General features: G+C 41.4%; 12 protein-coding genes and 1 long non-coding RNA gene across 42 annotated transcripts in view; 7 read left to right on the forward strand and 6 right to left on the reverse strand.

Moving 5' to 3' along the window:
* Positions 1-2,471: 2,471 nt before the first annotated feature.
* Positions 2,472-13,669, reverse strand: LOC105192373 (ankyrin-1). Of its 5 annotated transcripts, XM_025307173.1 has the most exons (7): positions 13,395-13,669; positions 11,766-12,786; positions 8,008-8,063; positions 6,944-7,287; positions 6,240-6,480; positions 5,372-5,615; positions 2,472-4,093 (listed from the first exon to the last, which is right to left on the reverse strand). In XM_025307173.1, exons 2-7 carry the CDS (start codon positions 11,959-11,961, stop codon positions 3,540-3,542), a joined length of 1,635 nt encoding a protein of 544 aa, XP_025162958.1. In that variant the 5' UTR covers positions 11,962-12,786; positions 13,395-13,669; the 3' UTR covers positions 2,472-3,539. The 5 variants fall into 5 exon arrangements, with proteins under 5 accessions (XP_025162958.1, XP_011154766.2, XP_025162959.1 ...); XM_011156464.2 differs by having other exon boundaries at positions 11,766-13,669; XM_025307174.1 differs by having other exon boundaries at positions 11,444-13,668.
* A 4,060-nt stretch (positions 13,670-17,729) lies between these two features.
* LOC105192369 (protein abrupt) lies at positions 17,730-28,453 on the reverse strand. Of its 14 annotated transcripts, XM_025307179.1 has the most exons (5): positions 25,495-25,945; positions 25,201-25,409; positions 22,829-23,231; positions 22,154-22,610; positions 21,761-22,038 (listed from the first exon to the last, which is right to left on the reverse strand). In XM_025307179.1, exons 3-5 carry the CDS (start codon positions 23,201-23,203, stop codon positions 21,761-21,763), a joined length of 1,110 nt encoding a protein of 369 aa, XP_025162964.1. In that variant the 5' UTR covers positions 23,204-23,231; positions 25,201-25,409; positions 25,495-25,945. The 14 variants fall into 14 exon arrangements, with proteins under 14 accessions (XP_025162965.1, XP_025162967.1, XP_025162964.1 ...); XM_025307180.1 differs by lacking the exons at positions 25,201-25,409; positions 25,495-25,945 and adding an exon at positions 17,730-20,421 and having other exon boundaries at positions 21,742-22,038; positions 22,829-23,203; XM_025307182.1 differs by lacking the exons at positions 25,201-25,409; positions 25,495-25,945 and adding an exon at positions 17,730-20,448 and having other exon boundaries at positions 21,742-22,038; positions 22,829-23,203.
* On the forward strand, positions 27,313-28,676 carry RpII15 (RNA polymerase II subunit RpII15). The gene is made up of 4 exons (XM_011156462.3): positions 27,313-27,412; positions 27,767-27,947; positions 28,056-28,129; positions 28,415-28,676. The coding sequence occupies exons 2-4, from the start codon at positions 27,819-27,821 to the stop codon at positions 28,602-28,604; spliced, it is 393 nt and encodes a 130-aa protein (XP_011154764.1). The 5' UTR covers positions 27,313-27,412; positions 27,767-27,818; the 3' UTR covers positions 28,605-28,676.
* Positions 28,677-29,308: 632 nt separating this feature from the next.
* LOC105192368 (prenylcysteine oxidase 1) lies at positions 29,309-32,212 on the forward strand. Of its 2 annotated transcripts, none has more exons than XM_011156445.3 (7): positions 29,309-29,624; positions 30,209-30,415; positions 30,507-30,654; positions 30,737-31,040; positions 31,151-31,274; positions 31,399-31,733; positions 31,818-32,212. In XM_011156445.3, the coding sequence occupies exons 1-7, from the start codon at positions 29,534-29,536 to the stop codon at positions 32,073-32,075; spliced, it is 1,467 nt and encodes a 488-aa protein (XP_011154747.2). In that variant the 5' UTR covers positions 29,309-29,533; the 3' UTR covers positions 32,076-32,212. The 2 variants fall into 2 exon arrangements, with proteins under 2 accessions (XP_011154747.2, XP_025162960.1); XM_025307175.1 differs by lacking the exon at positions 29,309-29,624 and adding an exon at positions 30,025-30,072.
* Positions 32,213-32,549: 337 nt separating this feature from the next.
* On the forward strand, positions 32,550-34,982 carry LOC105192365 (solute carrier family 35 member E2). Its single transcript, XM_011156441.3, has 5 exons — positions 32,550-33,164; positions 33,326-33,577; positions 33,692-33,878; positions 33,968-34,171; positions 34,252-34,982. Exons 1-5 carry the CDS (start codon positions 32,885-32,887, stop codon positions 34,442-34,444), a joined length of 1,116 nt encoding a protein of 371 aa, XP_011154743.1. The 5' UTR covers positions 32,550-32,884; the 3' UTR covers positions 34,445-34,982.
* Positions 34,983-35,054: 72 nt separating this feature from the next.
* On the reverse strand, positions 35,055-38,217 carry Cth (Cystathionine gamma-lyase). Of its 4 annotated transcripts, none has more exons than XM_011156444.3 (9): positions 38,018-38,204; positions 37,800-37,886; positions 37,277-37,414; positions 36,653-36,943; positions 36,328-36,462; positions 36,100-36,235; positions 35,883-36,035; positions 35,565-35,730; positions 35,055-35,479 (listed from the first exon to the last, which is right to left on the reverse strand). In XM_011156444.3, exons 3-9 carry the CDS (start codon positions 37,409-37,411, stop codon positions 35,338-35,340), a joined length of 1,158 nt encoding a protein of 385 aa, XP_011154746.1. In that variant the 5' UTR covers positions 37,412-37,414; positions 37,800-37,886; positions 38,018-38,204; the 3' UTR covers positions 35,055-35,337. The 4 variants fall into 4 exon arrangements, with proteins under 4 accessions (XP_011154746.1, XP_025162962.1, XP_011154745.1 ...); XM_025307177.1 differs by having other exon boundaries at positions 37,694-37,886; XM_011156443.3 differs by lacking the exon at positions 37,800-37,886 and having other exon boundaries at positions 38,018-38,217.
* A 1,595-nt stretch (positions 38,218-39,812) lies between these two features.
* On the forward strand, positions 39,813-41,026 carry LOC105192363 (uncharacterized). The gene is made up of 3 exons (XR_003114259.1): positions 39,813-40,037; positions 40,416-40,832; positions 40,917-41,026. It is a non-coding gene; the product is annotated as an uncharacterized LOC105192363 (long non-coding RNA).
* Positions 40,395-42,940, reverse strand: LOC105192364 (putative cystathionine gamma-lyase 2). Its single transcript, XM_011156440.3, has 7 exons — positions 42,274-42,940; positions 41,908-42,198; positions 41,417-41,551; positions 41,176-41,311; positions 40,959-41,111; positions 40,641-40,806; positions 40,395-40,562 (listed from the first exon to the last, which is right to left on the reverse strand). Exons 1-7 carry the CDS (start codon positions 42,406-42,408, stop codon positions 40,421-40,423), a joined length of 1,158 nt encoding a protein of 385 aa, XP_011154742.1. The 5' UTR covers positions 42,409-42,940; the 3' UTR covers positions 40,395-40,420.
* A 3,234-nt stretch (positions 42,941-46,174) lies between these two features.
* On the forward strand, positions 46,175-48,615 carry LOC105192362 (uncharacterized). The gene is made up of 4 exons (XM_011156439.3): positions 46,175-46,643; positions 46,806-46,920; positions 47,067-47,347; positions 47,474-48,615. The coding sequence occupies exons 1-4, from the start codon at positions 46,473-46,475 to the stop codon at positions 47,789-47,791; spliced, it is 885 nt and encodes a 294-aa protein (XP_011154741.1). The 5' UTR covers positions 46,175-46,472; the 3' UTR covers positions 47,792-48,615.
* Positions 48,616-50,184: 1,569 nt separating this feature from the next.
* On the reverse strand, positions 50,185-58,177 carry Lint-O (L(3)mbt interactor in ovarian somatic cells). Of its 2 annotated transcripts, none has more exons than XM_011156438.3 (6): positions 58,018-58,177; positions 53,165-54,929; positions 52,741-52,951; positions 52,554-52,663; positions 51,523-51,900; positions 50,185-51,426 (listed from the first exon to the last, which is right to left on the reverse strand). In XM_011156438.3, the coding sequence occupies exons 2-6, from the start codon at positions 54,686-54,688 to the stop codon at positions 51,280-51,282; spliced, it is 2,370 nt and encodes a 789-aa protein (XP_011154740.2). In that variant the 5' UTR covers positions 54,689-54,929; positions 58,018-58,177; the 3' UTR covers positions 50,185-51,279. The 2 variants fall into 2 exon arrangements, with proteins under 2 accessions (XP_011154740.2, XP_011154739.2); XM_011156437.3 differs by lacking the exon at positions 58,018-58,177 and adding an exon at positions 56,692-57,868.
* A 43-nt stretch (positions 58,178-58,220) lies between these two features.
* LOC105192375 (uncharacterized) lies at positions 58,221-62,111 on the forward strand. Of its 5 annotated transcripts, none has more exons than XM_019845648.2 (6): positions 58,221-58,276; positions 59,824-59,984; positions 60,240-60,430; positions 60,536-60,724; positions 60,850-61,329; positions 61,981-62,111. In XM_019845648.2, exons 2-6 carry the CDS (start codon positions 59,877-59,879, stop codon positions 62,075-62,077), a joined length of 1,065 nt encoding a protein of 354 aa, XP_019701207.1. In that variant the 5' UTR covers positions 58,221-58,276; positions 59,824-59,876; the 3' UTR covers positions 62,078-62,111. The 5 variants fall into 5 exon arrangements, with proteins under 5 accessions (XP_019701207.1, XP_019701206.1, XP_011154770.1 ...); XM_019845647.2 differs by lacking the exon at positions 58,221-58,276 and adding an exon at positions 59,708-59,726; XM_011156468.3 differs by lacking the exon at positions 58,221-58,276 and adding an exon at positions 59,718-59,744.
* Positions 62,112-62,358: 247 nt separating this feature from the next.
* LOC105192359 (uncharacterized) lies at positions 62,359-64,948 on the reverse strand. Its single transcript, XM_011156435.3, has 5 exons — positions 64,526-64,948; positions 64,134-64,324; positions 63,786-63,950; positions 62,736-63,602; positions 62,359-62,666 (listed from the first exon to the last, which is right to left on the reverse strand). The coding sequence occupies exons 2-5, from the start codon at positions 64,317-64,319 to the stop codon at positions 62,481-62,483; spliced, it is 1,404 nt and encodes a 467-aa protein (XP_011154737.2). The 5' UTR covers positions 64,320-64,324; positions 64,526-64,948; the 3' UTR covers positions 62,359-62,480.
* Positions 64,949-65,045: 97 nt separating this feature from the next.
* LOC105192357 (transcription factor E4F1) overlaps positions 65,046-66,052 on the forward strand; it is a 4,462-nt gene continuing 3,455 nt past the window's right edge. Inside the window, exons 1-4 of one of the 4 annotated variants that reach the window (XM_025307168.1) lie at positions 65,046-65,119; positions 65,196-65,343; positions 65,435-65,722; positions 65,870-66,045. In XM_025307168.1, coding sequence (XP_025162953.1) covers positions 65,301-65,343; positions 65,435-65,722; positions 65,870-66,045 — 507 coding nt within the window. In that variant the 5' untranslated portion in view covers positions 65,046-65,119; positions 65,196-65,300. Of the gene's footprint in view, positions 65,120-65,195; positions 65,344-65,434; positions 65,723-65,869; positions 66,046-66,052 lie in introns of those variants that run through there. The other 3 variants (XM_011156432.3, XM_025307169.1, XM_011156434.3) reach the window with 3 other exon arrangements.

Raw genomic sequence — 66,052 nt, forward strand, 5'->3', positions numbered from 1 at the left:
CCAATGTAACCCCAATGTAAGTCAATATTGGTGTAACAGTGCTATACAATATTGGCGATATATTGTAATTTAATGTCTAACCAATATTGGCTGTATATGGGGATACATTGGGCCAATGTAGCCAATATTAATCGATATAATATTGGTCAATATTGTAATTTAATATCTAACCAATATTGGTTGTATATTGGGATACACTGGACCAATGTAACCCCAAGTTATGTCACCGTAGCCAATGTAACACCAATGTAACGCCAATGAAGTGTGCTACTAGGGTTAACTTACCACTTATTTCTTAACGAACGTCGTACTTTCAAGTGTAAAACGCTTCCCAAACCATCTTATAATTGTTGACCTTAGCTGTGTCTCAGCATGACGCGCGCCAACAAAAAGCTACAAGCGGACGAGCGACCGACGCGACGCGACGGAGAGGAGCAAACAAACCGATCTCCTCGCGCGCGACTCCTCCATTTATTTGCCTGATCTTGAAAGCACGGCGGCGACATCACCTCCCGGATCTTGACCCTCGCTCGTCGTTCTTCTACGCGCGTCTAAAATCGTAAGCAGTGTCGCACAAATAGGTGTCTGCATTAAAGGGACAAAATCGCGCGCGCGGACGGTCGCGCTTTATCTGGCGGATATTTCGAAGCGCGCTTGGAAGCGCGCCATGGAATTTCCTTCGCGCCGCTTTCCCGGAATCTAACGATGCGCAGCGCTATCGAAAAGAAACGGAGCGTCGTTTGAAAGCAGGAGATAAATTGAACGTGCGTCATCGATTCGTCAGTGAAACTGCAAAACTGACTTCACCGGATTTGGAAGCTACGTTTATAACGCTTTTACCGTTACAAGTTACTTGTTTTCACACTCGCTACTCGGTCTGCACGCTAACGACGCTGTGTTTTCTCCTCTGGCAAAAGTAAACGCACCGCAAAAGTTCGTTAATGGATACATTCGGTTGCAAAACGCGCTCTAGACATAATGAACTTCACTGCGCAGCTGATAGTCGAATGAGAGGACTTATTTCTGACCAATTCGTTCTCTTATTATAGACCACCGTTTGCGCTCCGAAGTTCATTGTGACTAAAACGTTCCGCAAACATCGAGAGTACGCGAGAAAACAGATGATCCCGACTACTAAATTTGAATCTCTGCAAAGTATACGAGGCGACGAGAGTCGTTCGTCGCCAATCGACAAGTATTCGGTCGCCGAATTCACGTGAGTCAGATTCAAGTTCTCTCCGTGTGTTGTGTCAACGAGACTTCCTTATTTTCTGTCCTCGACATTCTCCTGAACACTTGACTCCTAAAATCGTTTCTAATCAGGCAATTCAATGAGGTCCTTGCAGAAATTTACGTGTTATCCTGATACGAATGACACGTGGCGGTGAACGCGCTAAACGAAAGGAAAAATTAGAAAAACGAATAAGGCTCCTTCGATAGAGCGAGGAAAATGCTCGAAAAAAAAAAGAGAAAAAAAAAACGAGATCGACGCACGCGTGACAGTGGCTGGAGAGGCATCGAAAATCGATATTCAGTAAATTTCAATAAACACGTATAAGGCTCTCGTTTGAAAATCGAAGATCAAAGGAACACCAGTCCCCCCCGTCCGCTTTCTCGCCGCGAGTTCCTCGCCAACGCGCCGGGAGAAGGCGGGCGGGAAGTTCGGATTTCCTCACGAGCGAGGCGACTGCCAAAAGTTTGACGTAAGTCACGGTATTGAGGCTGCTATTTCGAGGATGGCGATGGTGTATGGATCATTGTTGCACCCGCCGGCCAACATTCTGCATGTCGTCGTAACGCGCGCGGCCGGGCGTGATCGTACGCACTCGCTCACGCACACGCACGCTCTAATCACACACATACACGCTGGTCGGAAGTTCTAATTTAATTCACCTTTATTTTTACTGTACATTGAGCGTATATATCGTCATACATACATGTGTGTATATACAAAGGTACAAAAGTTAATCACCTTGCTGACTACTGGAAGAAATCCTCCGCGGATATTCGTCCGAGCCGCGTGTAAATTTAAAAAAGGGAGAAAAGGAAGGGGAAAGAGAGAGAGAGAGAGAAAGAGAGAGAGAGAGAGAGAGAGAGAGAGAGAGAGAGAGAGAGAGAGAGAGAGAGAGAGAGAGAGAGAGAGAGAGAGAGAGAGGAGAGAGAGAGAGAGAGAGAGAGAGAGAGAGAGAGAGAGAGAGAGAGAGAGAGAGAGAGAGAGAGAGAGAGAGGAGAGAGAGAGAGAGAGAGAGAGAGAGAGAGAGAGAGAGAGAGAGAGAGAGAGAGAGAGAGAGAGAGAGGAGAGAGAGAGAGAGAGAGAGAGGAGAGAGAGAGAGAGAGAGAGAGAGAGAGAGAGAGAGAGAGAGAGAGAGAGAGAGAGAGAGAGAAGAGAGAGAGAGAGAGAGAGAGAGAGAGAGAGAGAGAGGAGAGAGAGAGAGAGAGAGAGAGAGAGAGAGAGAGAGAGAGAGAGAGAGAGAGAGAGAGAGAGAGAGAGAGAGAGAGAGAGAGAGCGAGAGCGAGAGAGACGGATGCTCCGAAGATACCGCGCAAAATTACCGTGTTCCCGACATCGCGCGATAAGACGACCCGGGACGAATATCTGCTCTCCTGTGTCTGAGCAACACCAGTGCATAAATCGCGTTCCTGTCGCGAGAACGATCGCCTCCGCGCGCGAAACAAAACAGCTGAGAGTCTCGAAACGTACGAAACGCATTTAGCGGCTGCGCGAGCGGCTAGTAACGAGTGCAAGTGGTTTCTCTTTTTTTCTTTTTCTTTTCTTCCCCGGTGAGCAGCGTCGCTTACCTAAGAATATCACGTTGCTCGCACGTTGCCCCGCGTCACACACGTCGATGTAGAAGTAGAATACTAACGTAAGTAGAAAGTGGGAGGATGGCGCCTCCACAGCCTCGTTTTATTGTACTCGTCGCACTGACTCGTGGACTCGCGTGGTGCCGTGAGAGAGATCGCGGGAGCTCACGGGGGGAAGGTTACAGCTTCCTCTCGAACAGATCCTGCCCGGTTTCACGCCGAGTTTTCTGGCAATGCGAGAAAATGCGGACTATCCGCGGTATTACCGCGCAAAACAACGGGGCGAATTTAACCGAGGAACACAAAGGATCGTCGACAGAACGTTATATTGTTCGATAGAACGATAATGTTCAATGACGTCCAACGTTCCCTGATGCGCCGCTCTTGACATTATTATAAATGAACTCTGACGCTTCTTCAATATTCCCTGGAACACCCTAAAGCCTCCTAAATCTTTTCCAAGTTTTGCTCGCTAAAATTAATATATCTGTGAAGTATTTAAAAAATATCAAGCCCCGAAGGCATTTGAAAAAAACATAACCCGTCAAAGAGTCCATCCGATGTTCTCTCGCAGGATTAAAACGGAAAAAGACAAAGGATGAAGACGGTATGTTCCTCGATTAAATCCCAACGCAACGCCGGGCAATGCAACGAAAGAATCCCGCCGGTAATTTCCACTGTAAGATTCTCACCGCGCACACCTGCGGATCGACTCGCCGATCCTCGCGAGTCCGCTAATAAAAGTCGTAGAGGAGGTAGCGGTGCAACGACTGCGGCAGCTGCAGCTTCCGCACGATCTTCGGCAGCTTCGTGCCGCAGAGCCTGCGGACGATCAGCCTCGCCTGGTGGGTCAGCGGCAACGGGGTCCTCGCCGCCTCCATGACCAAAGCCTTCTGCGCGTCCGTCAGGCTGCTGGAGCGCCGGATCATGCAGGGGTCGAAGCTCTCCGCCGCCTCCAGCAGCGCCCGCAGCAGCCGCGGCTTGTCCGCCATGTTCTGCAAGGAGTTGAGGATGCCGTGCGGGTCGCGGAACTGCGTCTTGATCACCACCCGGGCGCCGTACTTGAGCAGCAACGCCACCACCTCCACCGACGGATTCTCGTTCGAGGCCACGTACTCGGCGAGGACCGGCCGCAGCGCCGGGCCGTCGTCGCTGCGGATCACCAGGTTCGGATCGGCGCCGCGCTCCAGCAGCATGCACAGGATCTCCAGCCGATTCGGGATGTTGTCCGCGCAGGCCACGTGCAGAGGTGAGCCGATGATCGGTGACGTGGCGTTCACGTTGGCACCTGCACCGGTAAAGCAAGTCTCGTCAAACTGACGTGTCAACGACGTCATCGACAACGAGGGATCGCGTTGATTTGGTTGTGCAATTTCAAGCGACTAAATTATTCTCTCTCTCTCTCTCTCTCTCTCTCTCTTTTTCCGAGCATAAAAAATGATTACGTATAATTGTGTAAAAATTTTTGAACTATTAATTGACAAGTTACTATAATTTTATTACTAATTACATATAAATATACATAATTGCATACAAATGATAGGTAATTATAATATTATATATAATTATATAATTATTATTATATAATTACATACAAATGATAGGTAATTATGATTTATACATTTATATGTAATTATGTGTATAATAACATATAAATTAAATATAATAAATATATGTGATTTTATATCTCTTCACACAAGTTGAAAATCAACGCGAGCTCTCATTAAGTTTTTAGAATATAATATAGAAGAATGATAGGAAATACCTGAATTTTCCTGTCAATGTACCGCTGTGCAGCGTTGCGATAAGAAATGCGAAATTAATCTCGGCCGATGCGACATAACATGAAGCTTATAATGTAATAATCAGTTTTTCGAAGCGTGAAGCTACGTCGACGAATACGTCATCTCTTGCATGACTTACTGCAACTATTTGATTGTTTAACCACAGCCGAAACGGCGCTGGTGTAACTTATACAATCTCTGACCTTTATAAAAAAAAACTGAGATCTCCACGAGAGATACTAATTATCAATTTTCTTGAAAACAATTCAAAAGTTCATATTTGGCTCTTCGAAGAATCGTGTCACTTACAAAAGTCTTTCTTCCCGACTCGCTCGCAGTTCGAAGACATCTTACCGCCTGGAGAACGTTCGTCGTCGACGCCGAGGACGCGATAACAGATAGAAACCTACTCGACTCCCAGTCAGAGTCTCGTAACGTTGATTCGACGTTGATTTGGTCAACGCTAAAATGGTCGTCAATCAATGTTAATTCAACTCTCATCGACATCAAATCAACGTTGTGCTTCTGACTGGAGCCGTGAGTGTAGAGGACATCCTGTTCGCGTCTTACCAATATCGGCGAGAGAAGCTCCTGGCTGAGGCGACGCGATCCGGAGATCTATCTATCTACTTATCCACCTATCCGTCTGGGACCCGAAAGCACAAAAGGGTCGTGTGCGTGGCCCGGTGCGGCAATCAACGTCGAACAACGTATTCGGCACGCGATGACCTTCGAATGCCGAATGATTCGGCCGTATGCCAGTATCGCGGATCGCAACTCACCCGCTCGGAGCAGCATCTCGACGATCGACGGGTCACCCTTGAGTATGGCCAAGTCCAGGGCCGTCGGTTTCTGGTAGTCCGCTCCCAGGTCCAGCCTGGCGCCCTGCTTCAACAGCAGATTGATCACCGCCGGGTCGCCGCCGAGGATCGCGTAGTGCAACACGGTGCGGTAATCGTGCCTGGCGTCCGCCATCGAGTTCACGTCGGCACCGTAGCTCAGCAACAGGAGCACCGACGCTATACCCTGCAGCAGCCGTGCAGCATCGTTCAGTTCAGCATCCCCTCCCCCCCCCCCCGAGATTCCATCGCGAATGCGGAACGTTAAGCGCAGGACTCGAGGACAACGCGATCCCTCTCGCGGCACGCCCGATCGAAAAGACGCGTGAGAGATATTAGACAAGTTGGAAAGCCTTTTGGCTAGCTTTGCGATGACAATTTTAGAGTCCGTTGTGTTATTTGAGGAAACAGCACTTAAGGTCAATATATAATGGCTCCCTTGTTGAAAGTCACTTAAACCAGACGGAGTCGCTAACGCGAGGTGAGGAAACAATCGGCGACTGCGTCTGGTTTTTCAGAGTTTCAAATGCGGTCCGTATTGATCTTCTATTTATTTTCGTAAAGTATGAATTATCTTGCTGGAGGAGGTCTGCGACTGACCGAAACATTTATAATCAGGAGTTGAGCGATTCACAAATTTGGAAGTAAGTTGAAACATCAACAACCCACGACGAGTTAACCGCGTTAGCCGGGCACCAACGTTATTTGTCAATTTTTCTGCCTATAATTATACCTGCACTGCCCTTATTTACTTTTTAGAGCCCGTTAATATATTTAGATATTCCAGATAAAGAGGGTAGAAGTTAGCTACCTGTGGTAATCTGGCGGCCTTCATGAGAGGAGTCAACCCGGCGCGGTCCCGCGTGTTCGGCTGAGCGCCGAAGGCCAGCAACAGCTCCATGCACTCCAGATCGAGCGGTGACACCAGATTGATCTCGGAGCCGAAGAAGTACCTCTTGTTCGGATTGGCGCCAGCCTCGAGCAGCGTCCTCGCGACCTCGACGTGGCGGTTACGCAGGGCTAAGCGCAGCGGCTCGTCACACAACATGGTTCTGCGTCAGGGAAAACTGCGTTAGTCGAGCTTGAAGTCTACGCTACTTCGCTCGAGCAAAAAGTTCACTAACAATCTATATATAATCATACGTCCACTCTGAGAGAAAATGCTGTTGAACAAATATAACTGAAGTAAATGTTTGCGTTCACAGCAGCCTACGACATTTAATGGAACCAGACTACTTTTCTCTCCTTCATTCAACAGAATTTTCCTTCCGTCTGGACATACATAAATTAATACATATATAATTAATTATATAAATTAATTATAAATGGTTACATATGTGATGACCACATGAAGACAAAAAGTGATTTATATAAATTATATAAAATTTATATAATTTATATTTTTTTCACATATAATTATATAACGCAACCATATTTTTTCCAGGAGATGATTTCACCGTGTGTGACTTCAACGCGTCTCACTGTCACGGAGGAAGATGAGAGGGGCGGGCTCACCTGGGAAACAGCTCTCCCGTGTCTTGACGGTGGTCTACCTTGGCGCCATACTTCAACAGCAGCTTCACCAGGTCCAAGTAACCGTGCTCGGCGGCGAGGTGCAGAGCGGAGTAGCCGCATTCGTCGGTGGCGTCGATGTCGGCGCCGCGCACCAGAAGAAGCTGAGCGGCCTCGGTGTAACGCTGCCAGACGGCATAATGCAGGGGCCTGAGGCCCTGAGTGACCGGCTCGTTGGGCTTGGCACCGCAGGCCAGGAGGATGCGGATCTCATCGAGAGGTTGCAGCCGTATTATCGAGTCGGCCAGTTCCCGTTGCAACGGGTTGGCGATGCACTCGGTCGGCATCTACACGGCACAACACACAGACAGAGATGCAGAGTAAAGAGCGAGAAGTAAGGAAGAGGGGGAGAGAGAGAGAGAGAGAACGGGGAGGTTGCACAACACGAGTTTGCAACGTGTTTCGTGTGCTATTGGCAAGAACTGCGGAAGAGACTTCGCGACAAAGACGATCAGCTGATGCGCAAACTTGATTTCGGCGAGGAGAACCGCGCGAGGAATCTATCATCTATTCGGTGAATCTGTCATCTATTCGATGAATCTGTCATCTATTCTACGTTCGTAATAGCGGGGACCAAGTGGAGTTCTCGAGATGGTCCCCTTAAACGGAGCTGAAAGGAGACCACTAGAGGAACGTTGCAAGCGCTGATTAAACCCAGTGATAATTTCATAATTTTACATGATATCAATGTCAACACTTTGACACCGGAGTCAAGTAATTTATAGTTAATTCACGATGTTAATTTATCACGTTCAATTCGTAATTTTTACTTAATTCATAATTACGTATATTTATCAGTAGGAAGCGATATCTGACAAATTTGGCGCTTGGAACTTTCTCTTCCGGTTCATCCCTTCAGTTGCTCGGAGATCATTAGTTATACACACACAACACATCGAGCATTTGGTCCTTCGTTACTCGTTTAAGAAAAAAAGCTTTCGCGACGAGAATCCGACGTGTACATGACATGCAACGCTAACATGCATCTATCGTACGTAGATACGCACTTTATTATCGAGTCTGATGATGCGTCTTAAGCAACGAGCGCGGAAAAGCGACAAATCTGCAATACAAAAAAGAAAGCGGTATTAATTCGGGGAGTTGACGGTTTAAGAGGAAAGACCAGTCTAAATTTGCCTCTCGCAGCTGTAGAATTTATCTCGTCATGTTCTCACGAAGAGCTGAGACTTGTTTTTCTCGCAAGCTTCAAATGAAGCCTCTCTCGCGCCTCTCTCATTCCCGACTGCCACGCAAAATTAGATATAGTTAAAGAAATTTCCCGTTGTTTTTTTTGCGTTACGACACGGGGTGTCTCGTGGCGTCGGAGCATTTTCGCTAATTAAAGCTCATTTCTACAGCGAAAGTTTCGTCTCTGAGATACGAACAGATATTCACAAATAAAACGGATTTATTTTTGCTGGGCATTGATATGACAGATTTGCTGAAGTCCAAATTCTTACATTTAAATGAAACGCTAAATTTCTTGGAGTGAAATTCCACTCGGGAAGCGAAACGATCATCGAATTCGAGTGATTTTTCAAGGCGACTTTAAAGGGCGCTGTTCTCGTCGTAGAAATTTATTCAGACTCAAAAACCGCTCCGGGCTTGAATGAAAAATTCATTCTTGCGCGATTTGGAGCGGCAATATTTCTACTTCGGGTGAAAATCCTGCTCCTTTTGAATGAGATATTCCACCCTCCAATTCCAAGAAATTTGAAGAGTAAATAATCATTTTCGTGAAGAATTACAGATTTAAACGTCCACCCGAACAGTATTCTTCTCAGGGTAAAAAAAAATATACAATTACAAGTAAATATGTTATTAGTATCTATCGAATAAAATATTTTTTATTTCTCCGATATTTCTATTTTACACCTAAATATTTCTTTCAATCCATTTCTTAGATGTTTTTTCTTTTTCAGCGTACCAACGTCGACCAGGTCTTCATCTGAATTAAAATTCTACTCGGACAAAGACCTAAACTCGGTTGACCGTTTAATCGACGTCGGCAGGAACGGGCGTGAAGCACGATTTCCGCGCTTCCGTAGTTAGAGTGATCGCGTATCGTCGCGGATCTTCGCGAAGATTTTCCTCCGGCTGATGAGCAATCCCGTTTGCGATTCGTAAACCGTTTCGTACGATTTGGCTGACGATAGGTGAGTAATGCAATCACTGCTCTTTCTCTCTCTCTCTCTCTCTCTCTCTCTCTCTCTCTCTCTCTCTCTCTCTCTCTCTCTCTCTCTCTCTCTCTCTCTCTCTCTCTCTCTCTCTCTCTCTCTCTCTCCCTCTTTCGCGTGCGGGGAGTTTCGTCGACGCACGTCATGAGCCTCGAAGCTCTGCCAAAAGAACGGCGCAATTTTGGCGATGATGCCGGAAGTCTCGTGGCGTCGGTCGAGAATCACGCAGTCTGCGTTCTCGCGCAGACAGTCCACTTAGAGTGGCGCGAAACGTACTCACGAAGAGCATCCTCGTCGCTCAGCGCGCAGAACCTCGCGGGGTCTCGCGAGACGATGTGATCCGAATCACCTCGAGAACTGAACTCGCTTCTCGTCCCGACCGCGAAAAACTCACCCCGCCGACTTGGCGAGGCCACGAGAATCAGGCCGAGGCTCGTCCTTCTTCGCGAATCTCAAGCGCAGCTGATCTCCTCGAGCTCTGATAGACGCTCACGGCTAAATTTAATTAAGTAAATTTCCCGCTTCTATTTATACCAAAGGTAGAGAACTGTAATGCGCGAAAGAGGCGGCGAGTCGCTTCGACGCGATCGGCTTGCAATTCGCGGAGATCCTTCGGGATTCTCCGCATTCGTCAGCAGAAAAGGCAGCTCAGCTGACGCTTCTCCGCTTCGTATGACAAAGCGGGATTCTCCGTTCCGCGATTTTCCCGGGCGATTTACGTTTTTCCCGCATGTTTATCAAGCAGTCGCCATTTTGTTTCCAGCGCACTCCCGACACGCTGGAGCGTTTGGTAAACACATCGGAGGAGCGTAAACCGCCGAACGCCATCGGGCAAGAAATCAGCATCGCGGCGGTTCTTCCGCGGCCGGTGATCAGCCAGGGGAAAGTGACGATCGCCTTCGATAATGCTCGCCGTTCGATGTATTCTTGGCATCCTCGCGAGATCAAGATCGATCCGAGCGGTACGGGCCGGCGCGGCGCAACGGCGTAGAAGAATCGATATTCACTGCCAATTTTCGCCGCGGACGCCCCGCTATCATAAACATTTCGGTACGGGTTGCTGCAAGATCGCGATAGCGTCGTGCAACATCGCACTTCGACCGGTCCCGTCGCGAATTCCGAATCCGTCGAGATTCTGACACCTGTCAAGCGACGATCAAGGCTGCTCCTCCCCTGTCGTGGAATCAACACAAGCTGTCGAACGCGGCGATAACGCAAGCGCGCTTCCTAGTCAGAAGCACAACGTTGACGTCCGACATCGATGAGGGTTGAATTAACGTTGATTCAACGGTTCATCGACCATTTCAACGTCAAATCAACGTCGAATCGACCTTACGGTTCTGACTGGGTTGATATTACTCGTCTCTGGCAGCTTTAGTGGCTGTTGAATTGTCAGTAAGGAAAACAACTCGATTTGCAAGAAAACTCGCTGCAAGCCGAACCTTGGAATTTTCTAGCGAAGCGTAAATTACTTAGCGTTGCACACGCGGAGGAAACAGGTCGGTTCGACAAGTACGATAATGACACCCAGTCGGAACCACGTTGACTCGACGTCGATGAGGGTTGAATTAATGTTGACTCAACGGTTCAGTAGCCATTTCGACGTCAAGTCAACGTCGAATTAACGTTATGGTTCCGACTGGGCATAACACGCTCATCGGAGCCAAATTTTTCGGACTTCTTACTCAGTAAACAGCGATCAACAGCAACATTACCGTTACAATTTCTCACTCAACAATGTATTCAACTGTCACACTCGCACCGCTGAGAGTGTAAACTTGCAATATTCGCGCAGAACGTTGCTGTCAGTCGGTGTCTATCAAGCAAACGCCAAGCAGCAAATCCGCCGCTCGCTTCGAGCGAAACACGCTCGTCCTGGTCACCACTGCTCGACCAGTTCTCTCCTGCGTCCACTAAAATGGAGGAACCGCCGTCAGGTGACAGCCCGACCGACAAAAAATTTCCGATACGGCCTCGTCGCGCACGAAAAAAATTCCCACAACGGTCTGCCCCTCGTCCTCGCGTCAATCGGACGGTCCTTGCGGGCGGCAGGAGGGAGGGAGGAGGGGGAGGGAATCTAACGCACGCGATCTGTCACGCGGGCGATCATCACAAACGGTTCGATCAGCGCGAAACGGTCAGCACGAGGTCGTCGATGGCGCAGCATCCGGCGGCTTGATCGGCGTGTGAAAGCGAGCGAAGCGGACCGAACAACGCACGCGCGCGCGCGCGCGGCTACGCAATCGCGCTCTTATTGTTTACTCACATCGAAAACGGTGCGATGCTCCAGCATGTAGGAACGATGTCACTAACTGCCTTCTTCGTCGGCCGCCCGGTCCTATTTAAAGCTTCGACGAACGGCGATTCGCGCCGTTCCGAAAATAACACAAAGGGACGGCGCGGGAGTTTGCGCGCCGAGTCGCCCTCTCTCAGCCTGTCTTTCTCCCTCTCCCCTCCCCTCTCTCTCTCTCTCTCTCTTCCTCTCTTGGCTGCTACGCAATTTTTATCTCAGCTTGCGTGTAGAGAGACGGATAGATGCGTAGATGCATCACTCACGTGTCGCTCTTGCCTCGCCGTCGTTTTCTCACCTTTCGCACCGTTCGCCACCGTCATGGCCGCCATGATTGTCCTTCCGGATACCGCTGGTCCTGCCGCGCGTCCTTTCCGCACGAGCGTCGCGCTACCAATGTTTATCGCGCCGCGAGACACGTCTTGACTTTTCCTTTCCTGTCTCTCTCTCTCTCTCTCTCCCGCCCCCCCCCCGCCGCCACCCTCCGTTCTCATTCTCCGGCTATCACTCGCTCGCTTCTCACGTGCGTTTGTTTTGAGAATTGTTTACGATAGGTGCGTTGGCGCGCGTGGCGATATCCGGTCACGCTAAGCACGCACTTGGCGGCATTGTCGATGCGACGCTACACGAGACGCCTTGGAAATCCCGACCGGTACCGCATTTGATTGGCTTACCACCGCCTGTGCGTGATTAGCAAAAACGCGATTCAAACGGCGCTGGCGGCAGGTAATCGTTACACACGTGCGTTCAAACGATTGTTGTTGTCAAATGCCCATCAAATTTGTCGTCAAATGCCTGTCAAATTTGTTGTCAAATGCCCGTCAAATTTGCTGTCAAATGCCCGTCAAATTTGTTGTCAAATGCCCGTCAAATTTGTTGTCAAACGTCCGTCAAATTTGTTGTCAAATGCCCGAACTTGTTTCTAGATGTTGATTCTAGTTTGAGAGAATGGTCTCGTTTCCTGGAGTGTCCCGGAGCGTCCTAAGGACGTCTTGTGCTATCCGGGTGTCTTTATCCTTGTACCGCGCTCATCATTGCGGAGAAACATGCCCGGTCGATGCAAATGTTTAAAATACGTCTTAGAGACATCTCGAAGAGACGTCTCGAACAAGTAGGACATCTCTCGGACGTCCGTACGACGTCGTTCAGATATTTATACCGAACGAATGTTTTCTTTTTTTGTTTGCCAAATTAATGTCAACAACAATGACAATGAGCGAATTATCTCAGAGGGGAAAGTGCGTAGCAATAATGCCGAATCCGGGCGTTGAAAGACACGGAAAAAATTACCCCGTCCGTGTAACTGAACTTTCCGTTGCCTGGAAGTCGACAGAGTATCGATGTAGTGACGGGCGATCGCGATTTGATTTTCAAAAAATCCATCTTTTCCTCCCAAACTCGGTCTTTTTCGATTAAATTTCTCGATCGATTAAAAAAATCGGTCCGATTTTCATACAAATCGATTCTTTCAAACGCTGACCTCGCTTGAATTTTTTATTAGACGAAACGACATTGACAAAGAAGTATTGTATATCAACGGATCGAAACTCGATTCTCTATCGAGGAGAATCGATTTGTACAAAAATCGAGCAGAGGATCAATACATAAAAAGATGAATTTCCTGAAGATCGAATCGCCTATCACGTGTAGTTTCGATACAGCTGAACGTTCAGCCAAATATTTTCGATCATTAGGGAGTTTTTGCAATAATGTCTCTCAGATACGGTAAACGTTGATCGTGAATACGACGACTATCGGTCGTATGTATGGCGACGTTGTTTCTCAGCGAATAACATTCACGATTTATGTTTACCGTATCTGAAAGACGATGTGTGTATGTTGCAGAAACTCCCTATTATTTCTCTGCACCGAATTTTCGTCTGATCCTCATTCAGTCGCAGAAGCCGAGATTTCTTTTCACACGTACAGCTGTGGCGATAACGATGTTGGTGATCAACACACGCGTATCGTACGCGACGAATCTCGTACAACACACTTGAGGAGAGGGGAGATCTCGGTTTCTATTAATAATTACAATATGCGTACTCGCGCATGGATCGGACTCGACTAGGTGCGACTCGACGCGAACGCTGTTACGTTTCCGCGAGAAGACGCACAAAGAGATCTCTCGCGGGGATCTCCCGTGCGAACGGTCGAAGACCGCCGACCACCACTGGGCCGCTCTTTCTCTCTCTCTCTCTCTCTCTCTCTCTCTCTCTCTCTCTCTCTCTCTCTCTCTCTCTCTCTCTCTCTTTCCCGCTGCCGTTGTCCACGTCTACGTCTCACTACACGGGAAGTTCACTGATCCTCCGATCCGAAATTAAACCGAAACCAATTTCTCTGAAGCTGCCGGCGACGTGCGCGCCCGAGAGAACGTTCGCGACGCGATGACACCGGAAAGGCGCTTTCTTCTCTCGTTGAAAGCTCGGAGAAAGAACGCGGTCCATCGAAGAGAAACGCCGCTTATGTCGAATCACTCGCGTGACACACGCACACAACACATGTAACGTAACATGTGCATGACAGAACGCGCATTTTGGGAAGGTCGTTACTCCGAAAACGTTATTTTTTTTTCGAGGAACTCGGGGAACAGTGACATTGACGCAATCCACCGTCACTTCGTCCCGGCAATGATACCTTACAAGTGGCTGGAATAGCAAAATTATCCGAGTCCAATCAAGCCAGATGAAGTCATCAAACTGGGAAATCTTGAAGCTGACTCAAATTTTCGAAGGTTCGAAGAGTCACCACGAGCGCATCTTTGGCCGAATTTGAAGCGTCGTATTTATCCGCTGTCCGAATAATCGGATATCAAGAGACAGTGTTGGAGATCTGAGCGAAGCTCTGACGCACACACACACACCGACGGGAAACGCACACAATGACGGGCATTTCTTAGTCCTGGAGAATGAAACCTGTTTCGAAATGAGCGATTTACCTGGATCGCGTGCGATTATAGGAGTCCTCTTCTAAATATAAGCGCGCATTTCGTTCAAAAGCGATGCGAAGGACACGATGCAATCATGCAAGGCGAACCGGTACCGGCGATAGTCGGCAATGCGATTGAGCGGCATAAATGAAGTTTCATTCTCGCGCGCGCGAGACCTTGAAGAGGTGCGAAAGCAAGGTCAGCGACCGATGATAGGGCGAGATGCGAGATAAATGAAAACCAAAGACTCCTATGCGTCTCTCCCGTCACACAAGAGAAAGAGAGAGAGAGAGAGAGAGAGAGAGAGAGAGAGAGAGAGAGAGAGAGAGAGAGAGAGAGAGAGAGAGAGAGAGAGAGAGAGAGAGAGAGAGAGAGAGAGAGAGACCGTCGCCGTTGTCGTCGTAATTTTCCTGACATGCGAACAAAGGCACGACGACGACGATCGCCGCGCTGGCGCGTGTAACAAGAAACGACAAAGCCGCGGAAAACAATAAAGAGCGACTCTCCCAGGGCACATTTTCAGCAGTACTTTTTATTAGGAAATACTTTGCACTTATTAAATGCCTCTTATATTTATAATTAATTTTAATTATAATAATTATTGTTATAGCGTTGTTCTATCTCGCTACGTAGAAGCATGCTTTTCTAACACATGTTACACGATCTTAAAATTATAAGCATTTTTTTTTATTCCTTAAAATACAGCTTACTCGTAAATCAAACAATACTCGAATGTTACAAAGCCGACAAGTGCTCTCAGTTTCGAGATGCGCGGTCGCCCCTCTCACGGGAGGATCCTCCAGAAAAGTCACTTGATGAAAATTCGGTTCGAATGGTAAATCGAGAAAACGTCGAAGGTATGTGCGTCCACACTGGGATATAATATTTACGCGCTTCTCCGACTTCCGGGACTCCCTACAATCCCGCATCGGGCGTGATCCATTTAAACGATTATAGACAATTAGGATTTTTCCCTCGTCTGTCCTCCCTCCGTGAAGAGTTTCACTTCACTTCACGAGTGGCTAGAATGTTCGAATTGCTCTCGCATTAGTAATTAAAATGAAGTAATAATGATAATATTCGCCGACAGAACGCAATGGACGTAGTCTGTCGGAGCAATTAAAGGTAGATTTAATATACTCTCTCCGGGCACGCTTTTCTCTTTTCCTTCACCCTTTCCTTATCTCTTTTCCGTTTTTTTCTTTTTTTGCTTTTCTCTCTCTTTACACACACACACACACACACACACACACATACACTCACATTCTCCCCCCCCCCTCTCTCTCTCTTTCGGAAGTCAAGATTACTTTCAAGAATACACACGTGATCGTGAAGACGTCACCGTCCGTTGCGCCAAGGATTTCTTGCCTCGATGCAACATCGAATCCGTCTAACGTTCTCATCAAGAATCTCATTCAAGTTATACACTTAACATTGTCGCTATTATAGTTTTCTATACTCTCCCTCGTATCGTTCTTTTTTCACTCCCTCGTATCTTTCTCTCTTTCTCTTTTCGGCCATACGTCATATCTATTATATAACGAACCCGTAACCAATTAATTAAGATGTTTTATCTCTTTGTCTCGCTCGCTCTCTCTCTCTCTCTCTCTCTCTCTCTCTCGCTCTCTCTTACTCTCACGCACACACATTACCTTACGCGAATTACAAAAGCTGGTTTGTCGCGAGCAAACCGAACGGCACGGTTATTCTGCGAATTGTATTACAGTCACGACGAGCTCATCCTTCGTCCGTTGTATTTTGTCTCTTTTGTTTTGTGTGCGCATGTGTATGTGTGTGTGTGTGTGTCGTGTGATTATGTCCACGTGTATGAGGTATGTGTGCGCACACGCACGCTCGCGTATGTATATACGTGTATTCTCGCGCGTACACGTGTCCGCATTACACTGAATCCCGCGCGCTTCGGCCCGCATTCGGAACGCTTTGTCGCAACGGCACCGATGATACTTTAGCAAAATCGAGACACGTCGTATCGCCTCTGTACCGCGATTCTGTAACTCATTATTGGAGTTAACGACACTTTCGTTATCGTTGCGCAGCTTTTGTATACCGTAGAAAAGCTGCGCAACAATAACGAAACTGTCGTTAACTCCAATAACGAGTTACAGAATCGCACCACTGCCGCAAAATCCAACTGTACATTCGGCGCCGATCACGTCGCCGATATCAGCGTGTGTATTTGGAACAACTAGAGTTCTAAACGTGGAAGCTACACAGAGGAGAATATCATTCCACTGCTAAAAGAAGCAGTTTATTTTTCTTCCTTCAAGTATTCATTATCTTCAGCAAAGAATATTTCTTCGATGATAATCTTAAGATATAATCATCATCAATCTTAGGCATCTCATTATTACTCTCAAAGGAAAAATATACATTATTCCCTTCTCGAGAATATTAGAAAATTTCAAGAATATTATAGAATTTAATTTAAATTTAACGTTTCTATTGTGATTTAATATTAATTTAATTAATTGAATTTAATATAAATATATTTAATTTGCTGAAATTTAGAATGCATTTCAAATAAATTTAATGAAAAGTTATATGAACAGATATTGATTGATTATGCTTACGATGTAAACTTACGATAGATTTGTAACTATATATAAATTTATGAAATACTTGAAACAAGTTACATTCACTTGAATGTGTTATATATCTTTCCACGTGTAGCTACCCCATAATTTCTCACACAAGAACATCGAGTCTCGTTGATAGAAAAAAGAAGAAATTAAGAAACCGTACGAAATTAATCGACATAAATCGAGTACAATGTTGACACGATGCTTGAACGATACCTTCAATTCAACTTAACGTTTCTTGAAACGTCGATGAAACGAAAACGCATGTTTCGTGAGCGACGAGATCGCGTGAAAATCCGAAAGATACTCGAAGATATTACCGCGCGTACATCACAGCGTTCTAAATGCGGGCTTTCGGGAGTAACACAATGTACAATTTGTGTGTAACGATAATAGGTGTTTGACTATCTAAGGAAACGTGCGACGATGCGATCGGTAGTCGGCTCTTCACATGCGACATCATGGTCCGACGATACAGAATTGTATATCGCGAGCCGCTTCTCGAGTATGTTCCTGGCAATCGAGCGCCGCGAAGAGAAGAACCTCAACAAGCCGCGAATCATCGGAGGAGATCGGAGAGACGAAGCGCCAGCGCCGATTCAGTGTAACATGTCGCATACTGCAGATATAATATAAAGCCCTAGTGATCATAATAGAGTGTTATTACTCTTACGGAATCTACGGTTAGAAAATTGAACTCTTATTCAAGTCAGTAATCCGTCGCTACAACTCATTTACGAAAACATCAAAGCATTTAATTTCCACTCGCGCGATCGTAAATAGGCAAGCAATCGTCTGTTAAAGATTTACATTTCCAGGAAGATAATTAATACGTCGGTTATCTGCGAGATCGTCCGGAGTACATTTCCCGACGTAACACGAAGGAGCACAAAGTACAGATCAATCTCAAACGAAGAAGAGTTACACATATATATATATATAATAAACATTACAATATGTACGTGCGAATTCCTATCAATGAAAAAGATTTCAATCATGATATCGTGATACTGATTGAAACGACGATTTCAAAGCTTCCGACATGCCCTCGAATTACGCTCACTCGCGTTCACGACGCGTTACCTCGAGAAGCTTACCGCACGCAGCCGTACATAATCCGAATTATAATATTAAAAACTTAAGCTAAAAAATGGGACACATAAAAATACAACTTATACAAATATATACTGTTCAGCGTTGCCAAAAGTACGATGCAATATAATCGTATGTGCATATAGTCCGAGAGATAACAAAATGACCATCGTAAACGCACTGATACGCAAACAGATCTATCTCATCTCTGTGTGTATGTGTTGGACTTTTATAATTGCATTGCCTATTTAATTCACATTAGGTATTTATCTCGGTAACTGTAAAAAAGACTTAAAAATAAGTGATACGAGGTTCAAAATCGACTCTATAGAGCTTTTTTTTTTCTTTTAAGGATTCTATCTACAAATAATAATACCATCATAAAAACGGAGAGACCAAAGCAATATATATATAGTATCATGTAATTAAATATAATATAAACTGCCTCAAAGTGGCTACCTATATATTTACTGCTACAATAGTGGCTATGAGATAATAGTCATTAAGTATCGTTCACACTTCTTTGATTGTGGTTTAGTTACATACTTTAAGACATTATGATACATGTGAGTATGACACGGACTTCCACTAAAAATATTTGTTAGATACGCTGAGCATTACTGACTTAAGCACTGTACTAAATTCACATAAAATGTATTATGTATTATTATAGAAAACTAATTATTTCTCATTGGTTTGAAATACTGGTTTAATAGATCCGTATAAAACCTTTGTCAACTGGAACTCTTAGAACAATGATTTACACGATACTGATTCTCTCGGAAAGAATGCTATATACGAGTAAGTCATTACCTCAACTGTCTGGACATTGCAACAGGCAACAATTGTAAGTCATGTTTTTTTTTTCCCTCTTCTCTCCTTTAGTTCACATTAACATCATTAATATCCAATATGTGACTAATTATTCTCTTTTTGTTTTCTTTCTCTCCCGATATCTCGATATCTTGCAAACAAAAGAAGACAACTGATTAATGTACGTATGATCGCACGTAGAAAATGATTAAATGAGAATAAATACAAGTTACAATAAGATCTGTGACATATGCTGGATTAAATGTTCAACTTGAATCTTGAAAACGTCATTTATCAGTCGGATGGCAGCAGTCTTACTGCAAGTAATAGAAGCTCTAGCAAAGCTCTCTAAAGTTAGATTAGTTCACTTTTTTCCCTTTACACACACGTATCTTGCATATTGTCTAATATAAATAAATTAATGATCCGGTATGAGGCCAGAGAAAGGCAGTTACATTCTAAGTGATAGTAAACTTTACTTTATCCTCTATGTGTTATTGTTCATGTCCATTTTTTTTTTATTATTTTTGTGTATATATCTGGCACTCTTTCCTATTTTTAGGCTGCTTCTCAGTTATTGTAATTTACTTTGCTGGATTATTGCGTTGCATGGAAAAATATGGCTTTATCCAAATGCTATTTAACAAAGGCAATACACCGTTACAATTACATTATATGCGCCACAGTTGTTGTCATATAATTAAACCTCTTTGAAAAGGCAGAACCAGTATTCGTAAAAATAACGAGAAGAGCCGATCTTGTGATTTTTACGGACACCGGTAATTCTTATCATCAATTACAAATGCTGTCATTTGTACACTAGCATGTAAAAAGCATTACACTACATACGTCATGATCGTTCATCTCTTGTGATGTTCAACAAAGCTAAATGGTAAACTTTGAATAAATACCGGTCCTCTTACACTGTATAAGTTATCAAGGTATATAGAATAAAGGCAGAAAGAAGAAACTTTCCTCGACAAAGTGCCTACAAAAATATCTGTATAATAGATTGAGGATTGCTGTGTGTCTAAGACTTTGTCTGGTTATGTTAGCCACGTGTTACCAGTCTTAAACATAGTGACTAATCGTTTGTGGACAAGTCCCGTTGTCTTTCTACAATTTGTATACATTTTGATCTTTTAAGCGTCACTCTCCTGATGCAGCAGGATACAAAGTACCGCCGTATAATTTCCATCATAAAGGCTTATTTAAATTACAAAACGAAAAAAAAAGGGAGGATAAATACTCGGTATACATATGCGTTAACGATGTTACAGATGCCACAGACAACTTAATGAGAGAGTAAGATGCGCTTCACTAAATCATATAAATATATGATGTAATAAAAAATAACTTACACTACGGAGATGTGTCTACTCGTCAAAACATTCTGAGGTCATTAAAAAAATATCGGTTATATCTGACATAGTCAAATTTCTCCTTCTTCCTCTTCTTCTTCTATTTCTTCATCTTTCCTAATTGCTTTAACTGCTTCTTCTTCTTCTTCTTCCTTTTCTCTTTAAATTATATCTCATATAATAAACCTGTTTCGAGCGATATATTGATGTAAGATCCGAAAAAAATCTCATGCTATCCATGTATACAAGCTATATCGGTCACTAAGTAGAAGAACGGAACACGGCTGAAAATTAACCATACGCGTAGCGTTCGTCCACAGCAAAAAGAAATTGTGTTTGTGTTTATCAATATATTTTGTATATATTTTATATGTATATACATATATACATACATATACATACATATATATATATATATACACATATAATATGTATGTATACATATATACTCTGAAGCAGAGTAAGTACTTGCAACTTTTCACTGATTTCAACACGAAAAATGCCTACAGCTCAACTTGGCCCTTCATAACCACTGGCAAATCAAAAATTACAAGTACTTACCAGTTTTGCCCTATAGAAATCGCATTCATCGCGAATGTCGCACCATCATCTGCGCTTACCTACAAAAATCCTGCATACAAAAGTCTCAAACGATAAAATTTCAAACGCAATACGTTAAATATCCGATCTAACATTTTGATTTCCAACTATTTTGTCTCTTCCTTTCGTTTACGTCGTTCTTACGTCGTTCCTCTTATAAGTACACGTCACAATGTAAGGACTTATAAGTATGAATGTGAATCCGATATATATGACGGATGGAATACTCTCGTGCGTAATGCCTCTGAATTCGATTGCAGGGCAAACGTGTCTCATGCGACATTACGTACAAACGTCAACGGTTATAACGGGTTGTACGATCGGTGTACATCATGGTACAGCACGGTGTAGCGTGTAATAAACAATATGTTTTGTACTTAAAAAAAACTGGTTTCAGGCAGTCTCCTAAGAACACCGAGTTCAACATAAATATGTTGCAGTGGCGTACGCTTTGTTGCAGGGGCGTTATGTGTCATGTATGCCCGTCAACTTAAACTTAATGCTGTGTCCGAACTTTGACATATGGTATTTTATGTACATGGAGCGGAGCTGTTCAAGACGCAAATCATAATCTATACCGCGCGAAAACCTACACTCAGTCTACTGAGTAAATGCAGAAGTACGTTGCGTATGTTGTTAACGTAATAGTAGTCTTGTCAACCAGCGCGCGCGCTTCATGTCGCCGCGCCGAGCGAATGGAAGGTGAGTATACAAAATAGAAAAAAAGGTGGATAAAAAAAAATGAGCGAACTCTGTGTGCAAGGCACAAAACTAAAAAAGAAAAAAAAAACCGGGAAAATCAACAATGACACGGTCTGGAACAGCTCGGGGGTGCTGCGATAAAAAATTTGTTCGATTTAACTGAAGTCTAAAACTCACTACTCTTCTTTGTACAGCACTACGGTAGGCTGGAATTTAGGCTCTCCGGCAAACGGTAATTCATCATATGGTACGGAGGACTGGCAGGACTATCCGGTTGACTGTTCATGCCGAGGTTGCTCGAGCCGCGGCCGCGTTTTCGCCTCTGCAAGATGCCCTTCCTAACCATGTAGAAACGGATTGTGCTGATCGGTATGTTGTACTTTTCCGAAGCTACTTGAAACGTCATGCCGCGTGCCACCATATCTGAAGCTTGCTTAAGTTCCTCTTCAGAGCGCCTCTGTCGTCTCTGATAACCTGTGAGAATAAACGTGAGAGAGGCACAAGGTGGCGTTTAATAATCAGCTGGAACATGTAGACACTCGGAAGAACGTTGAAGAGAGAGAAAGAGAGAGAGAAAAAGTATATTCACCTTCGATAGCGGGGAATGGGCTGGTAGGGTTACTGCAATTGTTAGTGGATACCATACTAATGGAATACGGTTTGATTTCTTGTTGTTGAGTAAATTGTTCATCTGGCTCCATCTTCACCATACCCGGAGTTTCGGTAAGTGTGGCCTCGCATGCGCTTAGAGCTTTCTCCAGATGCTGCAATGCCTCACTGTGTTCCATGTTCACAAAGTTGGATGACGAATTGGAATTATGTGGAACGGGCGTGACGGTGTGCGAGGAGCTGTTTCCTGAGCTAGTCGTCGCCATCGCCGAACACGGGAGGAAATTGGAGTTATTACCACTGTTGGTTGAAGTATCCTCGACCTTGAAACTGGGAGTATCGTGCATAGGCGGTGACGGAGTAACAGGCGCGTTAGAATCATTTTGTGTGTTGCTGTCGCTCGAGTTGTTATCACACTGATTGGACAAACCACGTATCTGTCGAAAAATACATGGCGTGAAACGTATCCCATTGTATGTACGGAGAAGCACAGGCTTATATAACAGCGTGCCGCTCACATTAAAACCTCTTTTGTGTCGCGAAACGTATCCGCAAAGGTTAGACCAACAATCAAAAGTGATGAAAATTTAACGAGAACTTCACCAAAACTGGAGATATTATTGGACAGATGAGACACAGGTTACAAGTTACATACTTGCAAAACGTCAGCCGCTTGCATCAATTTTGCTAGTTGTTGTTGCTCGACGTACACTTCTCCACGATACATAAACTCAACTAGAGCTTGGAGTTCCCACATTCTCATATCTCTCAAGAAAATGATGGGATGAGTGCATGGTATCTCCAACAGTAAGCGCTCCAAGTAGTCACTACAGGCAGACAGCACAACTCTGTGACATTTTATCGAGCCTCCGTCACAAGCCAAAGTCACATCGACAAACTGCTCAGAGCTCAGCAACTTTGGAAATGCACTGTGCATGTTGGACTGATGGGAATTCCACGAGACACAGAACTGCTGTCGAACGCCTCCCGGATAATTGATCGGATTAGACAAGTTACTCTCAGATTCCATGATTGCGGCTCAGTAATACACGAATTTCCTGTACATAAGACATCTCATTAAAATCCTATAGACAATGTATCGCATTATAAAAAAAAATAAATCATATAATCAAGAAAACACAATATCTAAAAACACAATATGCTTTAGTGATTGATACTTTAATTAAATAAAGAAGAAATTTTACTTAAAATGCAAAATTGAACTGCAAGAATTAACATGCGCAATATATTTTATAGAGAATATATAGTATATACAAAAAAAAATACTAAAAACAAATAAAAAAAATACAAAAAAGAAAGAAAATAATCAAGAAAAATCATAACAATCCTGAGAAATACCCCTTGGCATTTTAGCTATTCTTTGGATAAATTTTAGCTATTCTTTCTTCCATACATTTGTGTCACCTGAAGAAGTCAACAATAGTAACAATCAGACAGAATTATAAAGCACAGTCATAAAATATAAAAAACAAGAGAGAATAATGTACTAAAAGAAATAAATGAGAATGAATGAGAAGATGTAAAGTATTTTTGACAAAGAGCCTGTCGCATTGTCAACCTGAGACCCGAAGAAGAGACGCATCCGTTGCCGCAGCAAAGAGAATCTCTTTCTTGCGAGCTATTTTCGGCCGCGTTAATTAATAAAACAAATAGCAGATTCGACGTAACGATACCTTATTCGCTAAACCTCGGCCTCAGTAAATATGGTAAAACGCGACGGACCGACGATCTCACTCAGTTATCGAAGGGAAAAAGAAAACAACCGTATTATTTGCCGGAGCGGCAACTAAGCCCGCGTGCGAGGAACTACTAACGTCGGAACAAAGACAAAGAGAGCCGAGTCGCGGCGAGTCCGGTTGCTAACTCGAAATTCGAGCAGGATATTCCCCATAATTCGTAAACGCGAATCATTCGTAAGTGCCCGAAATATCATGCGGCCGCGAGAACCGCTCCGAAACGAAAGATATTATCGCAACGCTGGGGCTAGGTTAACGAGAAACATGACGGTTAAGTTAAAAAAATGTACAATATGGCTGTCTGGCATAGGTCTAGTAACAACAATATCCGTGCGTGCCCATGTATTCGTACGCGCGTGTACACACTCACGCGTATAGCACGCACACCTACACACGAATGCGCGAACTGTACATCCATACCTAACTGTACGCACACGTACACATGTATAGATATATGAATTATACATATATATATATATATATACATAATGTGCGCACTATGTGTGTGTGTATATATATATAAAATTAAACTATCTTCTCATTACACGCGAAATGTGCGAAATGTGTGCGCGATTGATTGAGACGTAACATCGCGCGATCGCGAGTATCGCGTCGATCTCCGCGATCCGGCGAGGAGGATGGCAGGCGCGAACCGGCCGAAAAATCGCTCAAACTCGAGCGAACGCGTGCGACAAAAAGCCGCGTACAGCCGGATGCACTCTCACTCACTCACCCGTCACTCACTCACTTATTCACGCATGTACGCATATACGCTCGTCGTATATACGTACGACGCACGCATGCACAGTGGAGGTGGAGCAACGCGCTCTACGAGCGTCCGCTGCTCGCTACCGCGGAGGTGGACGACGATGACGACGGTGACGCTCGTGTGTCCCGTAATCACGTGTCGGTGTCGGTCTCGACTCGATCGACAGGTTAAGCGTCGCTGGCGCTCACGAGACTATTATAGAAGGCCGGTTTGCACACAATGACCTAGCTCGCACGTACTGTTCGATTGGACACTATAATAAAAGCCGAAATCTTTGCGGGAGAGACTTTGCGTCGTCGTCTTGACGCCTCTTTCGCCGCCGCCGTCGCCGTCGTCGTGGCCGTTGTCGCCGCCGTAGCACACGTTGCCGCATCACCTCTCTTTTCACAGAAATGCCTCGAGGCTCCCATAAGTTTCACCATTTTGTTTGTTCGTATATGCGTGCGTGCGTGCGTGCGTGCGTGCGTGCGTGCGTGCATGCGTGCGTGCATACGTACGTACGTTTGTTCACTCGTTCGTTCACCCGTTCGTTCGTTCGTTCACTCGTTCGTACGTTCGTCCGTTTATCCGTTCACTCGTTCTTTCTTTCTTTCTTTTTTTTGTTCCTTCGTTCGTTCGCTCGTCCGTCATTTATTCGTTCGTTCACTCACTCTCTCGTTCTTCGCGCGGCTTTCTCACGGGACGCCGAGCGTCGTCCCGACTCCGGGGAACTACGTAGAAATGACAATGCGAGTCACACGCATACACTTCACGCGCGTGTTTAGAGCGCTCGTTAAGAAACTGATAATCACTCACGAGTCCGCAAAACGCCTGGACCGACTACTTTCCCAAAATTCGCGTCGCTCGCAGGAAGAATCCCTTAAGAAAACATTCAGTCGCCGAGATTTTCGCTACCTAGGGGAGCTGCGGCCGGAAGGGTGGGGGTACAGAGACTGAGCAAGAAAGAGCATGCGAAAGAGCGAGGGAGAAAGACGGAAACGAGAAGAAAGAGGGAGACGCGGCCGCGACGTGCGGCGGGGAAGCGGGGGCAGTCTGCGCCTCGCCGCATGTGTGTGCGGTGTGCTATGTGGTGTGTATGTGTGTGCGTGCGCGTGGGACACTAGCGCGGCTCTCGCGTGTATTCCGCGAACTGCTATATAGACGCTAGAGATTCCGGACGAGAGAGAGCCCGGGAAGCCGCGAGAAGGAGACGAATGGGCGAGTTAGAGCCGTAAACGGTGACACGGAAGCGCCTCCGTTGATCGATACTTACTCGCACGGCGGAACCGCTGCCGACGTCGACGTCGACGGGACGCACTTCGCACGGCACACTCTATCGTTAACTATCGCTAGAACTAGCGTCGCGACGACGGCCTCTAGCGCGCATCCGATGCTGCGCAGCAAACTTGCGCCGTTCCTTCAAAGCCGCCGCGGCGATTCTTAGACGGGCTTCTTCGGTGCCTTTTTTTCGCTCGCTCGTTCTCTCTGTCTCTCTCTCTCTCCCGCGGCGGACACGCGCGCCGATCGATCGCGCGCGCGTGCGGCGCGATAAATGGACTCGTGGCGATTTCACGCGCCGCCCGCTCGATACGATCTCGTAGCGATCATTAGGCGCCAACGGCCACGCGAATAAGATCTACCGACCCGGCTCGATCTCATGGAAACCGCTCGAAAGATGCGCGCCATAATAGATGTCTGTTCTTTTTTGGTTATATTCTCCACGCGCGCTCGTTTTCTCCCTCCTCCCCTCACCACTCCTTTCATTCGCTCTTTCTCTCATGCGCGCACATTCTCGCTCTATGGAGGAAAATGAAGAATCCGGGAATAACGGAACTAAATATAAACGTACAAAGAAAAAGTATAATTTGTCAACGCTTGCACTTGATAAGAGAATATATTCGTTCGAAAAAAATATATACAGTGAATATAATGCAATGAGCTCCTGTTATCTGAAGATAAAGAATGTCAAATAATGAGAATCCGACAGCACAACAGTCATCTTTGTCAGTATTGGACAAACAAAAAAAAAGTCGATGATAAAATAAAATAATTTTATCTGATGCCCTCGATAAACTTTGTTCGACTTTTGTTCGTTTGAGAAATGATATTTTTGTAGCATTAAAAAAAGAGTATCGTCGAGCTTATGACGAGTATTGGTACACCAATCAAATTCAATCGTCAGATGACAGACTAAGGCCCCTTGCACAATGCCAGTCAACAAGCAATAAGAATAAAAATAGACCAATCACAATCGATTATTACAAGAATAATCTATTGTGATTGGTCTATTTTTATTCTTATTGCCTGTTGCCTGGCATTGTGCAAAGGGCTTAATGCTCGTTTCACACGACTCGCAACTCGCGGGAAGACATTAGACACGCGGTATTACAATTTCAAGAAAATTATCTTGGAGCACAACACGTGCAAATAAACGTATCGATATATTTTACTTCGAAGAATTAAGGTCATTCTACAATACGTGTCGTAAGTTGTAAGCCGTAAAAATTGGCAAATCACAGTCGATTATTACAAAAATAATCGGCTATAATTGGTTACAACGTTCTTACGGCTTACAACTTACGACACGTATTGTAGAATGACTTTAAATCCGAAAAATTTACGTTCCATCGATCGGATGTCGAGCAAGATTTGTAGGTTAACTTAATCCCACGAAGACCTTTGTCGACGATCTCAAATTCTCTGACCCTACGATCCATCGAATCATCTTTGCGAGGTGAAATCAGAGTACACTCGAATTGTTAGAATATTTGCGAGAATAATCCCGCCCTCTTTTTTCTTCGTCCAATTTCTTTTGTAATTTATGCTGTGTGACGCGATAAATTATAAATTAATTTACATAAAGAATATCACCGCCTAAATTCTACATCGTGTATAGCGGCCTTTTGCTTCGCGAAGATACCGACAGATAACGCGTCGGTTCCATTTTGTTTGATTCTACCTCGTGCTTGCGATCGCGTCTACTATTGTGTTGAATAATATACGAATAATAATTGTATATATTTGTGTATATACAGTCAGATCAGTAAATTGATTAAAATTGATCGATACTTTTCATTCTTGGCAAAAGAGAGGAAAGGAAAAATATCCGACAAGAGCTGGTCAACTCGAACGACTCGATCATGTCGAAAATAGCAGGTTATGACACGCACGACGACGGGCCGGGTTTCGTGGGTATCCGATTTTGCCAGGAATGCAATAATATGTTATACCCGAAAGAGGATAAAGAGAACAAAGTCCTGATGTATGCGGTACGTAACTCTTTGTAATCTCCCTTCCCCCCTCTTAAAAAAGAGCTAAAAAATGCACCAGTAATCCCGACTTGCAATATAATTGTAACGTGAGGGATTGCGTTTCAGTGCAGAAACTGCGATTTTAAGCAACTGGCTGACAGCAACTGCATCTATGTGAACAAGATCATGCACGAGATAGAGTAAGTTGTGAATTGAAAAATGAGTTAACATCTAACAAACACGATTGAATGCTGTGTAGTGATTCTCTAGAATTTTGTACAATACGTGCGGGAAAGTCGAAACGCGTCATTTTGTGCACGGATACGCCTATTGTACAAAATGATACGCCTCTAGGCGAGCTCCTCATGCTCGCTACACAATCCAAGTTATGAGAGTAACTTATAGCTTGTGGAGGTGTATGCGCTAATTGTACCAAGAGTCGTGTGCTCACCATTGATTTACTCAAACGCTTTCTTTTTTTTTAGCGAGCTGACGCACATCGTCGCCGACGTGATATCGGATCCTACATTGCCGAGAACTGAAGAACATCCATGCCCAAAATGCAATCACAGGGAGGCTGTATTTTTCCAGGCGCAAACTAGGAGGGCTGAAGAGGAAATGAGACTATATTATGTGTGTACAAACCAGCATTGTTCTCACAGATGGACAGAATAACAAATACAGTCCCTGTGTGTATTTTTCCTTGTATAAGCTGTCAAGTCTGATATTGTAGGATTAGTATAAAAAAGAAAAGATGTAATGTACATATGTAATGTATAGGAATATGAGATTTGTAAATATGATAACAATAATAAAGTCTAATAAGAGGTAAAACGTTCGTGCAGTTCACAACAAATTACCGTAAGGCTCAATGCTTTGCTTGTAATCTCTACTCTCTTTTTCTTTCTCTCTCTCTTCCTCCCTCCAAGCATTTATCTCGCAATTGAGTGATTGCGATTAGCTTTACAATTCACGACTTTTACTATTCTCTCCCTCAATTACAAGTGTGCAATCGTGGCACACATTCTGTTAGCTGTTATCGCGACGTTCCGCGAGGGCGAGAAATTTTGGGGGTCATTTCGAGATACATGTTAGGAACTTTTGTCAGAGGAGTTATATCTTTGTTAGACCTATAATATTGCCAATTGTGCAACGTTCGTGCTCATCGCGAACGAATTAGCGGTGAAGTTACGTATGGAGTAACACCGGGAAACTCCCAGCTGTTTTTCCGGGCCACTTTCAGCCATACTGAATTCAATTGCTCAAGTCGGCTCGGTTGGCTCGCATATATCACGTGATCGTGTACCTCATATATCAACTATGATATATTAAGCGGTCGCAACACATTGCATACACCAGATGTGCCAACACTGCCAACATAAATTAGCATGTTCAATATACCGGTCTTATATACGTGTGTTTAATTATTATTCTGTGTGTGTAGATCATATGATACATCAAATACACATAATTAAGATATTACACAATTCAACAATAACATGATAAGATATCATTCTCTCATAATACGATGCAGAAACGAGGGATAATATATATATACTACCCACTTCGTAAAACTACGCGCTGCAGTTTCTCAATTTCTGTAAATGATGGCGACACGCGTGATATTTTCGGCAATCAGATTATTGACGCTTGGACATGCGATTTTTGCGCTTGGCATACGCGCACCGCGCATCGGTAAGTGGCCTTCTACAATTTATAAGCAATATAATACAAGCCATTAGTCAAAAGTAAATTGATCAACCACAGTCCATATGAGCTGACCCATATTCAGACACGCTTGTAACTATGTCAGCGCGCTGTTAACCAATGAAAAGCTACGAAATATGCCTTCTGATTAGTTAACAGCGCATTAACATAGTTACAAGCATGTTCTGAATATGGGTCTATGATTTTTCGAAATAATCAACTGTAGTTGGTCGATTAACTTACATCATGTAAAGCCAGCGGCACACGGTGCTTGTTTTCGTGCTGGATTGCTTGCTGGATGAAAATACTGCGTCTTGATTGATGCATTTCCGAAGATGGATGGAAATGCACCAATCAGAACGCAGTATTTTCATCCAGCAAGCAATCCAGCACGAAAACAAGCATCGTGTGCCGCTGACTTAACTAACAGTTTATTGTAGGTCTACAAGAATTATTTGATTGCAAGATCCGCAATGTCGTACACATTGACCAATTGTTAAGCCGTTCGGCAACGTCTTCTGCAAAGAGTTCAAGTTCATGATGTTTTCAATGTCCTTTAATTTTCCTTTAAGCCATCATAGGAGGTGGTATCGGCGGCGCCTCCGCCTCGCATTTCCTCACAGAGCTGTCAAATGGCAATTTGGAGATCGATCTGTATGAAGCGAAACGTATCGGTGGCCGGTTGGCGACTGTTAACATCGGCAACAGGGAACCTGAGGCTGGCGGCGCGGTTATACATCCCAAGAACATGTACATGCAGAGATTTGTCAAACTTTTAGGTAAAATGTGTACCAGCAGATCCTCGAGTACAGTTTATCCTCTAAACATTTAAATATAACGAGTGTTATCAGTAATCTTTTGTCTGTGCAGGCTTGGAGCACAATGATTCTTCCGATACGAAACATCTGTTTGGTATATGGAATGGAGACAAATTTGTATTCAAGGAGAGTAGCTATTCTGCCATAACATTGCTCCGGATATTGTACAGATATAGCTTCCAAGTATTTAAACTTAAAAGGTACTTGAGAATTAAAGAGTCATAAAATGAAATGTAACAGCTTGAAGGAAAAACAAGACTGCTCTATATTTTCTTCAATCAGGGATACAAATGATATGGTAGACAACTTTGCAAAGATATATAAACTACAAGATGCTGGCAAGTCTTTTGAGAATGTTACTGCACTAGTATCTGCCATGAACAAAGAATTTCCCAACCAAATGCAAGTGTCAATGAAAGATTATCTTCTACATATGGGTTATACAGAGAGACTGATCGATGAGGTGGCCAAAGCAACTGTTGTTGTTAATTATGGTCAAGGTACAGACATACAAAGTTTTGTTGGCTCTGTATCTCTAGCTGGAGCAGGCTATGATCTATGGTCTGTTAAAGGTGGAAACAAGAAGGTATAAGGTGTCATTGACTCGACATTATTGGTTCTAATCATTCATGAAACGTATATGAGATAATAAGATAAATTATAGGATATATATTATAATAATAAGATAAATTATAGGTACCAGAGCAGCTGATTTATAGAAATAAAAACGTAAATGTCGTGCAGAGTCGCGTCATAAAAATTCGTTATATAGCGGACAATGACGAATCAGAACAATATGAAGTGACTTATATAAATAAAGGTATAATTTTAGAGTATTAAAATCTCAACATTTGAGCGTGAATCGACATTTAAAGCTGACGCACGCTCAAAACAGAAATAATTATAATTAAGCATTATGCATATCTTATTTTATGTTTATGTAGATAGTATGGATCTGATGACGGCTAAATATGACATTGTAATTATCGCCGCCCCACTCACGAGCGATCAAGAATTCCCGATAGAATTCATCAACTTCCCCAAAAAATTAGAATTTCCAGGTCACTATCAGACGACATACGCGACTTTCCTTAAAGCAGATATCAAACCAAAATATTTTGGCTTACATGAGAGCTTGGATGATATTTTTAGTTGTGATCCTAACAAGACAATAATTAGTTCAATCGGAAAAGTTGGCTTTGCCAATGGCTCATCAATTTGGAAAATCTTCAGCAGAGAGTCATTGGAACCTGATCTTATACAAAAAATGTTCTCAAACGTAAGAGTTCTGCAATGCAGTAATTATTTAAACAAAGTAGAAATGTATCAGTTATTATCAACATCTTTCTTTTTTCATGTTAAGGTTGATGAGAAAATGACAGTTGTTTGGAAAGCATATCCTCACTATTCATCTAACACACCTCATGTTAATTTCAAGCTACATAATGCATTGTACCATGTCAATGCAATTGAATGGGCTGCAAGTGCAATGGAGATGAGTGCGATAGGTGGGAGAAATGTTGCTATTCTAGCATACAATGATTTTCTTCAGAAACATGGCCTCATGTATGAAGAAACTCTCAAGGATATTCCTATAATACTACATAATGAATTACGTTAATCATAATGCAGAAATATTTTTGAAAATATTTTTACACACACACACACACACACAATCTTAAATATTACAAATGTTTAGTAAAAAAAAAAAGGACAGTTATGTAGTTTTTTGAACAATAAAAGAAATTTATATTTATATTTGCTTGTAAAATGTACTTTAGTAAGTTCTTATGAAATATAATCATGACCAAGTTATTTCCATCCTGTAAAAAATATAAGTATAATCTACAATTTCCTAGATATGAACACCGTTGCATTTTTACACCATACTATCCTATAAATGGAACTTTTCACTTTATAAAAAATAAACGTTACACTCACGTGGAATTGTTATATCACAGTGGAAATAGAAATTTTCGTTTAGCGATAACATCGTCGACTATCTACTGTTTTTCCAACGGAGCGGCGTTATCAACGGCAATGTTATTGCGCCGGTCAATTGTGCATGTACATGATGGTTAGCGCTGATAAATATGCCGCAACGCCCGCGACGGCCTCGTCACGACGATGTGTTCGCTTACACGTGCGAGGATACGATAACTTCGCCGTTCGGTCGTCATTATGCGTGAACGTAACGAATAACAACGGACGCGCTTAATCGCCGGACTGTCTGCCCTGCCAAAAAGCGCTCGGCTCTTAACCTAACTTAACCTAACACGAGCGGAAAACACTTCCGAGGAGGAAAGAGTTCGTTCGGGGCGACAGCGGCGAGAAAGCGGCGCGAGTAAAAATGTGATTACTTCATCGGCTACACGTAATGCCACCGTAACAGCCTCGCGCTTCCGCGAGTGGAGAGGCCCCACGCGCGCGATGGATAATTATTCCGTGCGCATTAATTATCCGCAAACCGCCGGTCGTGGCGATCCGGAGGATACATCCGCGGCACACGATGCCCAGCCGAAGTCGCAGTACGTGGATCACGCTAAGCGAACGCGCGAAGACGTGATCGTCCTGACAAGCGACACTAAGGGCGGCTTGCTCAATCCCAGGGCCCTGCTCTTTCTCACCCTGTGGTATGTCTTCAGTGGATGCACCCTGTTCCTAAACAAATATATATTATCTTATATGGAGGGTAATCCTACCATCCTAGGTAAGCGACTGTTGCCTTCAAAATTTATTTGGATATATTCACGTTATGGTGCTTTAAATGAATTAGAGAGAAAAAGGAGAGAGAGAGAAAGTTATTTATAATAAAAACTAAACAAATGTATGACAGTTGTTGGAAATAAATATTTGTCTGTCTTAATACAGGTGCTTGCCAGATGTTAATGACTGCGATCTGTGGATTAATACAAATGTACTTTCCATGCGGTATGTACAAGGCGAGTCCAAGATTAATGAGACCTCCTGGATTTTACAAACACATGACACTGGTGGGGTGCACAAGATTCGCGACAGTAGTCCTAGGTTTAGTGTCGTTAAATTATGTAGCTGTAAGTTTCACAGAAACCATAAAGAGTAGCGCACCACTTTTCACCGTCCTCATCAGCAGGTATTTATTAGGTGAGACACATTTTTATACTCGGTATAAAAGTCATTGCTTAAAATTTAGTTCTATGATCTCCAGCAGTTAATTGCATAGATGTAACTGATATTAATCGGCATTGTATTTTATAGGGGAACATACAGGATTATATGTAAATTTATCTTTGATACCTGTAATGGGTGGACTAGCCCTGTGTTCCATCAATGAAATCAGTTTTGATCTCAGAGGTTTCATCGCTGCTATGGCTACAAACATGACTGAGTGTTTGCAAAATGTCTACTCGAAAATGTTGATCAGTGGTGACAACTTTAAGTACACGTGAGTAACATCTCGAGCGTATCGTTTGCATGCATGAAATGAAATCACAAACTGTGAAAGTAGAGAGACAGTGCCTCGTTATTTTCCAGACCGGCAGAGTTGCAATTTTATACCAGTTTAGCGTCAATTGTGGTACAAATACCCGTGTCGGTACTGTTGGTCGACCTACCAACGCTGGAACATTCCCTGAGCTTTAAGTTATTCGCGGCATTCCTTCTCAATGGGGTGTTCTTCCATTTTCAGAGTATCACCGCTTACGTACTTATGGACTATATCAGTCCCGTGACACACAGGTATGCATCTTTCTGCGTGTGTGCAAGTTTGAAAGCATTTCAGCTCGGTAACTCCTGAATACGATGTGTCGATATTCCAGCGTCGCGAATACTGCAAAGAGAGCTTTCCTGATATGGCTCTCCGTCTTGTTGTTTAACAACCCAGTGACGGGATTGTCAGCGCTCGGCACTTCGGCGGTGATAGCGGGCGTGTTGTTGTACAATCGGGCTCAAGAATACGACAGGATAAGCAGAACGAAGTTACGACATTCGTCGAAGATTAATCTGCAGTAGGACAATTTTTTGAGAGACCGACTAGAACATCTACGTGTATATCTTCGTGCCTTGGAAGAAAAGAAGCCGACACGCGAGATGTAGAATTTACTCTTTCGTATCATCTACCGCATATTCTTTTGTGGACGTTTTATATTCGTCGAGATTCATGAAACGGCATTAAGTACTGTCTGAAATCAAGTTTGCAACTAAACGCATGGATATTTCGGGTATCGGCTTTTCTCTTCAAGGTGCAGCATACAAACAAGAAGAGAGACGTGTCACGGCACCAAATATATTGCATATTTGCATTAGTAGTACAAACGGTAACATCCGGTTTTTATACGACAGTATTTCATCCAGCGTGAAACGGTAAAATATTAATGAAGTAAACAATTTACCAAGATAAAGTCTGACCGGTAAAAATTATCTATATTGATAAAACGTCGATTATGTTAATTGTTACTTGCGATCTCTACCCGAAGCACTTGATTCCTTCTTTCATTTCGCAGTTTGTAATAACTAAGTGGCACTTCCGAATCTAATTTACTGGCATTTAGAAACTGTATTTATTGTTTCGGGACTTTGACAGTCGCGGGAAACCGAAATGGAAAGAGATCGAGACAAGTGATTACATGTGTCAAAAAATATCTATTGCTGTACTATACAGTGTTCCTAATATGAATCCGAGAATTATGGAATGTGTAAAAATGTTTTATAAAAATAAAGTCTCTTTGTACCTATTATAGATATTTTCATTGTGTTACCCGCGCGTTGACATCGCTTATAGAGATGCGCAACAATGTGGAAGTTAGAGTCAAATTACATATTAAAAGTACATGTAAATACTCATTAGGATATATACTATTGTCCATTAAGTGGGTTATTCTTCAAAATAACTGGTGTTATATTCATTAGCAAATATCCAATGCTTGGTTAAGGTCGGCTATGAGGTCTTCTTCTGATTCGATACCGACAGATATACGAACCAAATTATCCGTAATACCTAACGCGTTTCGCATTTCTAAAGGCACGGATGCATGCGTCATGATGGATCTGTGTGAGAAGAGATTCTTTAATACGTGATAAGGAGACTCGTGAAATTCTTGATATGGAATGCCAACAGCTTGTATATACTTACGGTATTTCAATCAGTGACTCATAACCGCCTAATGACTCGGCTAAAGTGAATATTTTCAGTGCCTTCAAAAATTTCGCAGGGTCGCCTTTCAGATAAAAAGATACCATCCCACTGTGGCCGCTTGTTTGTTTAATTGCGAGTCTGTGTTGCGGGTGCGACGGGAGATCTGTAACATAAGAACGTGTCTTATCAGTGAAGCTTATGTGATAATAATGCAATCGATAATTATCAGCAGTGCAATAAACGAATAATTAGATACCTTGTTAATATTTTAAGAACTCATATCACGAGATAAAGCGAGGAATAATTTATACGTACAAGGATGGAGCACTTTCTCCACTTTAGGATGTCTCTCTAGAAATTCCGCTATGGCCAAACCGTTCTTCATATGTTTTTCCATTCTGAGCTCAAGCGTTTTTAAACCTCGATTAACCAGACTGCAGTCGTGGGGCGACGGGACAATTCCCATTGCTAAATTCAAAGAATGAATATGTAAGATACGGAATACAGTTTGGGAAAATTTGCGTTGATTTACCATTTTGCAAATATCGCATTCTCTGCCCGAGATCGTCCCTACGAGTAATCGCGGCGCCCATTATGACGTCCGAATGGCCGTTCATATATTTAGTTAAAGAATAGATAACTATGTCAACGCCCATCTCTAGTGGTCTCTATTTTAGGAGTGAAACGCATCCGTTATTATATCTATTATTGCTATTGATATATTTTTTCTTTTTTTAGAATTATCGGATCACGTACTTACTTGGAAGTAACATGTCAAAAATGTGTTATCGACAATTATTATGATGTCTGATTGGCGAGATTTTACACCATCAACAATTGCACTGATATCTGTAATTTTTAGCAGTGGATTCGTTGGCGACTCCAACCATATCATCTGTAATTCAAATAATTTGCAGTATAATAATAAAATGATATATTAATGTAAGATACAATAACAATAATCATATGTGATAACTGGAAATAAGTTAGATACATCAAGGTGCATTTACTAAAGTACTTTTGTTAAAGACATTTAAAATGTGATTAAAAAAATTTTATGTTATCTTTTTTATTTTTAGTTTAACCTTAGTATTCGGTTTCAGAGCATCAATAACATTTTTTGTTTTTGTTGTGTCTACAAATGTCACATCTATGTTACTATGCTTTATTAAGCAATTTCGGAAATAACGGTTGGTTCCACCATAAAGATCATCTCCACAGATAAGGTGATCTCCTGAATTTATTAAACTTGTCACTGCTGTTGTGGCTCCTAAACCAGAGGAATAGGCAATAGCATGTTTGCCATCTTCCAAAGCAGCCAGACATGCTTCCAATACATTGCGTGTAGGATTGCCACTTCTACCATATTCGTAACCCTAAATTGGATAAATATTATTAAATTCTTACTATAAGTTATTATAAAGATTATAAGACATATTTGCAAGTTGCAAATCAGACTTTATAAACGGAATTTATGAATATTTCCTTGTAAAAATGATTTTTAAATGTGTCTTTAGAAAATGCACAATTTGGCTCAATTTATGCATAATTCTAACTTTATTAATAATTATGGAAATGAATGTACAGTTTACTATGTGCAATTGACATTAATTGACTAAATGAAGAGAACGGTTGTGACCAATTAAGGTACGAACACGAGTGAAGTTAAAAATAAATTCTGACAAGGTCTCTCTATTTATCTAACTTACTCTATGTTGGCCAGGGGCATCCTGTTCAAAAGTAGTAGACATCACTATAGGAGGTATCACTGCCCCATGATTCCATTGCTTTGGATCTTGCCCGGCATGAATAGCTTTGGTAGAAAAGCCTGTGTACGTATCCATGTCCTATTCAATAAAAAATTACAAAATGCTGTGTAGTTTACTTTACTGTAAATAATAACTTAATGATTTCTTACACAAGTTACTGTAGAAGTGAACAAGAAAACAAGCAACATTTGGTACTGCAAATCAAATGATAATTCAAGGCACACTTATATGTAACATATATGAGAAATAAAAAGACAAATTAATCTCTATTATAAATTTGTAAAATCAATCAAGATTCATATCAGGGGATAAGATATGGATTATAAACAATTTTATTAATGACGATATAAGACATACAATAATATAATTTTTCTTAAACGGAAGCAGCCTTGACCACCATTGCGATATGAATAGAGCGTTTATTTTTTAATTCAAACTTTATTTGGATCAGGTATAAAGTTACTTCTGTCACTTTGTTCTCCGCTGCTCTTTTTTTCGCAGAGTGTTTCTATTTTCCCGCTCCCCTCGAACCGGGAGCTCATCCTTGAGTCTATGGTGCAGAAGGTGTAGTTAACGAAAGGCTCGTGCCTTTTTTTTCTTAGCAGATTGCATGATTGTGGTTTAAAGCGGCCTTGACGGATAAAAAAGTAACGAAGAAAAAAAGTTTACTAAAAGACTCACTGAAGATAATCGTTTCGACCGACGTCGACTTCGTTGGGCGGCGCTGACTCGACTGTCTCGGAGGAGATTAGCGACCGTAATTTATAAGTCCACGATGTATTAAGTGACGTTGATGGACGCTAGTAGCGCGCGACTTGCGGTAAATGGAGAGGATGCGCAAAACGGCGGTGAACATGTCAAACGCAACGCATTACGCAACAACGTTAAATCGATATATCGTAAATGGGTCACGTGTATCGACGCGATATACTATCGTGTATAATTTTTAAATATTTATATCCGCTCGTTCTATTTCTTGTTTATCTCTTCTTCGAGCAACGTGTAGCAGTAAAATTGGAAGGAAAACTAAAATCCTCCAAAACTTCTTGACTTTTTTACTCGCGGGATTAACTGCTTCTTTATTATTGCTGATTTAATGATAGTTGTTCGATATAGCGCTGATCATACAAAAACCGGATCACATACTTTTTTTCATCGCGAAGCGAACTTTACGAATCATAAATTTACGAATATTTTACGAAGTATTTTGTAGAATATCTATACAAGTGAAGAAATCGCAGGAAAGTCGCGACAATAGAATTGCGATAATATCCTCGTTAATTTCATGTCTCACTTATTTACGTCTTAATGTCTTAGTCAGCGGACCGGCGTTTTTCTACTTTATCTGCTTTATTTAATCTTATCGCTGTATTAATGCAAGCATTGATTGCAAAATACTTCGGCGTTTTACATTCTTAAGTCTCAATAAAAGCTTGGAAAACACGAGGTCTTTCTTCGGCTTAATTCTTAATCTCAAAGTTAGGAATTTAAATAAATTTAATTTTTTAAATCTTGATATACAATAATAATAGAGAAACAATTGAATAATAATTAGAAATGGATAAATATAAATGCGATCGTCTTAATTGCATCTGACGTGAAATGAATAATTTACGAGTGTGAATGTGTGTAGCAAAATGTAAAAGACGAAAAGGGAAGAAGATATAGAAAGTTACTTGTTTTGATATATTTATTTCGTTGCCTGACAATTTCGTCGGTTCAAATAATTTATCTAAAACTGTTCGCATAGTTCGAATTACTCGAATGAACAATAAATCGAAAAATTCATACAGAATTTAAAGTTGGATTCTTAAAATCGTCTAAACTTTATTCAAACTGATTAAAATTTTTCTTATTCGAAGTGCTTCTAAACTTTCAAATTTTCGATTTTTAAATTTTTTAATTGGTGCGCTGAAGTCCATCTTCAATCATGACTCTTTTATTGGTCAGTTCATATTGACAGTACAAACGTGAACCAATAGTAGATCTGTTCCTCCGAACTGTACCATTACACTTTCATTACTCTCATTAGGCCTGCTATGGAACTACGTAAAATGATAGACTATTATTAAATGAGGTTATATTAGCTGTCAGTACACATTCATTTAATCCATAATGGAAATAAAATATCAAAACAGCCAAATAATATTTAGTAATTTCATAAAAATTACTATACTACTTTATCCGTTGCCGAACGTTTTTAGCTAAAATATTAAAGCCCGTATCAAACTACGGATTGGAATTGAGTATTGGATTGAAATTTAACTAATCAGGGCTAAGTTTATTATATTTGAAATTATTTTCTTTTTTCCAATTGGTCAAATATCAATCCCAATCCATAGTCTGATACGGGCTTAAAGATAGTATAACACAATCCTCTATAACCGAAGATTCCCGATCTGTCATAGAAAAGCTATTAGGTAGTACGAATTATTATAAGCATCAACTTTCCTGTCTTATCTATTTTCTTCTCCTTGCTTACGCCTTTCTGTCTGTAAAATTACGTAGTACCACCACTGTTCGTCTTGTCTGCACTACTGAACTGGTACAACAAGTTGAACTGAGAAAACCTACGTTTGTTTAACCTACCTCAGTTTAACTTAATGCACCAGTTCAGCAGTGCAAAACGAACAGGTCTATTATCGTTTTCTAACCTAAAAATACGTCTACACGAATGACAAGTTGTTCCGGATTATTTCGAGTAAGGCGAATCTGAAATTTACTTTCTTTGCTCTGTCTACAAGATTTATAATATAATATAATATAATATAATATATATAAAATCTGTATTATATTGGATTTTGGAGATTAAAAGTTGCATATGAAAAATAGATTTCATTGAGTCGACTAATCTTGGTTCTGATTCGCTTTATATTCTTTATATATAATATGAATCCAAGAATTATTAACTGTAAAAATGTTTTATAAAAATAAAATCTTTTTGTACTTATATTAAGGATATTCTCATTATAATATTTGTGTTTTATATCACTGCAAAAATATATATGCATTAAAATACATATTACAAAGCATAAAATATTTAAAATATATATCACTTATTTAAATGAACTGGCATTAGATTCATTAACAGGCATCCAATGCTTGTTGAAGATCATCTATGAGGTCCTGTTCTGTTTCGAGGCCAACAGATACTCGAATCAAGTTCTCTGTAATACCTAACTCATACCGTGTTTTCAAAGGTACTGAAGCATGTGATGTGAAGAAACTACATGAAAAACAAAAATATTCGTCAATATATAATATTGTGAAACTTGATAAGTAATAATCAGTTGTTTCTCCTTACGGTAATTCAACCAATGATTCAGGATTGCCCAAGGATCCAGCTAAAGTGAATATTTTCAATGCCTTATAAAACTTCGCAGGGTCACCTTTTAGATAGAAAGATACCATCCCACTGTGGCCGGTTGATTGTTTAACTGCGATCTTGTGTTGCGGGTGTGATGGAAGATCTGTAACATAAGAACGTGTCTTATCAGTGAGACTTATGTGATAATAATGCAATTGATAATTATCAACGGTGCAGTAAACAAATAATTAGATATCTCATTATTATTTTAAGAACTTGTATCATGAGATAAAGCGAAAAATAATTTACACGTACAAGGATGGAGCACCTTCTCCACTTTGGGATGTGTTTCTAGAAATTTTGCTACAGCCAGACCATTCTTCATGTGCTCCTTCATTCTGAACTCTAGTGTTTTTAAGCCTCGCTTGACCAGATTGCAGTCGTGGGGCGACGGGACAATTCCCATTGCTAAATTCAAAGAATGAATATATAAGATACGGAATTTAGTTTGGAGAAATTTGCATCGATTTACCACATTGCAAGTATCGCATTCTTTTGCCGAGATCATCCCGGCGAGTAATCGCGGCGCCCATTATGACATCTGCATGACCATTCATATACTTAGTTAAAGAATAGACAACTATGTCAATCCCCATATCTAGTGGTCTCTATTTTAAGAGTGAAACACATCCGTTATTATATCTGTTATTATTGATATTAATATATATATATATATATTTTTTTTTTCTAGAATTATCGAATCACGTACTTACTTGGAAGTAACATGTCAAAAATGTGTTATCAATAACTATTATGATGTCTGACCGGCGAGATTTTACACTGTCAACAACTGCTTTGAGATCTGTGATTTTCAGCAGTGGATTTGATGGCGACTCCAACCATATCATCTGTAATTTAAACAATTTGCAGTATAATAATAAGATAATGATATATTAATGTAAGGTATAATAACAATAATCATCCCAGCAAACACAAAGTATCATCGATGTTACAATATCAGCTAAATCATATGGAAAGTTACATAACTGTTATTTTGTTATATAACGAAGCAACTGTTATGTAACATACCATATGATTTAACTGACATTGTAACATCGATGATACTTTGTGTTTACTGGAATATATGATAACTGGAAATAAGTTAGATACATAGATCAAGGTACATTTAGAGCGCTTTTGGTAAAGACATTTTAAAATGTGATTTAAAATAATTTTATGTAATCTTTTTTATTTTTAGTCTGACCTTAGTATTCGGTTTCAGAGCATCAATAACATTTTGTGTTTTTGCCGTGTCTACAAATGTAACATCTATATTGTTTTGCTGCATTAAGCAATTGCGGAAATAACGGCTGGTCCCACCATAAACATCATCCTTACAGATTAAGTGATCTCCTGAATTCATTAAACTTGTCACTGCTGTTGTGGCTCCTAAACCAGAGGAATAAGCAACAGCATATTTGCCATCTTCCAAAGCAGCTAGACATGTTTCCAATGTGTTGCGTGTAGGATTATCACTTCTACCATATGTGTAACCCTAAATTGGATAAATATTATTAGATTCTTACTATATAGTAAATAAATTCTGGCAAGACCTCTTTATTTATCTTACGGTTGGTTTGGTAGGATTATCTTGTTCAAAAGTGGTAGACATCACTATAGGAGGTATCAATGCCCCATGATTCCATTGTTTTGTATCCTGTCCAGCGTGAATAGCTTTGGTAGAAAAACCCTTGTATGTACTCATTTCACTCGATATAACGTTTGTTTTTTTATTTAAATTTTATTTCAACAATTAGTCGTTTAGTTAATTTTTCGCTGCTCTGTTCGCACTGCGTTTCTATCTTTTTGCTCTCTTCGCGCTGCGTTTCTATTTTCCCGCTCTCTTTGAGAAGGGAGATTACCCTTATTAGGTTTACGGTGAAGTTGACGAAAAGCAAAAGTCTCGTTTCGGCAAATCGCTTACTTATTATTTTAAATGACCTTGAATGATATTAAACAACAGGAAAGCAGTCTTCTCGAGAGCCTCAGCGACGGTATACAACTTTAATTGGTGCTGATGTCGCTTGATGACATCGACTGAAACGGTTCGGTTACACTGGCGATAATTTATAAGCGCACGATGTTGATGACGTTGATAAATGCAAGTAACGCGTATCTTACGATAAACGAAGAGCACAAACTTGTAACTTTCCAAGCACAGCGCACTTGTGTGACATTATATCGATAAGTTATACACGTGAATTGCGCGTGTCGACAACACGCGAGCTATCATAATTTTTAAATACTTAATAACTTAATACTTAATACTTAATACTTAATAACTTAATACTTAATAACTTTTAAATACTTTGCACTTTCGCTCGTTTCTTCGACTTTTTAATAGCGCAACATGGCCGATAAAAGGAAATATTAAGATTCTTCAATGTTTTCTACTTCTTTTTTATTCACGGCGTTATATGCTTTATTCGTTGTAATGCTGGTCGTACAAAAATGGATTACATATTTCGCTTTGACGAAGCAAATTTTGTAAAGTATTTTATAGAAAATATCAACAAACTTTTCAAAATTGCTGGTGAAATCGGCTAATAGTGTATCTTTGTCAGTTTTCTGATTTGCTTATTTGCAACGCCATAATATCTTGGTTGACTGATAACTTTTCTATCTTATCAGTCTTATTTAATCTCAATGTTTTATCGTTCAACTGATTGCAAAATACTTTAGACTTCTATATATTTTTAGTTGAAGTATAGGAAGCGTAAAGTTTCTTTTGAGCGTAATTCGTAATCTCGAGATTAGAATTTGAAAAATTTAACTTATTACATCGTGATATATAATAGAGAAAAAAGCGAATCAAGTTGCAATAATCTAAAATGATTGTAGATTTATAAACATAACTGATAAAACGAAAAGAAGTAAGATGTAGAAAACTATTTGTTTTCACGTGGAACTGATGAAAGATTCGAATAAATTATATGATCGGACTGTTCATATAATTCGAATAATTGGCAAATCGAAAGATCCGCACGACTTCAGCATTTGTTCGAATTTCAAATTAAATTGATTTCATTTTTTCTATGCGTGAAAATTTCTAAAAAAGATTTTCCAGATTGAAATGTATACTTAGACTTAAACGCAAAAAGAGCCGCTAAAACTTTCATGTTTCAACCTTTAAATTTAAATGGCCACTAAAGTCGGTCCCTTTAATAAGTATACTGCAACTATCTTATTGGCTGATTTATCTTAATCATTCTTAAGACTGCATACACTTGAGCCAATAGCAGGTCTGTTCGTTTGAACTGCATCTCTGCACTTGTTCGTTTCTCCTTGCCGTTAGTTCATGTGCACGGTTGTATGTACAGAAAGCGCTTTGCAGTTGACTCAACTAAAAGCGGTCCATGACCTCTCCTCTTTCTTCTCTCTGGCTATAACATCACAATTTTCTCGTCTATAAACAAGCCTTTGGGAAATGGTGTTGGGGGTTAGCCTGAAAGAGTCCCTGGAACCATGGATATAGCAATAACGGGACGGAGCAGTAACCCGAACTGTAGGTAAATAGAGTGAAACTGTTGCGCGGTGGGGGGACTATAGTCACGTGGTACATTTGGTGCCGCACAGATGATTGGCTATAAAATACTTATAAAGCAATGATTGGTTATAAATCATAAATGCGCGAAATGTACAAGTAAAAAATATTGTGTTTACAATTGTATATATATGGTAAGATATTTGGAGTAAAATGTTTTATTTTTAAATCAATATACACTAAAATATTAATAGTGTTATATAAATATATGTCATTAGATGTCATTAGATCAAAGATGTCAGAAATAAATGGTAAGAGGTTATGTATAAATTTGAAAACTATAGAATATTTTTAAATGTATTTAATTTTGCAGGTATACAATGAATGTAATAAGTTTTGTAATAATACTATTTGAAAAAATTTGAAAATAAATAAACTACTACTATGTAGAAATAACTGGAAGAATACTTTTATTTCCTTGCATGTAAAAATTGTGATTTAATTAGTTTTATAAATGCATATAATTTGCCAAAGGAAATATATGTTCACAGTTTTAATATCAAATAATCAAAACTTTCTCATAAAAGCTTAACTCAGAATATCACTAATTTATTATATTGCTAATTCATATTAACCCACATAAAATATAATGCATATAATAAATGTGTTATATAACAGTTACATAGGTAAGTAGAAAATTACAAATAATATGTTACATGTTACATTATGTTTAATGGGAATTATATAATTATACATATACCTGTTTCATTAAGAGATTGCGGTATTCATCATAAATAATTTTCATAACACAATATTGTTTTATCAATTTTATTTGTATAAAGTAACATATAAATCTAACTACATAATCTTGCTAGCTATATATAATATATAAACCAAAGAAAAAATTGCTTTATAAAAATACTGACGCTGTCAGTAACCTGTTAATAAAAAAAAATACCTTATAATAACAGCATTATAAATCAAGTATACCAATTATAAGTAACACTTCTTAATATTATATCCAGATAACCAAATATGCAAAAGTAGATTTTGCACAGTATCTGTGGCAAATTATGCTAGCACCTTGTTGATAGAAATATTACAGAATCTGATACCAGAATATGATGACAGAATGACAGCAGATATCAAGCAGACTCGATCGTTCAAAATTTTTATATGAAAATACTACAGATACTACATGCATTTTACCACCAATCTGCTATCAGAATCTGTCAGCAGACTCTATCGACGGACAGTATAACAGCAGATTTGGAATATAAATATCTATCTGTTGACAGATTTTTGTCTTGAATTTGCCGTTAATTCATTGTCAAACTGTTAATAGACTGTTTACTAGATACTTGATATATTATATACTACCTAATAATACATTTGGTTTAAGTTTTCTTAATTCATTTAAAATATTAAACGCATCTTTATTCAAATGTGCTGAATATACTCTTGCTCCAACTGGGACTAACTCAGCAGTTAGTTTCAGTATATCGCATCACAGTTCTTTTCTTTTTTCACTTTTTGGAAATCTATAAAATAATTACTTACATGTGTTACTTTGTTATATTATTAATGTTTCATATTAATAACAGAATATAGTTATTGTATAAGTAAATAGAATATGTTCTTTCTTACCGGTAATATGATATATCGTAATTTGTTTGTTTTTATTTGTCCTAATACTGAACGACACAGAGTGCGATTCTTGCACTGTTTCACAACGCACAGCGGTATTATTAATTCACAGAATTTGTTTCTGCTATTTTATTTCTTTATACTGGGCACTCTAACCTTCAAAGACTACAACCAATCACCATGGTGGCACCAAAAATACCACGTGACTATAATCTCCCCGCCTCACAGCGGCTTCACCCTTCGCAGGTATCATTCCATCCCCTTATTCCTATATCCATGCCTGGAACCAATACTGAGAGAGAGAGAGAAAGAGAGAGAGAGAGAGAAAGAGAGAAAGAGAAAGAGAAATCGAATCGATATTTGCTCGATTATTCATTCGCCTATCAGGTCGGGATCGCCTTCGCGTTCGTCAAATAATCTCGATAACACAATGGTATGTATCCGGGCGTCAATGGTGAAGTGTGTGTAACGAAAGTTCAAAACCCATAAATCGGGAGTAACAGTATTGAACGAGAGGAAAGTGAGGCGAAAACGGCGCATCTGTATATTTTCTGATAGCTGGCTGGTTCGTTCCCTCTGGAGAGATAGGAGATATCTGTGAAGAAAGTAATAAAAAGAAGAAGAAAGATTGAGTGAGAATGTTACAGCTTCGAGCAACTCCAAGGATGAGAGGCAACACGAGAGTCATTACTTCGTTGCTAGTGTCGTTGATCGTGGAATTGACTCGCGGGGATATGTCTTATAATATAGTCAATCGTGAAGATCCCTGCATCAGCTTGTGTGAGAAGACATCCGCTACTTTTGCCAATGTATGCTTCTCCCACAACTCTGAATATTACATTATACACTGTAAAACTTATCAAACATAATTTTATATTATCTTACATTGTATTTCAATTTGGTTGTGCTTCGTCTTATTCTAATTTGATATTTTTGTATTTCATATATACAATTTTGATCAATTTGTTTAGAGCATATATGTGAAATCCTGTTGCCAACGAGGTTGCAGATTCTTCAATCTGGTTGACTTGCGTTATGGACTGGAGCCAAACAGTTTGAATGGCACTAGGGATGCTTGCGAGGCTTGTATGTTTACTTAAAAGCATTAAGCAAATTTCCTCAAGTATCTCTATATTCCTCATATAAAATCTCTCCTTTGTTACCTGCTGCTTGTTTTCATATACCTATGCTATATGTTATAATTTTCTACAATGACTTTGTACTACTTGTAGCATGTACAGAAGCTTATACAGAAGTACAGGATCGTTATGCTTGTGACACTGGTTGTGATTCCATGGCCAAGCAACGAATATCGGACTTGTTAGCTTTGTTTTCCATTGCTATATGTATGAAAGATGGCATAGACTCTAATGTTCTACTGTCGCCTGATATCCCGGAGAATGATATATTGACCGATCCTGGATTGCGCAAAGAGTTGCTACCTAGATGGTGGGATTCTGATGGTTTCAAGTTGCCACAAACATATGTTAAGACTGTACCGATGGATGTTGCGGTAAGGATAACATTTCCTTTAATTACTTGTTAATGGTAAAACAATATATAACATGTTTCTGATAAAAATGTAACATTGAAGTGTATATCATAAATATGTATTGTAATTGACTCGATGAAACTGTAGACTGTGGACTATGCTTTATCTTCCGACTACTCTGGCGAAGTCGAGCAAGCAATGCCTGTGCCTGCATCCGACTGGTTTCATTGTGCCTCAAAGCACATTGGAACCTCTTACCGGTACATGGCTTTCGTTGTATTGAGTTTCATTGTCGTCATGATGCTGGTAATATGGTTGTACACGCTAATAAACTTTATGTATCGGAGAGACATGTTGATAAGCAATTCTATTTTACCGATGGTCACGTTGCATGTACCGCTGCACACGTTATACAAGAAGGAGATGTCACCGCATATTTCATCTGATGACTGTGAGTCTAACTGAAATGGAACTATATTTCGATATTCGATGTCACGAAGTCACGACGTTGCGCTAGAGATTCAACGAAACGCGATTGTGCGTCGCATTTCCGAAACTTTAGCAACGTGCAACAGTACAATGATTCATGTATATGTATATATACATAACATATTACTGTGAATGTTATTTAAGTTTATACATAATAATTACACACTGTGAAAAATTGCATTGCATTTTACAGTAATGCCATAGGGGAATCAAATTGTTCCTTTTTTGTTTCGTCCTTTTCACAAGGAGTAGTTGACGCTAACTTATTTAACACGTACGATCATCGATATATGAATATAAAGTTAACGTATAAACTTATGTTATATGTTAATGTAATATACACATTACACTAACATACAACATGAAGTGATAAATATATAAGAGGGCAAGAAAAGCTTACTCAGCAATACAAAGTTTCCAAAAGCAAAAACTGAGATGTTTTCAAATATCGAGCTTTTAGAGGAATTTATGTTGATAATTATACTTCAGACTGATCTATATTATAATTTTCTAAGTGTGTATATATATATATCGAAGAAGAGGTATGACTTTTAATATCGAAACGCGATTACGAAACCTTTTCGTCTCTTTTACGATGTCTATGAGAGCATAATCCGTAATCACGTGTATTTAAACATACGACTGATGCAATTACCGTACAACGAAAGTTCAAACTCATAACGGAAATAGACGCAAAACTTTTTCGACGACAATATAGATACATAATCAAAATGTCCCATTCGGTTTTATTGTTTCCATCGTTTCTGATGAACCACCTATAAAAGTCGAAAAGACGATAGCACAACATACAAAGATTGCGGAGATAATTAAAGGATTTATACACACGTCGTGATATACTAGTCAAATTTCAAATCTGTCTATGTGAGAGAGAGTGTTATGAAAAAAAAAAAAGAAAAATTTATATTATATGAATATTCGTACGCGCGTACGCACATGTTAGTCTTTGCCTCGCGAAGAAGCGTTTACAAAATTCTCGCGAGAGGTTTCCAAATTCTCTGTTTGACTTTTGCTCGATTGAGAGGTAATTAGCGAATAGGTAATATTACATTCGCGGTTTCTTCGACTCCTCGAAGTATTATTTTGCCGCTTGAAATTCACCTAGCGAAATTCAGCGAACCTGCATCTCTCGTAATTATAAACGTTATATACGAGAATCACGGTATAGCTACCTTTCTCTCTCTCTCTCTCTCTCTCTCTCGCGGAAATTGCGACATATACAGAATATATATAATTACATTGAATATATATATATATTATATATACACGCATTTCGAATCTTTTCGGGACTTTTATAAAACGTCGTATCGTATCTTAGTTAGAACTTGTTTATAATGTATAAAACGATATATTATCAGGTACACACACATATATATATATATATATTTATATATATAAATGTGTCGATCAAATGCAATAAAAACCAATGAGAATCTCAAGCACAGGTGCTAGCGAGTCATACAAAGAAAATCCGAAATTTAACATTCACATGCGTATACCAAACACTTCAGACAAATTTCGGATTTCGTTGTTGACGTAGATGCTCCGACACTCGCGATTCTAACTCTCATTGAGCCTCTTGACATTTGATTAATGCTGTATTTAAGCTCCGTCATCTTTATTATTTACGTATACATATATAATGCGTACGTCGATAATGCACTTTTGCATTTTTAACGACGAGCGCGATATGCGATCTCTATCCCAAGAAATACACGTGTTATTTAATGAAATTCAGTGCAATATCATAGCGCAGTACAGCCCGATGCGTACGCGCATATATTGTTATATATTATTGTGATATTTATTATAACAGCGTCATGTTATATTCGTCTCATCGCGCAGCTCTATTTATACGGTTTGTGTTTCTGTATATTCATCCCCGTACGGAACTACGACAATTAAGTTAGTTACGTATCTGACTGTTTCATGTGGAATTGTCGACAGTTGTGTGCAAAAATGATATGTTGTGAGATTTTCGCGCTGCAGCTTAGCTTCGTAGTACCGCGATCTCGCAGTCTTGAAAATTTTTCGAACTAAATCTTGTGGAATTTACATGTGATCTAGGAAGTGTAATGTATGTGTCGTACAAAAGTAAACGTTCAAGTTCCTGTTCTCGCAAGACTTATATATATTCTCAAATGTTACCGTTACCGGTACCGAGACATGCCAGTATCCCTGTAAGCGTAGGACAAAATAAGACTATATGTATCTCTCCCTCCGACTTGCAATCCGTTGAAAGTAATCAGCACTGTAGTGGTACGTGTCTCTGTATATATCTTCAGAAAGATCTACATTTAAGAGAACGCTCTTATTAAAGCGCAATTAATGCTATTATTAAAACATATTTATAAATATCAAAATATTTATTGCATAGAAAAGTACATTGTAAAACCAAAGTACCATGTTCCTCGATATATCTCATAATTATGTCCTACAGATAAATGTGTGTTACCTCTGTATGTAAAACTGAATAATAAAATTCAAGTTTGTTATAATACAAAGGTGTGTAAATAATCCATCTCAAATAACTGCTTTTACCTTCTTTTAATGTACATTTTTTTCATTTTCTTTTTGTTTCCTTTCGAACAGTCTAGAATTCTCAATATAGACCTAGATTAACAAGTAACAATTCTGATGAAAAATATCTGCATTTTCTTAGAAAATACGGCACGCGTTTGAACGTGACGGAATGTATACACATCGATTACGCAGGGATCAGGATTACGTGTATACTTCGAATAGCATTAACATCTGCAGCATGTTTGAACTTTCCGCGACTATTTGAAAACGTAACGCCACTTGGATGTAGGGCTTTCTGTATCAATGTAAGTACTTTGAGGCATATGAGTTTGTCGTATCGTAATGTTATAATATGAGTTTGTCGTATCGTAATGTAATATAGCGTAACAAGCATTGCGTTATAAAATTACATAAGTTTATAATGCAATCTACTTAGCGTAAAACGCACTTAAATCTCTCACGAGTACTTCGAGGTACGACAGCGTCTAAATGACATTGAAATATTATGTGACGCATGTATGCGTAAGAATATTTATACATACATGTCTCTGTTTATATTTATGTATACAGACGCTGTGTTACGCGACGAAGTACCTACAAAAGGTACAAGAGAACATGCTGCAAATAATATTGTTATTATTCCAATTTATTCCTAGATATATCGCGTTCCGTCCCTGTATGTGTATACTTCCGTTCGCAGGTCGATCGTATTTCGTGCAAGAGACGATAGCTGAAATGATATAAAAATAAATCATATCTTGTATTTACATGGATCAAATGGCTCCAGTCGGAAAACCAGATAAAGTCACAATCTTAATCAATATGAAGGCTCACAATTTGTACACAATACAAATTGCATAACTGGGGAACAACACCGTGAAAAAGTCGGCGTTTTTGATCACTTGCACGATGTCGTCCTTGTATTATAACCAATACAGCTTAGGGTCGTCTCTGCGCACTTGAAGTTTCAGGACGTGTCGGTAAATCTTCAATGCAGGTCCCAGCAGTAAGTCAAGTCCAGTCAGCACATCCGAACGTTTCAACAAGAGAAGTGAGTGACCGTCAATCTCCTGGAACATACAGGAATAAGTGTGTTAGTTCATTTTTCTTCGAATCTCAAAGTGATCATGTGAAACTCATTCGTTTGATACAAACAGGACACTCACTTGATGTCTAAATACCTCGGCCTCTTTAGGGAATAGCCTCGCAAAGTATTGGTACACTTGCTCAGAGGTCCAGTCTGAAGCATCCGGAATGTTCGGATCGATTTTGTCTCTCGGTGTGTCGTCCTCCATTTGATCGGAGCCCCTGGCGGGTGAGACTTGCGGACTAAGGACCGGTGGCAAGACAGGCGTGTTGGACGGCGTGTTCGGTCTACTCGTATTGACCGAATTCATGTTTTGACTAACGACGTTCGCCTTGTACTGTTTCTGCAAACAGTCGTTGCAGTACCACTTGGAACTTGACTTCGGTGTTGTGACACGCGGTGTGTGGCAGTAGTAGTGATAGGCTTCGTCACAGCTGAAGCAAGTTACTAGGGGACCCTGGAGGAAGAGAACAAGTAAAAATCGGGAGAACAAAAGAGAGAGAGCAAGGTGACGATTAATCGACAAATGAAAATAGCCCAGGAGGAGCAGGAAAAACGTAAGCAAATTGATTAACCATAGTTGATCATTCTTCTTCTAGTTCGAGAAGAATCGATTGCGATCGGTCAATTTCCTTACTTACTGCTTACGTTCTACTGCGTGTTCGTGGTTCTATGCTATACATGCAAAGTATCATTTTGAAAGTCCACGTGTCATTCGCTAATTTTATATTGCAACTGTTGATTATTCAAATAGGCGGCAACGAGCAAGCCGTGACCAAGCAAGTTGTGACACTTCGAGTGACATCTCGTTTGCGTCAGAAAGGAGGGTATCCGTTACATATAAGCAACAGAAAAGTGATATGATTCAATCTCCAAGGTAGGTCAACAGTTTTATGTTAAGAAAATGAGCTACTTGTGTCAGATTGAGTTGTATGATTTTGTTGTAACAGATGGATACATCCTCTTGTTGAAGCAAACAATGCGTCTCAGTTACAATTGGATGCACCATTATAGCCTTCCGAATAATCAATAATCACAGATATCGATCAATAGCTACGTATGTATGAATCTTAGCATACGAATGGAGAACAATCTCAACCGTAAACTTACAGCATCGGAAGTTTCGCAACATACTGTACAACTTTTGCAGCGCTCACATTGCCAGTTACTGTTAGCTTTTTGAAGCATTTCCTCCGGACTATAAATGCAACTCGGATGCGCTGTAAATATATGTAATAAGTATGCAGATATTTTGATTACAAAAAAAATCGAGCGAAACAATGGATTGAAGAATTACCTCGTACTGTACAATCTCGACAAGCCACCAATGCTTCTGGTTTCTCTTTGGCACAAAGACTACACTGTCTGCATGGCCCATCCTTGATGAGTACCTTGCTAACATCCTGAGAGTCTTGCGTTAATGTGTTTTTATTGTGACTACCTGGTTGCCTGCCACGTTTACGTTTCACTAGATTGTTGTCTGAGGGGTCAAAGACCTTCTTTGCTCTCTAAAAGATAAAAGCAGGTATACCGTTAGGAAACTTAGACTTCTTTTCTACATCTTTTAACTGTGTGAACACTATAGGTCCCAATAAAAATCTCTATCATATTTACATACATCAATAGGCAGAACACTGATGAACCATTATGCAAAACTATCATATGTGAAAAACACCCAAAGGCGCTATGGAGCGACAGGATAGCACACAGGTCTACACTACCTTTCTACGCGCACTGCGAAAACCACTGGCGTTGACGTTGGACGGCGTCGGCGACGTGTTGGTTGAGCTTCTGCCGGCCTCCTCGTCCTCACGGTCATCGCTCGATCGTCGATCCGTCTCGTCCCGCTTCTCCTTTAACGCTTCCAATTCATCCTTATTGTCCCTGGGATCATCTTCGAACTTCATATCCATCGGATCCTCCGTTCTCGCGAACAGACGCTGCTTTCGCTCAGCTTTGGTGGGCCTTTTGAGGTTAGGTGTCGTTTGGACAACATCGTTGCACTTGGGTGACTCTTCGACCACGGGCGCTGCTGGGACGGTTGCCTCCACCAGCGAAGCGTGTGACTCCTGATTGTCGTCGCACTCCATCACCTCCTGCTGCTGCTGCTGCGGTGGCGGCGGCGGCGGCGGCGGCGACGACACGCTACTGCTCACATTGTTACTCTTGTCAACAAGTATCTCCGAGTAATCGTCCGACTCCTTCTTCGGGTCCGACTGCTGATCCATCTTCGGGCTAGTTTGCCGCGACAATCTTGGTGTATTCGACCTCGAGTCGGTAGTCGTGAGATTGTCGGTCTCGTCAAACTCATAAAGTTCCGCCGCGGCGGCGGCGAGCGTCTTCGCCACCGCAGCAGCTGTCAATGTCTTCGCTGCGGTCGGCGGCACGACCGACAGCGTGGCGGTGGCGGCGGTGCTGGCGGCGGTGGTTGTCGTCGTCGTCGTCGTCGTGGTCGTGGCACTCGTAGCCGTAGCTGCGAGCGTCGCCGCCGCCATCATCGCCTTTTTCCTCCGTCTCACAGCCGCGCCACTGCCGTTGCTGCTCCTGCTGCTACTCCTGCTGCTGCTGCGACTGCTGGCGGTCTTGCTGGCGGCGGAACCCTTGCCGACGCGTCGCGCCGAGTTGCCGTTCTGCTGGGAGCCGCGGGACGCGCTGGCGGGGGTGGTGGTGGTGGCCGACGACGTCGCAGAGTCGCGTCGCGGCGCGTCCGGCGCCGCGGGCGTCGACACGTCGGACGTCGCCACCAGCGTGTAATTGCCGTTGGACAGGCGCGTGATGTTGCCGCATGCGACCTCCTTGTTGAGAAACTCCTCGACCATGCGTCGGGATGTCGGGCTTGAGACGCCGTCGAGCAGCTGCTCGATCAGCCGGCAAGCGGGCACGCCCTGGTCCAGATAGTCCGGCTCGCCGACGACGAGTTCGGACACCGCGGTCGATATCATGCTAGAGTTCAGCTTCTCCTTGATGAAACCCTCCGGCCGGTTCTTGTACAGCTGCAACCGGGACCACTTGGACGCGTTGCGGTAGCTCGTGTGACCCTTGTAATCCACCTGGATCACCTTCTCGACCTCGATCAGCCGGTGCAGATCAGCGATCGTGTCCCGCGCGTCCACGGAGTACTTCCGCAGTAGGAAGTTGCAGATGCGGTCAGCATCAGGACGCGCTTTACGCTTACGCAGCTGATCGATCGCTTCGAGTATCTGGTGCTCGAGGGCTATCCGCGCTTCCACCAGGTTGGGATGCATCCTGGCTTGTCTCGTGGCTCCGTTCGACGATCACCGGCGGGACGACAGGGGGAAACGAGGGGGAGGAGAGCAAGGGGACGCGACGTTGCCTCGTGACCGAGAGCGCTAAGCGTTCATTGAGCGAGTATAACCCGCGCCACTCTCTCGGTCCCGCTGATGATCAGCACGACGCAACCACGGAGACCGATGACGGCAGACGACGACACCGGGGATAGCTACGTCCACCGAGATCTCTTCGCACCTTGAAAAAAAAAAAAACGCTCGAGTTGTCGCTTTAGAACGCGCGTTGCACCGTGTCCGCACGATCCGCGCCGCGCCGCGCATACCGCCGGCCAGCCCGCACACGATCTTCCCTCTCCGTCTCGTCCGCGCGTCCCGACGCGCTCTCGTGCGCGCGCTCGATCGGTCCCTCGTGCGGGCGGCCGGTCCGCTCCGGGTCTCGTGCACCACAGCACACACTCTCTCGGCACTGCCGATACCAAATTTAAATCCTACGTCGCGGTGCTGTCCGTCTCCCTCTCTTTCTCTCTCTCTCTCTCTCTCCTCTCTCGCTCTCTCTCTCTCTCTTTTTCCGCAGGACGACGCGTCGCGATTATTTTCAATATCGGCCCGAGAGCGTGCCGTCGATATATAGCGCGGAGAGGCGCGCTCGCGCCTCTCATACGACGTATGTACACATACGTCGGCCCGTTCGTCCGTCCGACGTCGATGACGTCGATCGTTTCCTCTCTCGCTGCGGCGGCGGGATCGCGGCCGAAGGATCCGCTCGTCTTTGTCGCTCTCCGGCGCTCTCGCGCGCTATCGCCGCCCGCCCGCGTACTTATGTGCGCGCTACGCGCGCGATAAATCCTTCGAGGCGGCGAGAGCGCGACGACGCGCGTCCACGTAACGCGAACAATGAGCGCGAGCGAGAGAAGGAAAAACGGCACGAGAGAGCGACAGACGGACCACGGACGGAAGGAAAGAACGAACGAACGAGAGAGAGAGAGAGAAACAGACAGAGACGGAAGGAGAGAGGGAGGTGGTGAGTCGGCGGACGCGATGCACGGGGCGGCGAATGATCGAAGATCGCGCGACGAGTCGATTCGCGTGAGTTGTGGCGCGCCCGAGAAACGCGCCAAATATCTCTCTCTCTCTCTCAGCGTGTCGCGTCGCCCCCTCCTTTAATTAGACGCGACGAGGATCGCTATCGTCGGCCGCGACGGTTGACGGCGAACAATGACGTGACTTCGCGTATCTGTCGGCGAACGGCACGCTTCCGAGAAAACTTTTTGAATCGAAGCCGCGCGCTCTTATCGCCTCGCGCAAATTGCACTCTCCGGCGTGGACGGAGCGAGCGAGCGAGAGAAAGAGAGAGAGAGAGAACGGAGAGAAACGGGAAAAGAGATGGGGAGGAAGAAGAGAAAGAAAGAGAGAGAGAGAGAGAGAGAGAGAGAGAGAGAGAGAGAGAGAGAGAGAGAAGAGAAAGAGAACGTTCGAGAAAGAGGGAGAAAGGAAAAGAGATATATACGACGTACAGGCGCGCGCGTGATAATCTCTCTCGCCGGCGCGGCGCGGCGCGCCGCGGATCGAACATCGGGAACTGCGGTACGACGCGCTTCACACCCTCGGCGCGAACAAACGCTGGCTGGCTGGCTGGTGGGCCGACTAACTGCGAGAAGCAAACTCGCGAAATTCCCGGCGCGTCGAGACGTCGCGCGGGTTATAACTGCGTGCCGATTGGCCGGTTGCCGGCCAATCGCGCCTGTCCGGCTCGACGTCCAGCCGGTGATGAGGACGATCGGGCGATTTTCGCGCCCGTAAACAACGTCGTCGCGGCTCGCATCGCCGCTGGATCCGGTGCGTGAGCACCGCGCCACGACAAATCGCGCCGGGCATGTACGCTCGGGAAATCAGTTTTTCCGCGCAGCCAGAGACACACTCGGCAGACGCGTCTCCGAGCCGCTGTTGCCTGCGCGCGGCTGCGTGTGTGTGTCTGTGTGTACGCTCGCTTGCTTGCTTACCTGCGTGCCGATGGCGCGTAATAAGCGCGCACCGTTGTCGTGAGGAGCACCGTTGTGCGTGCGTGCGTGCGTGCGTGCGTGCGTGCGGACGCGCGCGACGCGTCGCGTCTTGTCTGTCGTCGCGTAGCGCGCAACGCGGATTTCCCGGCCAAAAGTCCGCCACGCGAGAACGGCCGCTGAACGAGAGAGAGAGCGCGGATGCAACTTCCGAAATGTCACGGCGCGAGATCGAGAGATGCGGCGCGCGGACCGACGCGGACCAGCTAAGCGACGAACGAGCAAGCGGGCGAACGCGAGTGGTCGAACGACAGACGGACAGATAGACAGACAGACGGACGCGAGCGTACGAACATTGCACGGCCGCGGCAACTGTGCGAATAAACGCACCGAGACGGCGGTAGTGACGGAGCACGCTTACAGCGCGTCTCCGCTAAACGCGCCCGTCTGCGCAGGCGTCGCCAGTATCCGTGTGGCCCGGTCGCGCGTATTCGGCAGCCTTTACGCGCGCGTATGTGTGTTTTATATATTGCTGTGTACGTGTATGCGAGTATACGCTATACGTACCACGCGGCATACGTCGCCGGCGCGGCCTCTCAGCTGCTCGCGAGACTCTCTCGTTGATCTCGGCGAACGCGCGCTCATGTGAGGCACCAGCGCGCCGCCGAGCGCTGCGAGCCGCGGGTTTATTGTCATCACGGCGACGTCGTCGATATCCGCTGATATCGCCGTGACAATGGCATACCATCGCGCCGCTGCCAGATCTCTTATGACCCTCGTCGCGTGTATCGATAAGCGGGCGTCGATCGTGTCGTCGGTCGCGCCGCGCCGCATGGAGCTCTGGCGCGATTATCTCCGTTGGCCGCTGCGATGAGCGAGCAGCGACGAGAGAGCGCGCGGGATCGTCGGCTAGGGAAGGAGAAAGCGCGTCGCAAGGGCGACGCAGCGGGTCCGCTTCAGGTAGCTGATGCGTCCTCGATGCACGAACGGTCTCACGGCGGGCGAGTCGACGGAGCGCGCCTATGTCCTTGTTATCGGCTTTTGCGCGCCACGTTGTCGCGATTGTCTTCGCCGAGACGACGGTGATACATGTCGTCACCGACTTTTGCGCGGCTCGCCGAGTCTCGGGCAGCGGTATCATCGCCGCGGGACGCGTGTCACGCGACGCTCTTCTCCTCGGCGACGGTGTCCCGTCGCGCGCGCCAACAACTCGTCGTGTCGCGACGCGACGCGCCACGCCGCGCGAGCGTCGCGTCGCGTCGCGTCGCGTCGCGCCAGCCAGTCGACAGAAACAACGCACACCTAACCGAAAAGATTCAATGTCCATACCTGATAACGTCGAGCAGCACGTCGTACAGCGTTGTCGTCGAGTCCGTTGATCGCCCTGGAATCGTTTACGCGTGGTCCGGTGTGAGCGCGTCGTCGACAGCACGGCGAATTTCGATAAAAACGAAGAGCGCAACGCCGGGTGCGGCCGAACGTGAGTATGGACGGACCGCCGCTTCAAGCACGCAACGCGCCGAGCATAGTTTTTGCGGCAAGCGGCAGGGGCGCAGGAGCGGACACCGAGATATCGGCGCCTGAGGAGGTGAGCTGCGCGTGTTGCACTTTTTGAACTTTCTCATTGGCTGCGTTCAGTAGAACAAAATGATCAGTGAGCGCTTAATGATTATTGTCTGTGATTGGAGCATTCTTTTAGATTCTTCATAGACCCAGAAGTATTTACCAATAAGGAGCGAGAATCACTAAGCGCTCATTGATCACTTTGTTCTGCTGAACGCAGCCATTGGCTGCGTTCAGAAAACACAACGGTTACACAACGGTTGAGTAATTCGTCAACGTTATTGGTCTGAATGTAAGGATCTAACAGTAAGAACCAATAGTTACTAAGCGCTCAGTGAGCGCTTTGTTTTCTAAACGTAACCATTGGCTGCGTTCAGCAGAACAAAATGATCAGTGAGCGCTTAGTGATTATTGTCTGTGACTGGAGCATTCTTTTAGATTCTTCATAGACCCAGAAGTATTTGCCAATCAGGAGCGAGAATCACTAAGCGCTCACTGATCATTTCGTTCTTCTGAACGCAGCCATTGTCTTTTTATTTCGTTCACGCACTCTCTCTCTCTCTCTCTCTCTCTCTCTCTTTCTCTCTTCTTCTTCCTCTTCCTCTCTCTCTCTCTCTCTCTCTCTCTTTGTCTTATAAGAATTGTCGAGGTACAGCCGTTTCGCTTTAAACGAGTAGAGAGTGTGACTTGATGTAGCTATATACAAAAACTATTTTTTTCCGACCGCTGCAGCATTGAAAGTTGAGGTCTTTTTCCATTCAACGCTAGGTTATATGATAAAGCGCATATCAAACCATCAAGTGTGAAGATCGTCTCGGCTACCGACTTTTGATAGACCAATCACAGTGAAACGTCGACTGATTATTTTTAAGTAAAATTGGTTCGATTTAGATTCATTTGTTTCATGAAATTGGTACTTAGGCTCGAGTAAAAATTTAAAACAAAACTCTAATATTTTAGATTTTCGCAGTGTAGAGGAATATTTGACTTAATTTTCGGATTGGGAAAACGCGTCTATCTCTTAGATTCATTTTCGACGTTTCGTTATTTATAATATTAATTAATTAATATTTCTAATATTATATTAGTTAATATTTCAATTTACTTCTTTAGGGGGAAAAACGACTTGAAACTTGAAACGAAATTATTAGTGTTTTCGAACGAAATGATTTGAAATACTACTAAATTTAAAAATAATTGAATCGCGCTTCCATGATCAACCGACAATATGTGTATCGAGATATATGTATGCGAATTAAAATCAAATTTATGACAATTAAAATTGTTCTTTACGCAATATATGCGAAAATTTCAAACAAAAAACGTTGAAAACTATTCGAGCGTACTATCGTAGACCAATCACGTAGCTTAAAGATCTTGCTTTTCACCGCTGCACTTTTTGCATAAAGTGTAGATAAATAATCAAGTTTATTATTATTATTATTACTACTTCGCGCCCTAACCTAACCTATCAAGTAAATGTGCTCGAGAAAGCTAGTATTTACTTACTGGTATAATATACATACATATTTTTAATTATTAACTTCTTTCATTTTCCAATTTCTTTTTTAGTGTCGATGTTTTTATTTCCTGCTAGGATATAATAATTGTGCACAAAACAGACAATGGCGGAGAATAAATGCATAATAACTCAAATGCCACATCATGTGCAACAAAAACTGTGTCAATCCCGACCGCCTTATAGGCAAGGAAAAAGGTTGACAGCTATCAAGGTAGCGTTGGGGACTTGTATCCTACTATAGAATTGAATCTTATTCTCTTATATTACAATTAATCTTATTTTATAATATTTATTTAGGTAATATACCAACACTTTAACACTTCTAATATTGCAATAATATAATTGCAATAATTGTATAGTCCTTAAGTTTTATAAGTTAATATTTTAAGTTTGGACAATCCCACACAAGCCATATTACATGGTTTCTCATAAACCATTTCCTTGACGTACTAGCTCTATGTAACAGGTTTACACAATTAATGATGAATCACAGCATTTGCTAATATGTGGAGTACCAAAAATAAAATTAGACGAAGAAGTAAAGAAACTTGTTTGTCCATATGGTGATGTGAAAGCGATCCAGTTGGTGACTGAATATCCATCAGGAGAATTTACAGAAACATATCATGTGCATTATGCACGTATCCAAAGCGCGAGGTAATATATATTTCTGTTGTAGAAAAATAGTTGTTACTTTAATTAAAATGGTACTTAAAAGACAGAAAATTATTATTGACTCTAATTAAATCATCTTTTATACAGAATAGCAAAACGATTTATTGACAATAAAAACTTCTTTGGGGGACTTCTACATGTTTTTTATGTCCCTGAATTAGAAACTTTATCAGAAACAAAAGCAAAGCTTATCCAACGTCGTAGAGATGTAGCAACACGGATAAAACGAAATCAGGAAGATTTGACAAATCCGGAAGTTGATAAATTTGTCCCATCGTACGTTTACTCATTACCATTATTGTTAACTGTAAACTAAGTATACTAGTTGATGCATATATAGTAAATAAGTGAATCATATGTTAATATGATATGTTAATTTCATACTAAAATTCTAATCACAGAAACCAGTATCATAGGAGAAAGAAAACGCCCGCTTTGCCACTTACTGAGGAACGAGTTAAACATTGTTATCCTGGGGAAACGCTTTCCTCTATTTGTAACGGAATACCTCAGAATATAGATTCACGATCTGTATCTAAGCCCAGTGTGCCCATAGAGTGGAACAATGCTGCATCTGCATCAGGTTTGTTATCAGCACCGTATCAACCGACCGAGGCGGTTATACAAGCAGGAAGTTCGCAGTCGAATGGAAATCTAAAGTCAAATGTGCGCAAGAGGAATTACAAAGGACAACGTGTCAGCGATAATATGAAAGTTAAAATCACCCGGCCACAGCTTATAGACACCAGAAATATAGCAAAATTAAGCTCTGCTGAAAAAACCAATGTGTTTTGCAATGTGAAGAAAGTAAACAGTGGAATTACAGTCAAGTTACTGGAAAAGTCTGATGAGACGAAGAAAATAGTTATAAAAAATCCAAAGTATGTATCTCTTTATAATACTTGTGCTGCAAGGTACATTAAAGAAGTCTTATCAAAATATTAAAAAAAAAAAAATGCAGATGAATGTCATCTCTAAACTCATGGTGCACTAACTTTTTTGTTAATGTTTATTATGGCTTTGAGTTATAGTTTAAAGTATAACTTTTTTGTATACGATGCATCTATCTATCCTTTCAAGGAACAGCATTCACAGTTGCGTGTCTTTAGGGTTCAATAGCAATGAGCACTCATTTAATATAGTGTCTCTGAATACAGTTAAAAATACAATGAAATGAATTACATACATTTTTGATACTTTTTAATTGCGGCTAATCGATTTATTTACTATTTGCGTTGTAGAGACAGCAAGCTTATTTATACTTTTCTACAGTCAAAAAGTAGACTCCTTTAATGCACTTTACTTGCATGCAGGATATTTCATAATTAATGACATAGGCGCGAAAATAAATCTTACTAAATCACACTTGATATAAAATATATATAATATTAAAATAAAATTTAATCAAATTTGGGCCACTGGACCAATGGCAAAATACTATTTGAAGTATACTGCGTGCAACATAAATTTGCTGCTTGGGTAATACTTTAAATATATATATTGTTTACTTACTTTTGAAATATATTTTCCAGTGTAACCCATTTAATACAACCTAGTGAAGATCTTCGGCATTCTATTCAAATAGCAAAGTTGCAAATTCGCACGGCGATGCAAGAAATGTTAAAATGAATACAGAATATCTTACAGAAATTTATAGATTAGATTGTGTTTATTGGTTCTAATTTATTTTACATTTAATAAATACATTTGAATATTAACAATTTTTACTTTTACTTTATTTTCCTATATAATCCTAAATGAATTTGAACTATTTTGTATTTAGAAATTGGCAAATATTGTCGATATGAAAATAACAGCTGATTTAAATCTTAAACAGAAATTCGAGTTTTGTCGAATTTTATTCTTACGTATAAAATCGCTTGAACAGTTTTTTTATTCATCTTAATAAATTTTTCAATATGAAATTAGAAGTTTTACTTACAGATTGCAACACAAAGTAGCATAATTGTAGTCTAAGAATAAAACAAATTGCAACTAAATATTATCTTTTGTGCTGACTTAAATATATCATTTATATGATAATTGAAGAATTCGGATCCCATTGAATATCATTTCTATTTTTTGCACTGAAACTTTTGTACGGTGGTGTGTTTTCTTGTTGTATCTTAGTAGTCTTATTTTTTAATAATTGTTGCGGCGATTTTGTTGGAATTGCATGAGTTTTACCATTAGATCTGTTGGCTAGAGGTGTTCGATTCTAAAAAAAGATTATAATAATATAGTTAATATTTAACCAAATGTGTATTTTTTTGCATTTATAAATTACCTTGACTACTTCGTTACCATATTTGCTATCAGGACTGAAAATCTTTTTCTCTGATTTCAATTTTACATCTGTTTTAAGGATTTTATCTATGTTTTCTCCATCTTCCTCTTTCTGATTATTTTCCATCTTTGTTGGTTTTGACAGAGAAATGTTTTTAACAGTATATTCATCAAATATATTTTCCTTTAGAATCTCTTCCCGAGATGGTTCTCTCTCGATTTTCTTTCGTCCTTCTTTCTTTTCCTTACTTATTACATTTTCTTCTGATATTGATGAATCGTGCCATATTTTAATCTTATTGTCATCCTTTATTCGCATAGATTTCATATTTTGCTCAATAACGTCTTCACGATCATTTTGTTTGTCCATATTGTCTTCCTGTTTGTCAATTGCTGTCCCTTCGTCTGTAACTAATGATCTGTCATTCGTGAGTTTAAGGTCTGAGTTTTTAATAACTGTGAGGTCTTCTTCGCTTACAAAAATACTTGAATCAGAATCGGACTTGGATATGTCAAGTATATTCAATTCGGCTCGCGTTTCAGAATCTAACTGCTTCAAGCGTTTGGAAGCTATGTCTGGCAACAACTGTATTTCAGTATTATCGAGTGATATGCTTGTTTCCTGCCATGAGTTTCTCGGATTATAAACGTCTGTGTCATAACTGCCTTTGCGGTTCAAGTTATCTTGTGATCGAGCTTTTAACATTGCGAGAGACTTTGGTATTAAAATAGGGGTTCTGTTGAAGTCAGCTGCTGGAGATCTTGGATCAAGTCCCAAAATTCTGTAACGTTCCTTCTCTATTGCTGTTAAATTTTTTGGCGTTTTCGCGATATTAGTATCCGATCTCGAAGAATTTTGTACATTATTCTGTAAAAAAGGAAAACATGCAAGTGAAAATATTTTTCTTAGAAAAATAAAGTATAATTTGTTACTAATAAAAGGTATGCTAATAAAAATATGCATTTCATGTATTAAATAGTACAATTTGGTTTCATCATATAATTTCATTTAGTACACAGAAAGCAACGATTTAGATAATAAATAGCGTACCAATTCTTGTGACTGAATGTCAAGTGTCAATTTTTCTGCAAAATTTTTCTTCGGTGACCATTGTGGCATAATATCTAAATTAGTTTCGAGATATTGCATTTTCTGTAAATGTTTTGGGATTGCATTAGGTGTTCTCTTATTTACTCCTACTGGAATGTCTGCAATCTGTATAAAATATGTTACTTTTCTATGTTACCAGAATTATTAGTTGTAAGTCTACATGCAACTTGTATTCAACATATTAATATGGTAAAGATTATAGATAATACAAACTCTTAACATAGAATTTTAAGATTAAAACCGAGGTTTGCAGTTGACTCCATATCAAATTATTAATTAGAATCTTACCAAGATGGGAGTTCTTCTGATTCCTTGTGAAGCTGAACGTGGATCAATCAACAATTTTCGATTGAGATATGTTGGTGTGCAACAATTGTCTTCTTCAGCTACTTGTTGCTGTTCCACAGCCTGTGTTTCATTTTCTCTTCGATTATCATCAGCATGAGAGAACAACTTGTTCATATAATTACCCATGATTTCTGCACAGATACATAATAATATTTAAGAAAGAAGGTAAAAATCTTATAGTAATTATACATTCTGCATGACTTACAACCATTACAATTTTATATTGTTTAGATAAAATCTACAAGTATATTTTTGTATACAGAACACATTAAAGTATAAAAATAGATATTATGTTACAAAATTATAAGTAGAACATGTGCAAAAATACATACAATGTCTAAAAAGGTGGCACAAAACGTAGCAGAGATAACAGTATCAAGAGAGAAATAGCTCTTTGTTCTTATACGTTTGGACTTGTCAGACTTATGACTGTTGGTGTTCAATTATTATGTCAATTTAATTATTCCCGTTGCTTCTTATGTGTCGTTTGAATAAATTAAGTAATTTTGCAACTGCGATATACTTGTCGAGTTTGTAGTTAAAAACACAGAACAAGATCGCAAGTTCTGCCGCACAGCCGTTTGTGACCCCGGTGCTTTAAATCGTTGTTTACATCATTCAAAATCAAACTGCTAAACGTTGGACTAGTGCCAACCAATGAAAATAAGAAATCCTACGTTCTTTCTTGCCACATGTCAAGCGGATCGCGTTTCTAGAAAACAAACTTTTCCATTGGAGGTTAAAACATCATAGTGTGGATCCTCCATGAATCCTGCATGAGATTGGTGGAAAGAAAACTGAAGGAGGGAGGATGGTAAAAAGTACAGAAAGTGCATATGTATATATATATAAAAGACAGATTCTTCGGTTGACAGTTGGAGGTTAGGAACAAAAAGCTGTACAAAGCATTGTATTTATCACAGCAAGTATGTGATGTAGCTATGATCAATTTATAAATAATTGTATCATCAGTATAATAGTATTGATTAATTATTATTGCAGAAAAAATAAGTTTTAGGTATTTGAATATTTATGAACAGTTTCGACTGTGATTGAGCTTTTCCTATCGAGAAAATAAACAAATCGAGATTCAACTCGTTCAACGAAATGAATATGTTAAACGATGCAAATACACAAGAGACAAATACAGGCAATATTTTTATTTTGACAGTGTTTTATATTATATATCTTTATTCGTTACAAGAAAACAACGTGTTCACATAAATATTTTCTATGATTAGAGATGAAGCTACAGAAGAACGTTCGTCACAATATGGTGAAAATTTTCAAATGTTCCGAATGTGGACTGACCTTTGATCGTGCCTCGCAACTCGGCTATCATCATCGAAGTATTCACCTAGGAGAGAGATCTCAAGTATGTCAGATATGTGGGAAAGGTTTCTTCCGCAAAGCAGACTTGCGTACACACCTGAATGTCCACCTGGGCACAAACTTCTGCATCTGTGAGTTTTGTGGAAGAAGATTCAATCACATATCAAATCTTATAAGGCACTGCAGAGTGCATGCAGGTGATGTATCCGATGATAAACTCAGATGGTATTATGTCAGAGTGTAAATATTTGAGAAAAAAAAAATAAAGTTACAGAATGGAAAGCAAGCATTGATGGTGATAACTAATAAGTACTTATCAGTATTTTTATTTGCGTTATCTGCAGGAGTTAAGCCTTATCTATGCTCAATTTGTGACAGACGGTTCACGCAAGTTTCCTCGCTAGTAAGACACAAACAAATAATACACGGGATACCAAAGGAAAGCATGCGTCAGTATTGCAGTTCTAGTCTTATCAGCAATAAATCTCAAGTCACTGAGCATGTGTCTAAAGAGAATGAGGTAACGA

This window comes from Harpegnathos saltator, unplaced genomic scaffold (genome assembly GCF_003227715.2).
Source record: "Harpegnathos saltator strain DR-91 unplaced genomic scaffold, Hsal_v8.6 scaffold835, whole genome shotgun sequence".
Lineage (NCBI taxonomy): Eukaryota > Metazoa > Arthropoda > Insecta > Hymenoptera > Formicidae > Harpegnathos > Harpegnathos saltator.

Bases quoted from the DNA above. Each gene is read 5' to 3' on its own strand.
- LOC105192364 (XM_011156440.3), bottom strand. From the start codon at position 42,408: ATGAGTACATACAAGGGTTTTTCTACCAAAGCTATTCACGCTGGACAG. The intron at 41,312-41,416 runs GTAAGTACGTGA...CTCTTAAAATAG, and splicing joins TTTTGACATGTTACTTCCAA to AGACCACTAGATATGGGGAT. The intron at 40,807-40,958 runs GTACGTGTAAAT...CTTATGTTACAG, and splicing joins GGAGAAGGTGCTCCATCCTT to ATCTTCCATCACACCCGCAA.
- LOC105192373 (XM_025307173.1), bottom strand. From the start codon at position 11,961: ATGAGAACGGAGGGTGGCGGCGGGGGGGGGGCGGGAGAGAGAGAGAGA. The intron at 8,064-11,765 runs GTGAGAAAACGA...TTTGTATTGCAG, and splicing joins GGTGGCGAACGGTGCGAAAG to ATTTGTCGCTTTTCCGCGCT. The intron at 4,094-5,371 runs GTGAGTTGCGAT...TTACCGGTGCAG, and splicing joins CGAGATGCTGCTCCGAGCGG to GTGCCAACGTGAACGCCACG.
- LOC105192359 (XM_011156435.3), bottom strand. From the start codon at position 64,319: ATGGGTAATTATATGAACAAGTTGTTCTCTCATGCTGATGATAATCGA. The intron at 63,603-63,785 runs GTACGCTATTTA...CCTTTTTTACAG, and splicing joins ACATTCAGTCACAAGAATTG to AATAATGTACAAAATTCTTC. The intron at 62,667-62,735 runs GTAATTTATAAA...ATCTTTTTTTAG, and splicing joins ATGGTAACGAAGTAGTCAAG to AATCGAACACCTCTAGCCAA.
- Lint-O (XM_011156438.3), bottom strand. From the start codon at position 54,688: ATGCATCCCAACCTGGTGGAAGCGCGGATAGCCCTCGAGCACCAGATA. The intron at 52,952-53,164 runs GTAGTGTAGACC...TTTATCTTTTAG, and splicing joins TTCGCAGTGCGCGTAGAAAG to AGAGCAAAGAAGGTCTTTGA. The intron at 52,664-52,740 runs GTAATTCTTCAA...ATATATTTACAG, and splicing joins TCGAGATTGTACAGTACGAG to CGCATCCGAGTTGCATTTAT.
- RpII15 (XM_011156462.3), top strand. From the start codon at position 27,819: ATGTCGAAAATAGCAGGTTATGACACGCACGACGACGGGCCGGGTTTC. The intron at 27,948-28,055 runs GTACGTAACTCT...ATTGCGTTTCAG, and splicing joins ACAAAGTCCTGATGTATGCG to TGCAGAAACTGCGATTTTAA. The intron at 28,130-28,414 runs GTAAGTTGTGAA...CTTTTTTTTTAG, and splicing joins AAGATCATGCACGAGATAGA to CGAGCTGACGCACATCGTCG.
- LOC105192362 (XM_011156439.3), top strand. From the start codon at position 46,473: ATGTTACAGCTTCGAGCAACTCCAAGGATGAGAGGCAACACGAGAGTC. The intron at 46,644-46,805 runs GTATGCTTCTCC...CAATTTGTTTAG, and splicing joins CATCCGCTACTTTTGCCAAT to AGCATATATGTGAAATCCTG. The intron at 46,921-47,066 runs GTATGTTTACTT...TACTACTTGTAG, and splicing joins TAGGGATGCTTGCGAGGCTT to CATGTACAGAAGCTTATACA.
- Cth (XM_011156442.2), bottom strand. From the start codon at position 37,524: ATGTTGCTTGTTTTCTTGTTCACTTCTACAGTAACTTGT. The intron at 36,236-36,327 runs GTAAGTACGTGA...CTCCTAAAATAG, and splicing joins TTTTGACATGTTACTTCCAA to AGACCACTAGAGATGGGCGT. The intron at 35,731-35,882 runs GTACGTATAAAT...CTTATGTTACAG, and splicing joins GGAGAAAGTGCTCCATCCTT to ATCTCCCGTCGCACCCGCAA.
- LOC105192368 (XM_011156445.3), top strand. From the start codon at position 29,534: ATGATGGCGACACGCGTGATATTTTCGGCAATCAGATTATTGACGCTT. The intron at 31,041-31,150 runs GTATAAGGTGTC...GATAAATTATAG, and splicing joins TTAAAGGTGGAAACAAGAAG to GTACCAGAGCAGCTGATTTA. The intron at 31,275-31,398 runs GTATAATTTTAG...ATGTTTATGTAG, and splicing joins AGTGACTTATATAAATAAAG to ATAGTATGGATCTGATGACG.
- LOC105192375 (XM_019845648.2), top strand. From the start codon at position 59,877: ATGGCGGAGAATAAATGCATAATAACTCAAATGCCACATCATGTGCAA. The intron at 59,985-60,239 runs GTAGCGTTGGGG...TCTATGTAACAG, and splicing joins AAAGGTTGACAGCTATCAAG to GTTTACACAATTAATGATGA. The intron at 60,431-60,535 runs GTAATATATATT...TCTTTTATACAG, and splicing joins GCACGTATCCAAAGCGCGAG to AATAGCAAAACGATTTATTG.
- LOC105192369 (XM_025307180.1), bottom strand. From the start codon at position 23,203: ATGGAATCTGAGAGTAACTTGTCTAATCCGATCAATTATCCGGGAGGC. The intron at 22,611-22,828 runs GTATGTAACTTG...ATTTTTCGACAG, and splicing joins AAGCGGCTGACGTTTTGCAA to ATACGTGGTTTGTCCAATCA. The intron at 22,039-22,153 runs GTGAATATACTT...TTATTCTCACAG, and splicing joins CCCATTCCCCGCTATCGAAG to GTTATCAGAGACGACAGAGG.
- LOC105192365 (XM_011156441.3), top strand. From the start codon at position 32,885: ATGGATAATTATTCCGTGCGCATTAATTATCCGCAAACCGCCGGTCGT. The intron at 33,879-33,967 runs GTGAGTAACATC...GTTATTTTCCAG, and splicing joins GGTGACAACTTTAAGTACAC to ACCGGCAGAGTTGCAATTTT. The intron at 34,172-34,251 runs GTATGCATCTTT...TCGATATTCCAG, and splicing joins ATCAGTCCCGTGACACACAG to CGTCGCGAATACTGCAAAGA.